General features: G+C 46.6%; 4 protein-coding genes across 5 annotated transcripts; 2 read left to right on the top strand and 2 right to left on the bottom strand.

Moving 5' to 3' along the window:
* Window positions 1-250: 250 nt before the first annotated feature.
* LOC9634804 (probable NADH kinase) lies at window positions 251-1,712 on the bottom strand. 2 transcript variants are annotated; one of them, XM_002979421.2, is made up of 5 exons: window positions 1,594-1,712; window positions 1,255-1,500; window positions 1,084-1,167; window positions 875-1,026; window positions 251-817 (listed from the first exon to the last, which is right to left on the bottom strand). In XM_002979421.2, exons 1-5 carry the CDS (start codon window positions 1,693-1,695, stop codon window positions 463-465), a joined length of 939 nt encoding a protein of 312 aa, XP_002979467.1. In that variant the 5' UTR covers window positions 1,696-1,712; the 3' UTR covers window positions 251-462. The 2 variants fall into 2 exon arrangements, with proteins under 2 accessions (XP_002979467.1, XP_024540289.1); XM_024684521.1 differs by having other exon boundaries at window positions 1,084-1,161.
* A 46,178-nt stretch (window positions 1,713-47,890) lies between these two features.
* LOC9634476 (probable aldehyde oxidase 1) lies at window positions 47,891-52,664 on the top strand. Its single transcript, XM_002979522.2, has 10 exons — window positions 47,891-48,164; window positions 48,220-49,782; window positions 49,834-50,093; window positions 50,141-50,359; window positions 50,418-50,636; window positions 50,766-51,746; window positions 51,804-51,899; window positions 51,992-52,090; window positions 52,145-52,334; window positions 52,408-52,664. The coding sequence occupies exons 1-10, from the start codon at window positions 47,996-47,998 to the stop codon at window positions 52,590-52,592; spliced, it is 3,981 nt and encodes a 1,326-aa protein (XP_002979568.1). The 5' UTR covers window positions 47,891-47,995; the 3' UTR covers window positions 52,593-52,664.
* Window positions 52,561-54,213, bottom strand: LOC9634803 (quinone oxidoreductase). Its single transcript, XM_002979420.2, has 5 exons — window positions 54,122-54,213; window positions 53,689-53,827; window positions 53,356-53,579; window positions 53,040-53,297; window positions 52,561-52,933 (listed from the first exon to the last, which is right to left on the bottom strand). The coding sequence occupies exons 1-5, from the start codon at window positions 54,182-54,184 to the stop codon at window positions 52,628-52,630; spliced, it is 990 nt and encodes a 329-aa protein (XP_002979466.2). The 5' UTR covers window positions 54,185-54,213; the 3' UTR covers window positions 52,561-52,627.
* Window positions 54,214-56,339: 2,126 nt separating this feature from the next.
* On the top strand, window positions 56,340-66,987 carry LOC9634802 (indole-3-acetaldehyde oxidase). Its single transcript, XM_024684453.1, has 7 exons — window positions 56,340-56,405; window positions 64,593-65,486; window positions 65,751-65,877; window positions 65,959-66,188; window positions 66,235-66,426; window positions 66,512-66,657; window positions 66,777-66,987. The coding sequence occupies exons 1-7, from the start codon at window positions 56,340-56,342 to the stop codon at window positions 66,985-66,987; spliced, it is 1,866 nt and encodes a 621-aa protein (XP_024540221.1).
* Window positions 66,988-69,604: the final 2,617 nt, after the last annotated feature.

The raw sequence follows: 69,604 nt of genomic DNA, 5'->3' as shown, positions 1-69,604 counted from the left end.
TTGCACAAGACAGTTAATTTTTACCTGTAAAGGCAAGACATTCTCATATGGATGAATTATTGTTTCCAACATTCTTCTTGATCCAAAAATATATATATATATTATATTTTATAGGCTGTAAAAAAGAAAAATAATTGTGGTTGTTTTTGCTTGTAGAGATTGCGGGATAAGGTGGAGAAGGACCATTCTAATAGCTTCCATGGCGTAAAAATGGCTGCTGCAAGGTCACAGCTTGGAGGTTAAATGGAGCTCGCAAAAGTTGGTAGTTTTAAGATTTTATCAATCAAACCGTCCAGCTATGTACATTGATGAAGCGAAAAAGTTTCATTTGATCGATCTAGCTTTCCCTTTCGCTTTTGCTTCAAGTGATGGTCGATCATCAGATTATAAAGTCAGTCTTCGCTTGAAATCTCCGCATGTTGTCACTGAAACGATGATCGTTTCTGTTCTTGAGTTCTGTGATCACTGCTCGAGGAAAACTTTGACAGGAGGTCCACTCGCCGAGATCGTCACGACAGTGCCAAACTTGATGGGAGCCGAGACGTGAGCGCCATCAAAATAGATGGATCCCTGGCGACAGCCCCAAGTAACTTGAATAGCCTCGGTTGAGCCAACGAAACCGTGCATCAGATTCTTCTGCTTGGGGTGTGGAAGGATCGGCTCTCTCAGCATGTACTGGAGCTCTTTCGATTCCAGCGGCATTGCAAATCCTCCAGCCGAGAGCGTCGCGGCGGTCGATCCAGCCGCCGTGCAAACGCGCAAGCCACTGGAGCGAGAGTGTATCAAGGACCCCGACTTTGTTTGCTGGTTGACGACGCTGGAATCAAACAACGTCAAAACATAGACAAAGAAGAAAAAAAGTAACAACACGAACCTGAAAGTGCATCGGCTCACGGCAGCTGGATTTGGATGAGCGAGCAAAACGTCATTGAGAGCGGGAGTCGAGAACAAAGTACCATCGATTGTAGTAGAAATCCTCCGTAGAGTTTTTGGTTGGAGTTTGCCACTGATGACTTTGCCTAGCACCTGAAACAAAGAACTTTCATTGTTTTTCCGAGTGGAAAGCTTGGAGGAATCAAAAACCTGCTCGAAATCCTCGCTGGTAGCAGCGCAGAAGTATCCTCGACTTCGTGTAGCATCAAACTCCTCCATCTGCTGCTCCTGCACCTTAGAAAACCACGCCAAAGAAAAAAAAAAGATGAAAAAAAGTTAGCATAGAACTTGACTAGATTAAAACTTTAGGCACACACGAACCTCGTCGGTCTTGGTTGGATCCGAGTTTACTCCAAGAACGGGAATGGAATCGTCCAAGTAGTGACTCGCTTGTAGCAAAGTTCCATCCCCTCCCACGGTGACAACAAGGTCCACATTTCGTATAGGTGAGTGTAGCTCATCCCGAAGAAGCAAGTCCCAGGACAGGGACATGTTTGCAAGGACATCCTTGCATTTCTGCACCGTGGATTCATGTACTCTGTGCCGATCTAAAAGATTTTCAACCACCTGGAGGTCGCGAATTAGAAGCACGAAGAAGAAGAGTTAGAATTCCTACTCGCAATGTCCATAGATTTGCAAGAAAACATCCGCGGGCTCTACCTTCGTTTTTTCGGCGCTCCCGTTGACGAATGCCGGATCCCGATGGCGCGCGACGTAGAGATCGTATGCGCTTCGCTTCAGCAGCACCAGGACGCGCCTCATTCATCCTAAAACCCTACACCCGCAAGAACCCTAAAATGTTATTTTGACAAAGATTTCAGTTAGATACATGATACAAAAACCTATTTACAAAATGCATGCAATCCAATCCCCCTGGCTGGAATCTACTGCTAGCGGAAGAGCACGGGTTTTAGGCCCGACCGATCTAATTCCCCTGGCTCGAAAATCCCATCTGGGGCAATGGAAGGCAGGAATGCCGACCATACCAGCCGTGAGAACAGGAAACTCTTGTAAAAGTAGGTAATTACTTAAATTTAAATATTAATTTTTTATTTCAAATAAAATATATTTTCAACTCCTCTCCTATAAAAACTTATAAATCATATGATTAACACTAAAATAGTGACATCAATATAATTGAAATAAACATACAAAAACATACTTGTAATTCTATTTTAAATTTTAATTTTAAGTAAATACATTAAAAAAAATTATTATTATTTCCTTATTTTTAATGCATAGTCATTAAAAAATAATCTTATGTCTTCATTAACCTTCACTGTGTTAACATTATTTTTGGTTTGCTGTGTTGAGAGTTTTAAATATTCTTAGCATATTATGTTTTAGGTTAATTCATTTTATAATGTTTATAATCTTAAATCGTTTTACTTTTTATTAGTTTATTTTGGTTTGCTTAAGCAAACAGTAGGGGGATTAGGATGGTAATGAATATACTAAGAATAAATTGGGTTATGCTAGGATATTCTACCATATAATGGTTGTTATTCATTTAGATTAATTTTGTTTTTATAATTTATAAACTTGTTTAAACACTTTCTACTATGTTCTCCTTGGTTTGATTAAACAAATCTGTAGAGGAATGGGATAGTAGTGGATATATTTAGAATATGCTTAGATATTCTAAGATATTCTACCATCTAATGGTTGTAATTCATTTAGATTAAGCTTGTATTTATAATAAATAAACATTTTTATAATTTATAAAATTTCATACACACTTTATAGTATATTATTTTTAGTTTACCATCTAATAGTTGATATATAATAAAATTAATCTTGTATTTATAAATTATAAATTTTTATTTGATCAATTAGAATAATAAGTAGAAATAATACCACTATTAAGAAAATCAAGTGTACTACATGCAACACGTTGCAAATTATTTTATCTTTAGAAGCTGGGTTTTAAAACAGATATATGCTTGGCTATTCTAGGATTTTTTACCATATAATTTGATTAAATTGATCTTGTATTATAATTTATAAATTTTATAAATACTTCCCAGTATATTCAAGTTTATTCTACTGATATGCAATAAGAGTAATTTTTTATTTATAAATTATAATTATGTTTATATGGATATGGAAATAGGTATATTAATTAGGCCTTAAACCCCTGCTACTTATACATAAGAATAGATGGGCTAGATTCAGTCCAAATTGATAGTTGTGGTATAATACTATAATTAGCTTATTGGTTAAATATAACTATTACAAAAACTTGAAACTCCTATAGAATTACTAATGTAGTTGCTAACAACCATGACTAAAAGAAACCCAAAATCATGATATAAAAATCAATTGACTATAGAATTCTAATGAACCATTTGCAACTCTATAATATAGTTGTGAAATACTCAAACCAAACTTGAAACCTTAATTTTGAACCAAAGCCATACTTGAATAGCAGAGCCACCCAATTATATCGTAAAGATGCCTAGATTAATCTAAAATTAATAACAAATTTAGAATATTTTAAAAAAAATAAAATATATTACCATAGCAAGTTTGGTTAAGCAAAAATAAAAAACTAAAAGTATGAGTGTATGGAATATAAAAAGGCAATACAAGAAATATGCATATCAATTAGCCCAAAAACCCTAGTTTATATATAAAAGTGAGTGGTCCAGATTGAAACCAATCCGACAGCTACCAAAATCATAGTACACCAATATTAATATACAGCATCGTAACCATATATTTAAACCTCATATCATCTCCTTCTCTTGGAATGATGGAAGACTATTAGGGATCTCTCATGGATGAGCTAGGATCTAGAGGAATATCAAAAGGAGGCATTAATAGATCTATAGGTTGTGAGACACAAATCCCTAAGCCCCAAAATAGAATCGAAAGGGTGCCACATGGTAGTGGCTGAAGTGAAAGCCAAACAAGCGTAACAGATTTGGACTAAAAGCTCCGACATGAAAGGTCAAGAGCAAGATTGGAACTCTTAACGAAGTGCTTGAGAAACAAACACAAAGTGAGCAATAAGTGAGTCTCTAGAAAAGGGGCACAGGAGGACCAACACAAGATACGTGGAAGGTCTGAGATGGAGTCCGAGATGGAGTCCAAGATAGAGTATGAGATGGACTTGAGATGGAGTCCGAGATGGAGTCTGAGATGGACCCGAGATGGAGTCCAAGGTGGACCCGAGATGGAATCCGAGATGGAGTCTGAGAAGGACCTGAGATGGAATTCGAGGTCAAGACTGAGATTGAGATCGGGACCGGGACCAAGATTGAGGCCAAAGCCAAGTCCAAGTTTGAATTCAAGTTCGAGCCCGAGTCCAAGTCTAAGTCCGAGCTTGAGTTCGAGTCTGAGTTTGAGTTCGAGTCCGAGGGTGAAAGCCCAAAGCGTTCATCTCCCAGACCCTGGGGGGTTTGGTGAGCTCCAAAAATATAGTAGGGGGAGGACTCCAGTGGAGCCAATTTGGCCAGGACAAGTTAGTTTGGCCCAGGAAGGCCATACCCAAGTGTTGGGTGATAGGATAACCATTGGGAAGTCCAAAGCTAGAGTGAATATGGACTGACAAGCAAGGTACCTTGGTGAAGTGTTCAAAAGCCGACTCTAGTTCCCTTGGGAAATCAAATGGTCAATGCTCTCAGTTCAAGTGTGGGTAGCACTACCTACTTGGATACCTTGCGTGGCTCAATGGAACCTATCTTTAAGCCCATGGCTAGAGCACCCAAAGGCAGAAGGTGGGGAGAGTACCCATGAGGCTCACGTAGGGCCACAATGTTCCAAAATGTTATCCCAAAGTCCCAGACTATAGAAAGGAAGAAAAGTGGTCCTCTAGTGTAGTGACCAATGATAGTGTCATATGGTGAGGAAGTCCCAGAGGACAGTGGGACTTAGTAGTCAGGCCTATATGCCTTGTCCTAGTGGTAGTGTTGGCAAATATGGCCATGGACAGAAAAAGGACTTTGTGGGGATTGTAAAAGGGATATTGGGGAAGACTGTTCCCCATGTCTATAGGCATCTTAAGGATGCTTGGACTTAGGATGGTCACTCATAGACAAATGGTTCAGTCTTTGAGAGACGAGACTATGATGTAGATGGTGTTGGACCACCGTTGTGACCAAGGTGAATAGGCATAGCCTTAGTGTAACGGGCTGGTATGTTAGTGGTACCTTGGGGGGTCGGTTATGGGATCGAACACGCGGAGCACTTGGACCAAGTGTAATGGTTGAGTGGCATGGATGTCATTTTTGGGGCTAGCAAGTCCTTAAGTCCAAAATAGGACTTATGAAGGTTGTGAGTGAGACTCCTCCAAGTGGTTAAAGGTGTGGTTAAGTGACTAAAGTATAATGAAAAATTTAGTCGTTTACAATTTGGTATCAGATCTGTTCCTTAGTTCAACTTTTATTGATGTTCAAGTATATCACACTGGTGTTAGTATCAAAAGGTCCTAGGAGTGGGCCTATCCTTGGGGAGTGGCAAGTCGGGAAGACATGGCTCTCCACTACAGTTCATGTGTGAACTTGTAGATGAGGTGGTAGATAGATAAGGGTCAATAATTGGGATCTTGGGAACAGTATAAGGGTTTCCTCGGAGAGTTGAGGATGTGATCCAAATGAGCATTTAACTTAGCAAACTGGCTAATGTAGTTGTGGTAAACAACTATAGTTGGGATCACGGGAAAGATAGGGACTCCAAAACAAGATTATCCTCATATAGTTAATGTTGGTACTTATGAATTGAAGATCGGAACTAATGACTGTGAGAGGTCAAATATGGATGAGGACACGAGTTCTTGAAGTGGTAGCTGGGGCTACCTTTTATAAATGTTGGAACAAACCCAAGGAGTTAGTGTTCAGAGGATGAGTCGGTATTCTCATCATATGGATGGATAGTCCTAAAAAGTGAGAGTAGCCCATAGAAAACGAGGAATAATCAAGTGTTAGAGCAACACTTGGAAAGATGGTCCTTGTGAGTAAGATATGAATACACAAAACTGTATTCTAATGGGCTGGCACCTCAGAAATGGGACCTTATAGGTCGTCGGATTGGTGAAGTCCAAAAAGCTAGATGACTCGAGTGGAGTCAAGAAATGGTCCTAGAGGACTATTAGAAGCATTTGAACTGAGGTGTGTTGTACCCCATAAAGGATGGAGAGGATCATAAAATCTAAGTGTAAGAATAGTGGGTTTTTCATTGATAGCAGAATATGCCATACTAAAGTTATGGGAAAGAGGTTCCCAGAAAAAAGCAACTTGTAAGCGACTAAATTTTCCATTCTACTTTAGTCACTTAACCACACCTTTGACCACTTGGAGGAGTCTCATTCACAACCTCCTTAAGTCCAATTCAAGACTTGGGACTTGCTAGCCCCGAGGATGGTCATCACTTGCACTTAGTCCAAGTGCTCCACGTGTCCGGTCCCAAGACCGACACCCAAAGGTACCACTGACATATCAGCCTGTTACGCTAAGGCCATGCCCATTCACCTTTGCCGCACTAGTAGTCCAATACCACTTGCATCACAATCCTGTCTCTCCAAGACTGGGCCATTTGTCCACGAGTGGTCAACCCAGATTCACTCCTTAGCATCCTTAGGATGCCCACAGACATGGGGAATAGCCTTCCCCAATATCCCTTTGTCAATTCCTACCAAGTCCCTTTTCTGTCCATGGCCATGTTTGCCGACACTGCCACTAGATCAAGGCCCGCAGGCCCGACCACTAGGTCCCATGGTCCTCTGGGACTTCCTCACCATGTGACTATGTCCTTAGTCACTATGCTAGAGGTCTGCTCCTCTTCCTTCCCACAGTCTGGGACTTTGGGGCAACATTTCGGAACACCGTGGCCTTACGCGAGCCACCTGGGTACTCTCCCTGCCTTTTGCCCTTGGGTGCTCTAGCCATGGGCTTAGAGCGAGGTTCCGTTGAGCCACGCCAGGTATCCAAGTAGGTAGTGCCACCCACATTTGGACTGGGAGCATCGGCCAGTTGATCTCCCGGGGGAACTAAAGCCGGCTCTTGAACACTTCACCAAGCTACCTCGCTTGTCGGTAGGTATTCACTCTAGTCTTGGACTTCCTAGTGGTCAATTCATCACCCAACACTGGGCATGGCCTTCCTGGGCCAAATTGGCCTTTCCTAGGCCAAACTGGCCTTTCCTGGGCCAAACTGGCCTTTCCTGGCCAAACTGGCTCCATTGGGCTCCAACCCCCACACTCTCCCTACTATACTTTTGGAACACCCCGCAGCCCCCACAGCCCCCCCCTGGGGGACGATCGCTTTGGGCTTTCACCCAACTACCTGTATTAGTATTCGGACTCGAACTCAGGCTAGGTCTCGGCCTTTGCCTCGGTCTCGATCTCGGTCTCGGTCCCAGTCTCAGTCCTGGTCTCAGTCTTGACCTCGGACTCCATCTCGGGTCCTTCTCGGATTCCATCTCGGACTCTGTCTCGGTCCATCTCAGACTCCATCTCGGACTCCGTCTCGGTCCATCTTGGATTCCATCTCAGACTCCATCTCGAACTCCATCTTGGACTCCTCCTCGGACTCCATCTTGGACTCCACCTCGGACTCCATCTCGGACTCCGTCTCGGACTCCATCTCGGACTCCACCTCGGACTCCACCTCAGACTCCACCTCGGGTCCATCTCGGACTCCATCTCGGTCCATCTCGGACTCCATCTCGGTCCATCTCGGACTCCAACTCGGGTCCATCTCGGACTCCGTCTCCGTCCATCTCGGACTCCATCTCGAACTCCATCTCAGACTCTTCCACGTGTCATGTGTTGGTCCTTTTTGGGTCTCTTTTTGGAGCCTTGTTTATTGGTTGCCTCGTGCTTGCTCCTCAAGCACTTTATTGGGAGTTCCACTCCCGCTCTCGACCTTTTAAGTCGGAGCTTTTAGTCCAAATATGTTATGCTCGTTTGGCTTTCGCTTCGGCCACTACCACGTGGCACCCTTCCCGGCTCCACTTTGGGGCCTAGGGATTTTGTGTCTCACACAACTTTGACACAAAATTATGTGTAAACTCTATGGTGCAGTGCTAATAGATAGTTGGCATGAGAAATGATTGTATTGGTCTTGGCAAAGACCTTGACACAAGTAAGAAGTGTCATAAAGGTAGGCTCGTGGAGCTAATGGTGTGAAGACACTGAATGTGCCAAAGCATGATGCCTTGAAGTCAAGTTGGCAGGTTCATGAGAGCCCCATCCGAAATGAATCCTAATAGAAATGGGAATGGCATTGTTGCGAATGTGACTTCGGGTATCGAAAGTTATCTATCGGCCAATCCTTACAGACACTCTTACCTTACTGCCACGATGGTAGGAGGTCGGTATTGCTGGTTCCCTTTATTAGTCCCTCTTGTTCAAGTGTTAGTAAACTGGGCTTAGCATCTGTACTTGGCCGGATGAGCATAAGGAAGGAATTCCTAAGTGTCTATTTAGCTAAGCATACTCGGCCCGGCTTGTTAGTTCTCTTTTGCTCTGTCTTGCACTAGCTTCACAAGAACCCTTGCGTATTGAGATTGGTCCCTTAATATCACTACATGATAGCTTATTGTGTTTGCCAAACACCCTCGCTATCATGTCTTTTGTGTTAGTCTCATTTCGGTCCCAAATGCTATTTATGGAAAGTGTCCAGATTTGCTCATTTGGCATATCTACGGAATGTAGAGATCAGCCTGAACACAATGGTGTTCGTCCCGTGTCCAAATTCACAATCTAGGGACATTCCATATTTAGTAAGTTTCAAACTTGTCCCAGAGACTAACTCTTGATACTAAGGGAGGCTTGGGGTGAAAGCCCAAAGCGTGTGTTCCTCAAGGGGGGGGAGGATAGTGGGTAGGTCGGGCATGGCTGACCAACCTGAGGCAAAGTCTAGCTCTCGCTTGCATGCCTGTCCTTGTTCTGCGTCAGGCTTGGTTCTAAGCCCAAGTTCCATTCCATGCTAGCTGGTGGAGTACCCATATCCTCACATTAGGCCACTGGTATGCTGAAATAGCGCCAGACTTCGTTTGGCTCCGTTTTGCATGTTGGTCCTGGCATTGGGATGCTGGATACTCTAGGACTATTCCAAGTTGCTCCATGCACTTGTCCCTTCGCTCCTTGGGCTATAAGCTCGGGAGTTGCTCCGTAGTCCGATTCTATCACTCCTTGGCTTCACGCTTGGGAGTTTGGCACCATTCCTTCGTTCAGAGGCCCAAGGCCTTGAACCTCAGGTTCCACACCACGTTCCTTTGGACACGTGGCATGTGACACGTGGCATCTATCACGTGGCACAAAGAGGGTTTAGGTACCGCTTCGTGGTGTTATCCTATGGTAAATCACCATAGGATAAAGGGTCAAAACCACGTGCGCTACATTTAGTATCAGAGAATGAGTCTTGGCGAGAACTATCCAATGAGATTGGGCAACTAGTCTCGTTGCATACGCAGAGATGAAAACGATGATTCGAGTGGGTACACGTTTTGGTGCAAAGACTTTGCATTGGTTCCTTGGGATAGGTTTTGGTTACCTTTTTGTTCCATATTACACGAGTTTGCACTTGGGCTCGTAAGTGAGGCACATTAGCAACTCGAGGTTACACTTTGAGTTGGCAGGATTAATGTTAGCCTAATGGTGGTTCTATGAGTTGTTCCATGTACCATGGCTGAAAGTAAACCTTCCCTGGGTTTGCTATTAGTGGCAAATAAGCTAGTCCGTAGCTATTTAGCACAGCACTAGTGGATCCTTCCTAGGCATGATTATGAGTGGATCAATCAAGACTGTAGGGATTAGTCTATTGGTTCAAGTAATCATTGCCGTGCTCTCTCATAAACTTTTCTTGGATTGAACTGAAGGCAATGCGAACGCAAGCTTGAGGTTTAGTCAAAGATAAGGCCAAAAAGAGAGTCATCGGGGATGAAGGATCAAACATGTAAATCATTTTCTCTTTTTGAGTGATGATTTGCAACGAGGTGTTAACTCTTTGCTCGTGTTCACATTATGCAATCAAGAGTCCCTACCTTGATGCATGTTGGAGATAGTGGTCTTACAATGGTGAGTTGTGGGATGGATAGCGGTGAAGTGCTATACCATTTTGTCTAGGCTTGCTATTGGAAACTTGGGTTGCAATGCTCAATTCTTTTCCGGAGAACCTTGCTATTGCTCCTTGAGTAGCTTGGTGTTGGATTAGTTTTGAGTTTGGTCAAAAAGAGAGTGGCATGAGCTTGATTGTGTTGTGAACAAAAGTTAGTGGTGTTCGATGTTGTAAATCTCTATCGGTGGAGTGTGGCATTTATGTTGCATTTTGTCGAATTGAGTTGACACTTCATACTCACATAAACTTTTGAAGTAATGATATAGGCATTGCTTATGGTGTTGCTCAATTGATGATCAAGTCATTGTGATGCTTATATCATATCCATGTGATAATGAGTAATATGTTTATGAAGTTGCTTGGTTAAATGATGATCAACCCCAAGGTGGTTGATGGTGAAGCTAGTCTACTTACATATAGTAGCATTGTAGTAGCCTTGACTGGATTCTCGATAGTGGTCCATTATGCTAAGCTTAAGTTGGTTCCTTGTTCTTGAGAGTTTGCCCATAAGGTGTTGGAAAAAGGGTTGTAGCATTCATTTGCTATAACTCATCAGTTGATCCGTTAGCACTTGGAGTAGATTGTTGGATGGAGAAGGTGTGTAGTTGAGGCATTGACATTGCTAGCACTTATGTTAGTGGGAGTGGCATTGTTGATTCGAGTGATGAGGAATTTTCCTTAGATCTTGATTTTCCATGTCATTTTTCTTGTTAGTGTATTAAGCTTCACATTGGATCTTGAAGGTGGTTGAAGAAGAGTGTTAGTGCAATTTGGATATCTGGAAATATGGTCTTTGTGATCAAGCCTTGGATGTTCACTTTGCATTTGCGGATGTCAGTGTTAGATATCGGAAAAATGGGCAAAGAAGTTCAATGCTTAAGCATATTATGGGTTATGAGAATTTGCGTTGAAGTGAACCTATATGAACTTGTTAGTAGGAGGAAGTTGGTTAAGTCTTGAAAGTTTGCAATCCTGGACTGAGAGTCATTCTTTTTCTAGGATGGAAATTTTCCACAAATTTTCTTAGACTTCTCCAATGGCTGATCTGTTGATCACTTTGCCGAAAAAAATTTTGTTTTCGTAAGCCAATACAAACTAGTGAAGGGGTTGGAGTTGACTTCGGTTAGCTTAGACCTTGGTAAGTAGTTTGTATAATGCGATCCAAAAAGGATGCTGACTTTTGGGGCTAAGGCAATTGAGTTGGATAGAGTCTGGAGTTGGTGTAGAAAAATGGCTGTGCACTTTTCTCAGAAAGGTGACCCTTGTACCTTTCTTTTGTAGCGTTGTGCTTGGTGGCAGGTTGTGCTTTGCATTACATTAGACTTTATGAGAGTAGTGAGCTCTCACTAATCTTGACTTAGTCTTGGTGGCCCTGTGCCTTGGCTGAAGATGGTGATGTCCAACTTAGTTGTTTGAGGTTGAGATGTTGGTACTCGTACTATAGCTATGTCTATGAGGAGGTTGTGTACCAATATGAGTCCATCTCGTGGTCTTCACTTTAGTTTCGACTAAGTGTTGATTATGCATAGCTAGCCTCTTCAAGGCATGCTCAGAGCTATTGGCTAAATGCATTAGTGAACTTATTACGGTTGAGTTGGATTTGAGTGGTCATTTAGTTTATGCTTGTCTATGAATTTTTATCTCGTACTTGGGGTATCACGTTCATGTTGGACAAATATATAACTTGATGAAAAGAGTTGGTGTTTGGGTCTTGTGAAGGCAAGTTGAGAAGTGATTGTTAGTTGCTTTACAACTAGTGATTACTTGTAGACTTAGTCGAGGACTATTAACCCTTGCTTTGTTCGATGATGATTTAGCAGTGATGGGCTTGCTTTACCGGATGATGTTGCGGAGGATCGTGTCGTTAGACTTACATGGTTTTTCCATGTTGACATGTTGACTCTACCTTTGTCGATATCATTTGGTTACATCTAGACCGTAGTGTTGGATTTCATTGAGTCTTGGACTTGGTGAATCACTCTTTGATGAAGTGTTATCTATAATTGAGTTTTGTTGGAAGATTGGTCTCAGATACTAACTAAGTATCTTCGACTTTGGTTAGCTTGGTTGCTAAAGAGTTTTAGGTGGTGATTCACTCTTGCTTTCTTTTAGCTGTATTCTGGTGTTGATGGCATTGAAGTGATGCCTTGTCATGGACATTATTGATGTTGAGATTTGAGTGAAATGAGATATCTCTCTGTAAGATTGATATTGAGTTTCATTAGTCTTGATGAAGATAGTGTTGATGATTTGGCTGTAGCTTTGTATTGTTAACATTCATGTATTGGCTAGTTAGCAACTGTGTTAACGTTCAAATGAACTGAGTGGCAAGTTGAGTTAGTTGTGTTCTTGATGAGATTATTTAGTAGGGGATAAGCTTTAGCTTTTCCTTGAAACATGATTTAGTCCTGGACTATACTAACTTTGTAAGAGGAGGAGTTAGTGATTGATATTGAAATGATTGAATCCTTGTTGGATTTCAGTTGTGATATATCGATCATTGATGATTTTTCTTGTGCTTGTTATGAAGTGAGTTACATCTTGCTATAGATGGATTCATGGAAGATCGTTTAATGATCGCATAGCTCCATGATGTTTAGCTTTTGGATTGACGTAAATATACTCTTCATGAGCTTTGGCATTATAAAGTTTGGCTTATGGATGTGTTGAGGAAAATATTGTGGGTTGCACCATGATTTCTTCTTTAGCATTGAAGTTAGCTTTTATGAGACTCGTGATCATTAGTAGGCAAGACTTAGCTATAGGCTTCTTTGAGCTTTTGGTTCTTTGAGTTTTATGCTCATTATTCCATTTGTTAGAAGTTGTTGGGGAAAGCATTTTTGACTCCTAGCTTCGATGTTGAAATTAGTATTTGCATCTAGCAATCATTGGTGATGATTAACTATCATCTATAGGATAATTGATTATTCTTGTCAAAGGTTTTGCTTGATTATCGTTGACCTAGAATGATTTGTTATTCTTCGGGATGGTGGATTCCTTCTTAGACAATGATTTTGCATCTCTTTATTGATGGGATGATTGATGATCTTTCATGATGATTAGTTGTTCTCTTTGATGGCTAATGGCTTCTTGCAATACCACATGTTCTTTGTGGTTTGCTCTACAATGGTCTCTTGGGTTTGAGACATTGATAGGATGTTCTTGACACTTGCTTAGGCAACTTAAGTTCCTTGGTATTGTTGACCGGGATCTATTCAGATTGACTTGTGCGATGGTTAGCATGACTAAGTGTTTGTTGGTCTTACCACATTCATTTTGTTTTGTTGATTGTTGCTCAAGTTAGTCCTGATAGATTAGGATGTTATTTCCTTTGGGTGATATATTCGCGAGCATTGTGCTTGTCGGTTAAGGATACCTTGTGTTCTTTGAGTTATCTTTGGTAAATTGTTTAGCATACTATCTACAATCTTCGGTAATTAAGTTTCATTATCGAGTTTCCTTGATGATATACTTGCTATTGAATTTTGTTGGATGGTCAATCCTATATTTCCAAACTATAGTGATCTTGGTGGTTCCTATCGTATAATATTGGTTTAACGGATGATAACTTAGAATAATTTTGTGTTCTAATCTAAGGTATATTCACTGATAATTAAGTTTCTAAGATATCATTGTTTATGACTTTGATATTGTCCATTTATTGATCTTTGAGTTTGGGCCAGTATAGGCAGACTGGCTTCGGCACTTCTTGTGCATGTTGAAATCTCTAGTCATGGGGTAGCTACTGTCAACTGGTCACATAACCCGCCTCTCTGTCGATGTTCCGTATTCCGTTGAAAGGGCGTGACCGTGTAAACAACTCTAACTATCTGTTTACAGTAGTCTATCTAAACCTTACCGACGGGTTTGGTTTCTTGCTCAGGAGGGTTGGGGCCTCTACCTTCTCTCTCTATATCCTTGCGGGCAGGGGTGTATCACACTTTTGTAAGCTGGGTGACTCCTAGAGCAGCAAGGGTGGCTGACTCCGTTGGTCATTTCCTTGTCGGCGACGGCCGGAAGGTGTCTGAGTTGGTAGCGCATCCATGTTAGACAAAGAAGTTGCCCCCTAACTCATTTAAGTTGGTGCATTTCTTACATAGTGTGAATACCGTGAACTTTTTCTGGACTTGTTTCCTTGGCGGTATTCTAGACTCGAGTATGCATCAACGAGGACGTCGATCTTCCCAAGGGGGGGGGGAGTGTCGCAAATGTGACTTTGGGTATCGAAAGTTACCTATGGGCCAATCCTTACGGACACTCTTACCTTACTGCCACGATGGCAGGAGGTCGGTATTGCTGGTTCCCTTTATTAGTCCCTCTTAGTAAATTAGGCTTAGCATTTGTACTTGGCCGGATGAGCATAAGGAAGGAATTCCTAAGTGTCTATTTAGCTGAGCATACTCGGCCCGGCTTGTTAGTTCTCTTTTGCTCTGTCTTGCACTGGCTTGACAAAAACCCTCGCGTATTGAGATTGGTCCCTCAATATCGCTACATGATAGCTTACCGTGTCTACCAAACACCCTCGCTATCATGCCCTTTGTGTTAGTCTCATTTCGGTCCCAAATGCTATTTATGGAAAGTGTCCAGATTTGCTCATTTGGCATATCTACGGAATGTAGAGATCAGCCTGAACACAATGGTGTTCGTCCCGTATCCAAATTCACAATCTAGGGACATTCCATATTTAGTAAGTTTCAAACTTGTCCTAGAGACTAACTCTTGATACTAAGGGAGGCTTGGGGTGAAAGCCCAAAGCGTGTGTTCCTCAGGGGGGGGGGCTATGGGGGCTTCCAAATGTATAATAGGGATAGTGGGTAGGTCGGGCATGGGCGACCAACCTGAGGCATAGTCTAGCTCCCGCTTGCATGTCTGTCCTTGTTCTGTGTCCGGCTTGGGTCTAAGCCCAAGTTCCATTCCATGCTAGCTAGTGGAGTACCCATATCCTCACGTTAGGCCACCGGTATATTGAAATAACACCAGACTTCGTTTGGCTTCGTTTTGCGTGCTGGTCCTGGCATTGGGATGCTGGATACTCTAGGACTGTTCCAAGTCGCTCCGTGCCCCTGTCCCTTCACTCCTTGGGCTATAAGCTCGGGAGTTGCTCCATAGTCCGGTTCCATCACTCCTTGGCTTCACGCTTAGGAGTTTGGCACCGTTCCTTCGTTTAGAGGCCCAAGGCCCTGAACATCATGTTCCTTTGGACACGTGGCATGTGACACATGGCATCTATCATGTGGCACAAAGAGGGTTTAGGTACCGCTTCATGGTGTTATCCTATGGTAAATCACCATAGGATAAAGGGTCAAAACCACGTGCGCTACAGGCATAGCCTAAGTTGGAAGGCATGCAGTTAGAGTGTGGTGACCTAAAATAATGTTGGAGGTGTGGAAGCATTAGCAATAAGTTGTAGGACTTGACAACTATAACGCAACTACGCAAAAAGGTGCAAAATAATTGATTAAATTAGTAGAAGATAATTACTTAAGACTTTTTATTGAGATAAGAAAGTTAAACATACCTTTATAAGGGATAAATTGCTCATGTTGCAATATAGTAAGCCAATGTCATAAAAGGAATGCTCATTGCCAAGAAAGGCCATCATTGGGACACCCAAACACTCTAAAACACTAGGAAGTGGTGTTTGGTGTCTGTAAGGAACCGACTCCCCGAGATGTCGTAGGCTAAAGGATCCCCAAAAACTTGACCGAAGTGACAAAGAGTTCATCGGATGGGACCAAGTCGAGGATCGAGTCCAAGACCGACTCTAGGACCGAGTTCGAGATAGAGTCCGGAATCGAATCCGAGACCGACTCGGGGACCGAGTTCGAGTCCGAGTTCGAGACCGAGTTCGAGACGGAGTCCGGATCCGAAATCGGGTCCGAGACCGAGTCCGAGGTCGAGTCCGAGGTCGGGTCCGAGATCGGGTCCGAGATCAAGTCCGTGATCGAGTCCGAACCCGAATCCGAAGTCGGATCCGAAATCGGGTCCGAGATCGAGCCAGAGGCTAAGTCCAAATACTAATACGGGTCAAGGGGTGAAAGCCCAAAGCGTGCGTCTCCCAGGGGGGGGGGGCTGCAGGGGGTTCCAAAAGTATAGTAGGGATAGTGAGGTCCAGGAACCAGTTTAGAAGGGACTCTCCAGTTGGGCTTCCAAACCGACTTGAGGTTGGGACTGGGACCGAGGGGCCTTGGGTGGGAGTGAGCATGGACTTGGCTGGTGCCGGAGGGGCCATCCAAGGAAGTGCTCAAGAGCAGCTCCCACTCCCGAAAGGGAAACCGATTGCGGTGCTCCCGGCTCAGGTGGAGTGGTGCCCCACTTGAGTACCTTGTGGCTCATTGGTCCTCGCCCTTCCGGGGGCTTGGGCCTTTCCTTCGGGATGGAAGAGGGGGGGTAGAGGTACCCATACCGGGCCGTTAGGCCACGGTGTTTCGCCCCGACGTCCCGAAGCAAGTGCTGCACCCAAGGCTTGGGATTTAGAGGGTCCCATGATCAAGCCTTGTGATACCTTGGGGTGTTAGGAATCTGGAGGCTTGGTGTGCTTGGCTGCTTGTGCCTACGGGGAGTGTAGCCGAACCTTAAGTCCAGTCTAACCCGGGGAGGGGGATTGGGAGAGATTTGGGAATCCGTAGATGGATGGCTAACACTCCGTTGCTCGTGCAGTAAGTAGTTGAAACCAAGTAGGAGCTGGCACCATAGGCGAGAACCTTGGCGAGGGAACTTAGCACAAGCCAAGGCAGAGTTGGTCGGATAGGCGAGGTAAGCTGGCAAATTGGAAAGGAAAAATTTGTGGCTTACAATTTGGTATCGGAGCCTTCTCCTCAGTTCTAGCGAAGGATAGAGGCGGATTGCTGGGAGATGGCAAGGGCAGGGCGTAAGCGAACCCAGGCGGAGACAGAACCTCCGCCAGAGCTGGAGCCTCCGGTCGAACAAGAGGCTATGGATGAGGAATCCTTGCATGAGGAGGACTCTAGTGAGGAAACTTCCAAACAGGAGTCCGGTGGCGAGGTTCGGTCGTCCAAGGCTCGATTGGACGTTCTAGAAGGTCAATTGGCGCAGACCAATGCCCTGCTGGAGACTCTCGTACGCAAGCTAAAGCGTGACGAGAAACGGAAGAAAAGGCGAAAGACTGCGGATGCTGGCAGCGCAGAAGGTGCGGACCCTTCGGCAGGGACTGAGGCAAAACCAGACAAGGTCGAACAGACCGAAGTGGAATCAGTCCCTCAGGCAGTTCCCAAGTACAAACCAAAGCCCCCACCGGTGTTCAAGGGAGTGAACGACTATAAGGTTGTGGAGGATTGGTTTTACGATATGGAGGACTACTTCCGAGCGTTACGGTTACCGAGCTCGGAGAAGGTCCCATGTGCAAAACCATACTTGGCAGATAATGCCAAGTCTTGGTGGAGAACAACGGAGGCCAACGAAGGACCGGTGGCCACCTGGGACATGATGAAGGCGAGGATCCGCGCGACATACGTTCCTCCGAATGCCACTCTGCATCTGAGAGATGAGCTGAGTAGGCTGAAGCAGACTGGAACCATCCAGGAATATGTGAATGGGTTCATGGCAAAGAGGATACTTGTCACGGACATGGGGGATATGGATGCGTTCCATGCCTTTATATCAGGTTTGCAAACCTGGGCTCGCGGTGAGGTGATGCGCTGGAACCCGACCAACTACAAGGAAGCGTTGGATGCGGCCATCAAGGTGCATTTCAACGATAACCTGCGAAAGGGGAACACGACGGGGTCGGGATCCACGTTTCACAAAGGGGCCAAACCGAGGGGAACATATAGCAGGGGGAAATTCAAGAAGAGTTTCTCTAAGAATGAGTCCTCGGGATTTCGGAAAGGCAAATCCGGTGGCCAGCGAGCAAGTACGTGGGGGAGTCAAGCGAAAAGAGACAAACCCACGGATAAGAAGGTCAAGTCATATAGCAGCGTGGGAAACAACGTATGCTATAACTGCGGTGAAGCGGGACACTTTTCGAGGGAATGTCCCTACCCGAAGAAGGCCAGAGCCAATATGGCCATCAAGTCGGGTGAAGTCCAAAATGAGGTATGTGATCCAGTCCCTAACTCAAAGTTACTCATTACACGAGCAACTTTGGTAGAGAGTCGTTCGCGACATCTACTAGCCCTCCGAGGGAAGCTCGGAGGTAGCTTTGTTAAGATCCTTATTGACACGGGTGCTTCGGATAATTTTGTGGCTGCAGACATAGTCCGGCAAGCCGGACTAACGGTGCAGCGGCTAGGCGAACCAAGGACTATAGAGTTTGTTCAAGGTAGCCAAAGCACCGATGAGGTACTTCGACAAGCGAAAGTCGAAGTAGGGACATGGAAGGTAGACATGGATTTCACCGTGTTGGACATGGCGGGATTTGACGTGATCTTCGGAATGGATTGGTTCAATCGGTTTGTGGTAGCCCTACATGGACAAGGTAGGAACCTTGTGGTACTGGCGAATGCCCAAGGAAGAAGATCTAGGGTGGAAGCCCAGGATCTAAAGGTAGGGCAAAGCAAGGCCAAAGAATCCTGCTTAAACCTGGTGTCCACGAGAGGACAACTCACTAAAGGAACTAAGGCAGCCTTTTTGTGCTTACTCTCGGTGAAGAGTGACAAAAAGACAAGAACGGAAGAAGTGCCTTTAGTGATCCAGCGGGTGTTGGACCAATTCCAGGATACCATGCCGGAGGAGCTACCGGCGGGGCTGCCCCCAGCACGACCAATAGAACATAAAATTGAGCTGGTCGAGGGTGCTGAGGCAGTGGTTCGTCCCCCTTATCGTTTGAACGAAAAAGAACTCAAGGAGCTCAAGTGCCAACTAGAGGAGTTGGTGGACAAAGGGTATGTTAGGTTGAGCAAGTCGCCGTATGGGGCGCCGGTGTTATTTGTGAAAAAGAAAGATGGATCTATGCGCATGTGCATAGACTACCGCTTGCTCAACAAGTATACAAAGAAGAACAAGTACCCTTTGCCAAGGATTGAGGACCTGTTCGATAGGTTGGGAAAGGCAAAATACTTCTCGAGGATTGACCTAAGGTCAGGATACTACCAGATCAGGGTAGCCGAGGAAGATGTCGAGAAGACAACCTGTCGAACGAGGTATGGGAGCTTTGAGTTTCTGGTGATGCCCTTCGGGCTATGTAATGCGCCGGCAACGTTTTCGGCGCTAATGAACCACGTCTTTGTACCCTATCTGGATCACTTCGTGGTCGTCTATATCGACGACATCCTGATCTATAGCGAGACGCTAGAAGAGCATGCCGAACACTTGGCGAAGGTGTTTGAGAAACTAAGGGAACACAAGCTGTATGCTAAAGAGAGCAAATGTGACTTTGCTCAACAAGAGGTAAAGTTTCTCGGGCATGTGGTGGGCCAGGACGGGCTCAAAGTGGACCCGGAGAAGGTCCAAGCGATCCAGGAATGGGAGCGACCATCGAATGTACATGAGTTGAGGGCGTTCCTGGGGCTATGCAACTACTATCGAAAGTTTATCAGACACTATTCGAGAGTAGCCCTGCCCTTAACGGACCAAACAGGAAAAGGGAAGATGGTATGGACAGCAGAATGCGAGGCGGCATTCGTCCACCTCAAAGGGAAGTTGAGGAAGGCTCCCGTATTGGCATTGCCAGACTTTGGTAAGGACTTTGAGGTAGAAACGGATGCTTCGGACTTTGCGTTGGGCGCAGTTCTGAAGCAAGACAACCATCCGGTAGCGTTCTTCTCGAAGAAGCTGGACAAGGCTCAACGGAAGTGGCCTGCCCATGAGAAGGAATTGTTTGCGGTGGTCAAGGCACTCAAGGAGTGGCGACACTACCTTGGGAGACACTTCAAGGTTTACACGGACAATGTGGCGACGAAACACTTCTTGTCACAGCCCGACCTAAGAGGGAAACAAGGTCGGTGGGCCAATGCCTTGGCCGAGTTTGATTGCGAAATTCTGTACAAGCCTGGGAAGAGCAACATCGTGGCGGATGCTCTAAGTCGAAAAGCGAGCTTGAAGTTGGCAATATCCAGCGCAACAGCAACCTTCTGGGACGATGTGCGGACAGCATATGAGAATGATGGTCTAGCACAAGAAGTGTTGCTGAGGAATCTAGAGGCGCGGGAAGCTCACCAGAGAGGTGAGCTGCCAACGGAAGAGAAAACGGGCTATGCGGAACGCAACGGACTCATTTATTACAAGCAAACGAGGGTGTATGTTCCAGAAGGGGAACTAAGGAAGGTGGCCTTAGAAGAGTGTCATGACGGACCTCTTGCGGGACACGGCGGAGTGCCCAAGACGATGGGCTTACTCAAGAGGAAGTACCATTGGCCAGATATGGCTAAGGACGTCCAAGACTATGTAAAGACATGTCCAACATGTCAGCAGGTCAAAGCCGTGACTAAGGCTAGTGGGGGCTTGTTGCAAAGCATCCCAATTCCAGATCGCCCGTGGAAATGTCTTACGATGGACTTCATCACGGGACTACCCCCAAGCGAGGGGTTTGATGCGATATTCGTGGTGGTGGACCGATTTTCAAAGATGGCACATTTCATACCCACCACGACGGACGTGGATGCGGAAGGTGTGGCGAAGCTGTTCTTTGAACAAGTGGTTCGAGTGCGGGGAAGGCCGGAAGAGATTATCTCAGATCGAGATAAGATCTTCACTAGTAGGTTCTGGAGGACACTCCTAGAACAGTATCGCACCAAATTGAAATTCAGCACAGCCTATCACCCACAGACAGGTAATGGGTATTAAGTCAAGATTGATGGCACTAACACTTCTTGACAGACGGACAAACGGAAAGGGTGAATAGGCAGCTGGAGGATTATTTGCGATGCTATGTCTCGGGAGACCAGACCGACTGGGTAAGTCATTTGGGACTTGCGGAAATGTGTTATAACAACTCACCACACTCAAGCATCGGGGTGAGTCCATGGGAAGTCATCAATGGGCGAGCTATTGAAGGTCCTGTGGAACTCGGCGTGGCCGAGTATCATGGAGAGTTACCCGCAGTGGAGGCATTCACGGCGGAAAGACTCAACATTTGGAATCTAGTGAGGGATTCCTTGGAACGGGCTCAACAAAGGCAAACTAAGTACGCGAACCAAAGGCGTCGGGATGTGGAGTTCCAAGCTGGGGAGAAGGTGTGGCTGAAAACCAAGAACCTCAGACTACCAAGCTGGATCAGCCGAAAGTTGACCCAAAGGTAAAGACGCATGTATTCCTGTAAATGAATTGATCTTGAGTTCCTTAAGCAGGTTCGCGGGGCCTTATGAAATTGAGGCACGAATCGGTAAAGTGGCTTACCGACTCCGACTTCCTCGAGAGATGGGGAAGATGCACCCAGTGTTCCACGTGAACTTACTCAAGCCGTACTTTGAGGATCCGCTTCGCAAGGACCAAGTGAGACCTTTACCTGAGGTTATCCAAGGGGAAGAGGAATACGAAGTCGAGGCCATCCTCAATGCGCGCAAGAGCAAGCGACAAGGACGCGAGGTGAGAGAGTTCCATGTGAAGTGGAAAGGATTTCCACACTGCGAAGCAACATGGGAACCGGAGGAGAACCTAGCGAACGCTCGAGATCTAGTGGAGGAATTTCTGCAAGGCAGAACTTTATGTACTTATGCAAAATTCAATTAAAATTATCAATTTGCAAAGTTGAGCAAATGGCATATGTTGGGACCCGAAGGCGCGCCAAAGGTAAGCTAATTAGCATGGGTTGGATAGGTCGACCAGGCGTAGGGCACTACGCCCGACTCCCTGCGGGGATGTCGAATCCGTAGACGTATTCTACGGAGGTTGGGTTCGAGTCCCAACCCCCTAGTAAAGCAAGGCTGGGTTCAAGTCCCGACCCTATACTAGGGCGTGGTGAGGTGAGGAATATAGGGACACCTATATTCCGTTGTCATGGGCTCTTGGCCGGGGAGGCTAACTTAGGCACACCGCTAAGTGGGGGGATGCCCCCGGAGACATGGACAACAAGTCGTAGGATAAAATGAGACGTTCGATGTGGGCATCGAACTTCTTCTATGGGTGGTGGAGTTGTAAGGAACCGACTCCCCGAGATGTCGTAGGCTAAAGGATCCCCAAAAGCTTGACCGAAGTGACAAAGAGTTCATCGGATGGGACCAAGTCGAGGATCGAGTCCAAGACCGACTCTAGGACCGAGTTCGAGATAGAGTCCGGAATCGAATCCGAGACCGACTCGGGGACCGAGTTCGAGTCCGAGTTCGAGACCGAGTTCGAGACGGAGTCCGGATCCGAAATCGGGTCCGAGACCGAGTCCGAGGTCGAGTCCGAGGTCGGGTCCGAGATCGGGTCCGAGATCAAGTCCGTGATCGAGTCCGAACCCGAATCCGAAGTCGGATCCGAAATCGGGTCCGAGATCGAGCCAGAGGCTAAGTCCAAATACTAATACGGGTCAAGGGGTGAAAGCCCAAAGCGTGCGTCTCCCAGGGGGGGGGGGCTGCAGGGGGTTCCAAAAGTATAGTAGGGATAGTGAGGTCCAGGAACCAGTTTAGAAGGGACTCTCCAGTTGGGCTTCCAAACCGACTTGAGGTTGGGACTGGGACCGAGGGGCCTTGGGTGGGAGTGAGCATGGACTTGGCTGGTGCCGGAGGGGCCATCCAAGGAAGTGCTCAAGAGCAGCTCCCACTCCCGAAAGGGAAACCGATTGCGGTGCTCCCGGCCCAGGTGGAGTGGTGCCCCACTTGAGTACCTTGTGGCTCATTGGTCCTCGCCCTTCCGGGGGCTTGGGCCTTTCCTTCGGGATGGAAGAGGGGGGGTAGAGGTACCCATACCGGGCCGTTAGGCCACGGTGTTTCGCCCCGACGTCCCGAAGCAAGTGCTGCACCCAAGGCTTGGGATTTAGAGGGTCCCATGATCAAGCCTTGTGATACCTTGGGGTGTTAGGAATCTGGAGGCTTGGTGTGCTTGGCTGCTTGTGCCTGCGGGGAGTGTAGCCGAACCTTAAGTCCAGTCTAACCCGGGGAGGGGGATTGGGAGAGATTTGGGAATCCGTAGATGGATGGCTAACACTCCGTTGCTCGTGCAGTAAGTAGTTGAAACCAAGTAGGAGCTGGCACCATAGGCGAGAACCTTGGCGAGGGAACTTAGCACAAGCCAAGGCAGAGTTGGTCGGATAGGCGAGGTAAGCTGGCAAATTGGAAAGGAAAAATTTGTGGCTTACAGTGTCGTGAGGGCATTAGATAAGGCTTAAAGGACTAAATCTTTAACGAATGACAGATAGGAGGTGCTATCCAAATGGTCAAAGTTGTAAAGACAGGAGAAGGCCGTCTACCCAAATTGGACAAAGCCAAAAAGGGATTTTGGCAAGACTAGCAATAGGCACATAAAGGCCCATATGTAGTAATGTTAATCCGGTGTATAGGATTACAAGGCGAGCATACCCAGATTGAGGAACCACTCCCTATGCTATTCAATAGGTTCATCCTTAAGAATACTTGCTAAGATATGGTAAAAAGTGCAAAGTTATCCTCCTAGTTTAGAGAAGCATAATCGAAGGAAATATGTGATGCCAAAAAGCAAGTAGTAAAGAGATAGAACCAAACCATAGGAATCGATGGGCATAACCAAGGGTGGTTATGGGAGTTGGGAGTTGAGAATCTAGTGGATGCTTGTGCATGTTGTTATTAGCTACCGTGATGCTATTGAGAGTCTAAAATATGGAATTATCCATGTTAAACCATATGGCGATTAAAAAGTTTATGAAAGAAGAAGCCTTGGCAAGCTAAGGGATAGAGTTCCTTCAAGGTTGTCAAAGACAATTTTGGGTAGTTTAGTACCTAAAAAGGCAAGTGTAAAAGGTTCATAGAATGTGCAAAATCAAAGTGGCGTACCAAAAGTGTCGTCTTGAAGCTTGTCGTAAGGTAAAGCTATCAAGGTTGGGGAAATAGTTCCCGAGTGTTCAAAGGGATGACTTTGAACGGTCAAGGACTTTCACGCTTATGCATGAACCATGTTACGGTGGTTGGATGACTAATTAAGCGAAGTTGGCAAGTTGGGGGAACAAATACCCTAGTTGAAGGTGCTAATTTCAAAAAGGGTAGCATATAGGGCTAAGCATGAAGGAGTCCATGCATGATCATAGACTTGTCAAGTGAGAGGACTTGGTAGTGTAGAGGAACTAAGTTCCTAAGCTATGATTCGTAGTGTGCTTTATGTATAAATTGGTGCACTGACATGAGGAGTCACGCCAGGCATCCTAGGTGATGCCATCTATAGATGCATATACAAAGGTTGGGTTTGAATCCCAACCCTATAGTGCTTAGGTTCGAGTTCCAAATCATTAGGGCATGGTGATGGTTTGGAATATGAGGACACTCATATTTCGGTGTCCCAGTGAGGAGACTAGCTTGGGCACACTGCCAAGTGGGGAATGCCCTAGAGTCGTGATGCACAGTTAAATTGTTTAGAGTGAAAGCTTGCCATATCTAACTTAAACCCTTTAATGCAAGTGGCACCAAGGACGTGGTGCATATGATGGGGACATCTAGTCTCGGTTGCTATAGACCCTGTAGCGCACCTGAATTTGGAGCCGAACTCCAAGCCCGTTGCACTACGAACGAGGGTCCGGTACAATCCCACGAGCACCAGCTCCCCGTATCTAGCACCTGCACGCAAAATGGTGTCAGATGGAGTCTGGCACAATTTTGGCATACCGGTGGCCTAACGCGAGAAAGAGGGTACTCCACCGACTAGAGCAACGTGGAGCTTGGGCTTAGACCCAAGCCGGATGCAGAACAAGGAGCGACATAGCGCAGCGGGAGCCAAACTAATGTCTCAGGTGGTCGAACATGCATTCCAACCACTATCCTTACTATACATTTGGAACCCCCCACAGTCCCCCCCCCCCCCCCCCCTTGAGGAACACACTTTGCGCTTTCACCCCAAGCCACCCTTAGTACCAGGAGTTAGTCTCTGAGACAAGTACGAAACTTACTAAATATGGAATGGCCTTAGATTGCGAATTTGGACACGAGACGAACACCATTGTGTTCAGGCCGACCTCTACATTCCGTAGACATGCCAAATGAGCGAATCTAGACACTTTCCATAAATAGCACTTGGGACCGAAATGAGACTAACACAAAGGGTGTGATAGCGAGGGTGTTTGGTAGACACGGTAAGCTATCATCCGGCGATATTGAGGGACTAGTCTCAATACGCGAGGGTTCTTGGCAAGCTAGTGCAAGACAAAGCAAAAGAGAACTAAAAAGCCGGGCCAAGTATGCTTGGCCAAATAGACACTTAGGAATTCTGTCCTTATGCTCATCCGGCCAAGTACAGATGCTAAGTTCAATTTACTAACACTTGGACAAGAGGGGCCAATAAAGGGAACCAGCAGTACCGACCTCCTGCCGTTATGGCAGTAAGGAAAGAGTGCCTGTAAGGATTGGTTGACAAGTATCTTTTGATACCCGAAGTCACATTCGCGACACTCTCCCCCCCTTGGGGAAGATCGACGTCCTCGTCGATGTATACCCGAGTCTAGCAAACCATCAAGGAAACAACTCTGAAAGTTAACGGAAAGCACACTATGTGGGAAACACACCGACTTAAATGAGTTATGGAATGACCTCTCCTCTACATCCAAAGATGTTAAGACTCAGACACCCTCCAGCCATCACCGACAAGGAAATGACTAACAGAGTTAGCCACCCTTGCTGCTCCGAGTACCACTCGGCTTACAAAGGAATGATACATCCCTGCCCACAGGGATATAGGGAGAAGGCCAGAGGCCCAACTTCCCCTGAGCAAGAAATCAACCCCGTCGGGAAGATTTAGACAACTATTATAAACTGGCAGATGAAGTTGTTTACACGACCACGCCCCCTTTTTCAAAAATGAGTCAACGAGAGAGAGGCAGGGACTTGTGATCAGTCTATAATAGTTATCCCCATGGTTATGGATTGGACCCATGCACCGAAGTGCCGAAGTCAGCCTGCCAAAACTGACCCAAGTACTATCGAATGAGAGAAATGACACTTTGAGTTATAGAAATATATTTTTTTATTGATTTGCAAGATTTATTACAAGATTTTTACAAAAACTAGTCTTTATTACTATTCTCATACTCCGTGACAAGCTCATGAGCATGGGTAAGATTACTAAGAGGCTCTCAAGTTGATTCACAAGTTGGGTAACCTTTCTACTTAACTAGATACTCCCGACGTTTAGCACATTTAAGCCAGCATGAATCCAAAATAGCTTCTACTTCATATTCAAGTTCACCATCCACAACGTCTGGCGGTGGATGAATCTCTCGTTGACGTGCAACATCCATAGCGTAAGGAGCCAATAAATTGGCATGAAATACACTATGAACATTGGCCATCTCCGTAGGTAAATCCAACCGATAGGATACATCACCAAGACGTTTTAACACCCGATAGGGTCCAACATATCTCGGCAAGAGCTTCCGAGACAAAGAACCCATAATATTCAAGTTTTGGGAAGATAGCCACACCTGATCTCCCACTTGATAGGATACATCCTGACGATGCTGATCCTTATCACGTTGATACCTATCCTAAGCTTTGCCCATCGCCTCAATAGCTCTAGACCAACCTTGGTGTAGCTGCTCCGCATAAGTTTCAACGGCTGGGACCAACACTTCGGCCATTGGTTTTGGTACAGCGATTTGTTGAGGCACCCCATGAGCATTTCCTTGCAGCATCTCCCATGGAGAACAGCCAATAGCGCTGTGAAATGTGTTGTTATAACATATTTCTGCTGTATCCAAATGCTCAACCCAGTCGCGTTGGTCCGCCGCGACATAGTACCGCAAATAATCCTCAACTTGAGCATTCACGCATTCAGTCTGCCCAGCAGTTTGAGGATGATAAGCTATACTAAACTTCAACTTGGTACCGAACAGCTGGAATAGTGTGCCCCAAAATTTCCCCGTAAACCTCGAATCCCTATCCGAGATCATCTCTTCAGGAAGACCACAAACCTGCACTACTTCATGGAAAAAGAGCTTTGCTGCTTGTTTCACATTCACTGTTTCCACAGTTGGAATGATGTGCAATCTTCGACAACCAATCCACAACCACCATCAAAGTATCATAACCCTTAGATTTTGGCAAGCAAGTGACAAAATCAAGTGTCACACTCTGAAATGGCCATACCAGTGCTAGAATGCACTGCAACTTTCCAGCCTACTTCTCAGCTTTGCGCTTACATTGCTGGCATATAGAGCAGGAACGGACATAGTCCGCTACATCACCTTCCATATTAGACTAGAAAAATCCCTTTTTCAACGAAGCTAGAGTCTTTCGCTGTCCACCATGTCCCACTGCTGGAACATCATGATGTTCCCGCATAAATAACTGCTGAAGATCCTTAGAGGGAAGATACAATCTTTCTTGCTTATAGAATATAAGCCCATCCCGAACTGAGAAGTGAAGCTTCGCATTAGTGCGACTAGCAACTTTCGTTGCTTCGCTACCAAGGCTCTGCTTCAACAACCCTGCACGGCATAAGATTGCCTTCGCCAATGGATCACTTCCATATGAAGCCCGAATGTCCTCCAACCAGTCCGAACTGATTGCCGATATTGCCCAGAACTGAGCCACACAACTCAACGCGTCCGGAACAATATTGTCCTTACTAGGTTTATATATGATTTCAATATCATATCTAGCAAGCTTCTCTTGCCAACAAGCCTGCTTCGGCATAAGCTTAGGCTGTATAGCAAAGTAGCTTAGTGTGTTACTATCTATATAAACCTTGGTGTGTCCACCCAAGTAGTGTCTCCAGTGTTCTAGGGCCGACACTATAGCAAACATCTCTTTCTCATGCGTTGGCCATCTTAGTTGGGTCTCATCCAACTTCTTGGAATAGAACGCAACGAGACAACCATGTCTCCTTAGCGTAACACCAACTGCTTTGTCACAATCTTGCTGCAACACGGCACCGATAGCATAGCCAGACGCATCACAATGCACTTCGAAGGGTTTATAAGGATCTGGGATCCTGAGAACAGGAACTGTAGTCAAGATCTCCTTCAACCATACAAAAGCACGCTAACAAGCTGGTGTCCAATGAAATGGAATACTACTCTTCGTCAACTCAGTCAACGGAAGAGCAATCCTTGCAAAATTGCGGACAAACTTACGATAGTATCCCGCCAGACTGAGAAAGGAACGAACATCAGATACAGTGGTCGGAACTTCCCAAGACTTCACCGCTTCCACCTTCTTTGGGTCGACCTCAATCACACCACCACCAACTATATGACCGAGAAAGTTTACGCGCAATTGACCAAAAGCACATTTACTTTCCTTAGCATACAGTTTGTGTTCGCGCAACTTCTGAAACACTAACTCCAAGTGTTTCAAATGATCCTCCAACGTTTCACTGAAGACTAGAACATCGTCGATATACAGGACAACAAATGCATCCAAATAATCTCCAAATATTCTATCCATCATAGTGCTGAACATTGCTGGAGCATTGCATAACCCAAACAGCATGACAAGAAACTCATAAGATCCATACCGAGTCTTAAAGGCTATCTTCTCCACATCCTGATCTGCCACTCATATCTAATGATACCCGGACCGCAAATCAAGTCGCGTAAAATACTTAGCCTTTAAGAGTTGGTCAAACAAGTCATCAATGCGAGGCAAAGGAAAACTGTTTTTAACCGTGATCTTATTGAGTGCCCGATAGCCAATACACATCCTCATGGTTCCATCCTTTTTCATAACGAAGAGGACTGGCGCTCCATAAGGTGACTTGCTTGGTCGGATATGACCTTTGTCAAGAAGCTCCGTGAGTTGCTTCTTGAGTTCAGCCATCTCCTTGATGTTCAACCGATATGGAGCTTTCGTAGGTGGTTTAGAACCCGGAATAACTTCAATCCGATGATCAACCTCACAGCTAGGAGGTAGCCCTGGTGGCAAATCTTTCGGGAAGATATCCTGATTCCTCACCAACAACTCCAATACAGGATCAACCCCGTCACCGATTCGAACTGAGTCACCAACACCCTCAGCTTCCATCACTTGAACCCAAAAGGTCTGACATCCCCTCTTAGTTGCTTTTTGAGCGGCCCTCGCAGTCGAGGAACACTTTTGCAACTAAAAGGATACATCAGGACGTCCTTCTGACTTCAACATGATATGACTTTGTCCAGCACCATAAATCCCTTTTATATACTTGTTGAAGAAATCCATACCAAACACCATCTGAAAATCTGGTATCTTCAACACTACCAAGTCCACTCTTTCTTTCCACTTGGATATCTTTATTGGAACATCACTCACAAAATTTCTGGCTACTTGCCCACCTTCCGCAAACCGGAAGTGCATAGGCGACATTTGCTCAGCATTCAATCCTAACAACTTAACTAAGTCTTCGGATATCACACTGTGCGTAGCTCCCGTGTCAATCATCACTCGGATTCAGTGTCCACAGACAAAGCCTACCAGATACATCAACAGATCAGTGTTTGCATTGACTGCAAGAAAAACTTGAGGAAAGCAACGAAAGTTACTCACCTCTTCTTCCTCATAGTCTGCATTGACCAACTCGTCAATCCCTTCAGCTTCACCACCACCGTCTTCCCTCATGACATTAACCCGAGACCTTGTCTTATGCTTGTTGGGACATTTCGAGGACCTATGTCCCAACTCTCCACAATGGAAGCAATGACCCACACTACCCATTCCGCTAGGAGCAGGTTTTGCAAATTGTTGCTACTTGTACCCACCAGGAGGAGGAATAGAGGGCCTAGGACCAGAAGAAGCTGCTGGTGGTCTCCAACCACCACCACCTTTGTTAACCGTAGCTTGTGAGCCCCCAGGGCAGTACCCTTTGTTTCCAATCACCTTGCTTATTCCCAGAATTTTTATTCTTATCCGAGTTAGCAACATATGATTGCTGATATTGTTCCATGAGCGAGTGACTGAAGGCAACTTGCTGCACTGCCTCCTTGCACTCTAGGTACAACTTCGGCTTAAACTTCAAAATCTCATTATGAGAAAGTGAACTTAAACCCTCCAGAAAATAACTCCGAGCATCTTCATCACTCATATTTGCAATCATAATGCGTTTCTAAGCAAACGCATTAACGTAATGCATAAGATCCCCTCGCTGCTTTAACCGCCGCAGCTCCGCGCGAAGTCTCAGACCAAGATCATCCGGCAAGTATTCCTTACGGATACGAGACTGCATCTTGGTTCAACTTCTAGTCTGCCCTTTTTCAACACACACCTGGCGCCACCAAGTTTTGGCATGATCGGTGAGAAAGGATTGTGTGCATGCAACTTTTGTACGATCATCTACGTCTGCCGCTATGAAGTAGTTCTCTATATCGTAGACCCAGTCTTCCAAAACCTAATAGTCTCGCATGCCTCTAAAATTGGGTGGTTTCGGAGGCTTGAACTTTGAAACTCATGCAACTGGGGGTGGCTGCAGAACTTCATCGTCCTCAGAACTTGAGGAGGAGTCCGGTTGCTTAGGCTTAGCTGGTTTAACTGCCTCATCTTCTTTCTTCCTCTTCTTGTTCTCCTTCTTCAATTTGCAAATCTCCCTTTGCAAATTCTCGATCTCGACTTCCTGAGCCGTATGCTGCAGTGCCGCAGCGTTTGGCTCTTCCTCTTCTGACTCAGCCTTTGCCTCTTCCACAGCATCTCTAGCAGGAGTTTCTTCCTCTCGATTCGCCCGTCTAGAGGTTTCAGCGTCATCAACACGGTTCCTCTTCACCATCCTGCTAGCTGCATGCATGCCTCTATCAGTAACTGAACATGCATACAACGTTCTTACAGAATGGTGCTATCCAACTAATCCTACACAGGTCGCTTTGGATCTACTAGAAAAGTCTCTGCGTATGCAACTTGAGTCAGAAAATCCGACAAAAGTTGGATAGAAATCGCTAAGACAATTCCTTTGATACCAAATGTAGCGCACTTGAATTTGGAGCCGAACTCCAAGCCCGTTGCACTACGAACGAGGGTCTGGTATAATCCCATGAGCACCAGCTCCCCGTATCCAGCACCTGCACGCAAAATGGTGTCAGATGGAGTCTGGCACAATTTTGGCATACCGGTGGCCTAATGCAAGAAGGAGGGTACTCCACCGACTAGAGCAGCGTGGAGCTTGGGCTTAGACCCAAGCTGGATGCAGAACAAGGAGCAACACAGCCCAGCGGGAGCCAAACTAATGTCTCAAGTGGTCGGACATGCATTCCAACCACTATCCCTACTATACATTTGGAACCCCCCATAGCCCCCCCCCCCCCCCCCCCCTTGAGGAACACACGCTTTGGGCTTTCACCCTAAGCCACCCTTAGTACCAGGAGTTAGTCTCTAGGACAAGTATGAAACTTACTAAATATGGAATGGCCTTAGATTGCAAATTTGGACACAGGACGAACACCATTGTGTTCAGGCCGACCTTTACATTCCGTAGACATGCCAAATGAGTGAATCTAGACACTTTCCATAAATAGCACTTGGGACCGAAATGAGACTAACACAAAGGGCGTGATAGTGAGGGTGTTTGGCAGACACGGTAAGCTATCATCCGGTGATATTGAGGGACTAGTCTTAATACGCGAGGGTTCTTGCCAAGCCAGTGCAAGACAGAGCAAAAGAGAACTAAAAAGCCGGGCCAAGTATGCTTGGCCAAATAGACACTTAGGAATTCCGTCCTTATGCTCATTCGGCCAAGTACAGCTGCTAAGTCTAGTTTACTAACACTTGGACAAGAGGGGCCAATAAAGGGAACCAGCAGTACCGACCTCCTGCCGTCATGGCAGTAAGGAAAGAGTGCCTGTAAGGACTAGTTGACAAGTATCTTTCGATATCCAAAGTCACATTTGCAACAGACTCTTGGCCAAAAGGGCTAGCTTGGGCACACCGCCAAGTGTGGGGGATGCCCCCGAAGTCATGGTCAACAACTTAAAGGTCTGGAAGACATAGTACCTATTGGCAAACCTATTAAGGTGCCAAGATGAAATCACTAGGCGATGTTATGGCTAAATAAGGATAAAATCCTTGTTTGGATAAGGAATAAGGTTTCTAGTTCAAAGTATTAATTTGAACTAATGATAATAGTGTGGCTTGGTCAAGGTGACCAAGTGGGAATAACACTTAAGGGAAATGAGATATGTCAATGTGATGGCATAGTGAGTCCAAAGAAAGTAATCTTTAGGAGAGACCCATAGAAGGGTCACAAAGTTGGGTCGTGTATGAAGCCCATAGTAGAAAATGCTAAAAAGATCTATTAGGGGTGAGCACCCTCTAGACTTGGCAAAGTGGAACTTTTGCCATTGAACGAAGTGCTCAAGGAACAAGCACGAAGCAAGCAATAAGTGAGTCTCTAGAAAAGGGACATAGGAGGACCAATATATGACACATGGAAGGTCCAAGATGGAGTCTGAGATAGAGTCTGAGATGGAGTCTGAGGTGGATTCAAGATGAAGTCTGAGATAGAGTCTGAGATGGAGTCTGAGATAAAGTCTGAGATGGAATCCAAGATGGACCCAAGATGGAGTCCAAGATGAAGTTCGAGATGGAGTCCGAGATGGACTTGAGATGGAGTCTAAGATGGACCTGAGATGGAGTCTGAGATGGACTTGAGATGGAGTCCGAGATGAAGTCCGAGATAGACCCGAGATGGAGTCTGAGATGGACCCGAGATGGAGTCCGAGATGGACCGAGATGGAGTCTAAGATGGAGCTCGAGATGGATATGAGATGGAGTCCGAGATGGACCTGAGATGGAGTCTGAGATGGACCTAAGATGGAGTTCAAGATGGACTTGAGATGGAATTTGAGATGGAGTCCGAGAAGGACCTAAGGTGGAATCTAAGGTCGAGACCGAGACCAAGACCAGGACCAAGACCGAGATCGAGGCCAAAGCCAAGGCCGAGGCCAAGTCTGTCAAGACCCCCAACAAGATCAAGACTGGAAAATGCTAAAGACAAAGAGAAAAAGCTAGTGAAAACAAAGAAGAAGCCTTAGACTGGTGTTGATTCAGATTGTGGAGAAATGGAACAAGGCTAACCTATATATACTATAGGTTGATGAAGCTCCACCACTCTTGGATCGAGGACGGCCTAAATATAGCTGAGGTCGAGGAGGCGCTATATCATCATCAGGAATGTGGCTCGAGACTCAGGAATCGGGAAGTGTCTCGAGAGTCAGGAATAGGAAAGTGTCTCGAGAGTCAGGAATGTGGTCTGCAGGTCAGGAATCCGGCGAGAGTCAGGAATGTGGCAAGAATTGGGGGATTCCTGACAGCACCCCCTCCTCAAGAACGAGTGGAACTAGGATGTGAACGAGAACGAAGAGGAGGATGAGATGAGCGGCGAGGGATGGGAGATGGAGAAAAAGAATGAGGACTGGGACGAGAAGGATAGCGGCGGTGGAAGTCCTAAACAAGGTCAGGAGAATGAAGCAGGTTGTCTGCAGGTTCCCAAGTGTGTTCCTCAGGTCCGTAACCCTTCCAGTCCACCAGATAGTAGAGTTTAGACCGTGAAATCTTGGAATCAAGGATGTCCTGAACCTCGTACTCAGACCCATCCTCGAGCTGCACTGGTGGAGGCGGAGGAATGACCCGATTTGGAATAGGACTGGGAATATAAGGCTCAAGGAGAGAGGAGTGAAAAACGGGGTGAATTTGATATGAGGAGGGAAGTGCAAGGCGATAAGTGACAGGATTAATGATGGCAGTGATAGGGAAAGGACCAAGGCATTTGAAATCGAGTTTTGGACAGGGCCTGGTGGTGGAGATATTTCGCCTAAGGAGCCAGACTTTATCCCCGATATTGTAAGGGGGACAATCCTGACGATGGACATTGGCAAATGTTTTATGAAATTCCTGAGCACGATGGAGGTGGAAGGAGATGGAGTTGTGGATTTCTTGGAGGTTAGAGATAAATGCCTCAGAGCGGGGATTTGAACGAGAGGATTCAGATGGAGAAGGAAGTGAGAGATTGAATCGGGGATTTCGGCCAGAGTTCGCAAAGAAGGGGGAAACTCGAAGAGAGGAGTGAACAGAGTTGTTATAGGAGAACTCAGCAAGGGGAAGGATATCAAACCAGTTATCCTGATGATAGTTGATGAAGCACCTCAAGAATTGTTCCAACGTCTGAATCGTTCGCTCGGACTGCCCATCAGTTTGAGGATGATATGCCGAAGAGAGGTTGGCCTTCACTCCAAGCAGCTGCAAAAACTGTTGCCAGAAATGAGAGATGAATTGAGGCCCCCGATCCGAAACCACATCTGTAGGAATCCCATGAAGTCGGAAAATTTCCCTGAATACCAGTTTTGCCATGTCCTCGCCCGAAAACTCCTTGGTACATGGCAAGAAGTGCGCCATCTTTGTGAAGTGATCCACCACGACTAAAATGTTGTTGAAGCCTCCAGAACTCGGAAGATCACTCAAGAAATCCATGGAGATGGATTCCCAAGGACCTGAAGGGACCGGAAGGGAACGAAGCAAACCTGAAGGAAGGTGGCGAGGTACCTTATTCTGGGCACAAGTGTCACAGGAGGTAACAAAAGCTTTGATGTAGTCGTCCATGTGAGGCCACCAAAAATCCCGTGCAACTAGCTCATAGGTTTTCGCAATGCCGAAGTGACCAGCAGTCGGGCTATCGTGGCACGCCATCAGGACCAACCTTCGAGCATCACCTTCAGGAACATAAAGCTGCTCCCCATGGTACAATAAGCCATCTAAGAACTCGAACTCGTCAAATCACCGGCAGTCGGGAGTCACTGGGTGTCCAGCCTGAAGATGGGGGAAAATGTCGCTAGCGAGATCATCGGATTGAAGATCGTTTCTGATTGCATCCATCAAGGAGGAGTCCTGAGGGGCCAGGGAAATTGCCATAACTTGAAGCCGATCAGGACCGAGGATAACTTGATCCTGTTGATCGAAGGCAGGATTACCAGGCCTGAGACTGAGATAGGAGCGCCTTGAAAGAGCATCAGGAAAGCCTTGAAACTTTCCAGGTCTGTACTTGATAACAAAGTCAAACCGACTCAGGAATTGTGCCCACCTTGCTTGACGACGGCTTAAAACTCGGGAAGTGGCAAAGTACTCGAGATTTTTGTGATCCGTCCAGACTGTTGTTTGATGGCTCGCCCCCTCCAAGAAACGGCGCCACTCTCCAAAGGAATCCACGATGGCAAGGAGCTCCTTGTCGTGGATTTCGTAATTGATCTCCACAGGCTGGAATTTCCGAGAATGGAAAGCGACCAGATGAAGTTCGTGATCCGCTCCGAGTTGAGACAGCACAGCACCAATGGCAAAGTCGGAGGCATCAGCCTCGATGAAGAAAGGTTGTGAGGAATCAGCATGGATCAAGACAGGAGCAGAACTGAAGGCCGCCTTGAGTGTGTCGAAGGCCTGCTGGGCAACAGTAAACCAAGAGAAGGGAACATCCTTGCGAGTGAGATGTGTGAGAGGAAGGACAATGTCAGAGTAGTGATCAATGAATTTGCGGTAGAAGTTGGCGAAGCCAAGGAAAACCTGAACGTCCGACATTGATTGTGGAGGCTCCCATTCGAGAATAGTCTTAACTTTGGCAGGATCCATCGTGATACCCTCAGGAGTGACAATGTACCCAAGGAACTCCACAGACTACTGATCAAAGGAACATTTCTCAAGCTTCGCGTATAGGCCATGTTCTCGCAGCTTCGCTAGCACCTTGCGAACATGTTCGTCATGCTCCTCCTGAGTTTTTGAGTAGATGAGGATGTCATCGAGATAGACGATCACCATCTGATCAAGAAACCCCCGAAAGACGTCGTTTGCCATGTGTTGGAAAACTGCTGGAGCATTTGTCAAGCCAAATGGCATGACAGTGTACTCGAAGTGGCCATAGCGGGTTCGGAACGCAGTCTTCCATTCATCACCAGGCCGGATCCGGATCAGGTTGTATGCTCCACGGAGGTCGATCTTGGTGAAGAAGCGGGCACCGCCGAGGTGTTCCAACAGGTCCGAGATCAGGGGCAGCAGATAACGGTTCCGAATAGTCACCTTGTTCAAACCTCGGTAGTCGATGACTAGCCGCAAGCTCCCATCCTTCTTCTTGAAAAAGAAGACAGGTGCTCCAGCCGGGGACTGCGAATGCTGAATGTAGCCCGAGGCAAGGTTCTCATCCACGTACTCTTTGAGGGCCTTAAGCTCGGACGGGGCTAACCCATAGATAGGCCCCCACAGAGGTGACGCTCCTTCCTGTAAATCAATGGGACAATCATAAGGCCGATGAACAGGCAGTACACTAGCTTTTTTCTTGTCAAACACATCCCCAAAATCATGATACTTCTCAGGAAGACTGATAGGAGAAACATGCAAAGCAAAAAGAAAAAGAGGTTCTTCATGAAGGAGTTCTTTCATAGTGATTGTATAGATAGGAGGAGGCGTACGACTAAATGGAATGATGAGATGAGAATACGTTCCAGTGTAAGATGGAAGAGAGGAAAAAGAAGCGGGTGAAAACTTTATAGAGTCAGGAACAGAACCCCGATTTGAGTTTAGGGAACTTTTCCTGATTCGGACTCGATGAATAGCAGGGGAAGCCGTGGGAGAGATGAGCTGTAATTCCTTCCAACAGATCTAAGGCTGATGTAGTTGGAACCAAGGAAGACCGAGCACCACAGAGGAGGACTTGCTGTTGATGATGTTGAAGGCGATATCGGTGACGGTGGACCCAATGTGTACTCGAACGGGCAACGTTTCCCTAAGTCCAGAAGATGGAGACACAAAATGCCCGCCGATGCCTTCAACCCTCAAATCCCGTATGGTAAGAAAAAGAGGAACATGATGTCGGGCAGCAAAGTCCGTGTCCATGAAGCAGGAAGTTGCACCCGAGTCCAGTAATGCCAGAGCTTTGAGTCCTGATTGTCCGGTGAAAGAAAGGAGACATGGGACGTGGAAGTTGCAGGAATTGGTGGTGGCTTTGATGAAAGGTGGTGAGGAGCTTGATAAAGAAGGAAAGTGATTTTTATTCGGGGAGTCCAAACAGACAGCTCCTACTCTGTTTGGACAGGGTCGTTTCCCGACTGCAATAGAGGTGGACTTTGAGGCAGAGTGAACTCGAGCAGTCGAGGAGGCTTCTTGGGACATACAGCTGCTTTGTGATTAGGATCAGCACAATAGAGGCAAAGATTATAAGATATTCGACGTTGCTTCTCAGCAGGACTCAACTTCCCTCTAATGAGTCGGGGAGTACCAGAAATATCCATTGGAACCAGAGCAGTAGGTTCAAGAGTATGCCCCGAAGACTCAAGCTGGGATTCCTGAGTCTAGGACGGAAAAATAGTGGCGCAGCGACTTTCCTGACGATGTTCAAAGAGACGATTGTCACATCGAACAGCTTTGTTGATGGCATCCGACAGGTTCTTGGGATCCTCCATGGTGAGCAACAAATCCTTGACACCGTTGTTGAGGCCGAAACGAAATTGGTCAATCAGGGCCCGCTCATCCCACTGAGTGTCCAAAGCAAGGAGTTGGAACTCTGCAGCGTAAATCAAGGCAGGACGAGACCCCTGAGAGAGACGTCTCATCTTTGTGGTAGCAGCCCGAACCCGATCCGTCTCGCCAAAACATGCTTCGAGCTTCTCTTTGAACAATTGAAGATCCATTAGCTCTGGAACCACGACCCCTTTCATGCTCTTCTCCAGAAGAGGAGAAAACCATGACAAAGCTGCACCTTCGAGCAACGTCCCAATCGCGCCGATTTGAGACTCGGGAGTAGGGTACTGCCGATGTTGAAGTGCGAAGATCAACTCCATCTGGTTCAGGAATCCGCGAAGCTCCGAACGCTTGCCTGAAAATTTCGCCGGGAATCTCACCTTCGGTTCAGGAACTTTGCTGGATCCTTGAGCCGAAAGTGAAGCAAGCTCCTGCTGCATGCGAAGAAGGGTCGCCTTCAGCTCGGTATTCTCAGACTGGATTTTTGCAAGGACTTCAGCAAAGAAATCAGGATGGCTTGGAGACTCCATTGGCAAGAAGAAAGAAAAGAAAGGGGGAAAAAGACAAAGGTAATCAAATAATCAAAGCGAGCTAAAAGAAAAGCAAAAACCACATTCTGAATCAAACTGTCAAGGCCTCCAACAAGATCAAAACTGGAAAATGCTAAAGACAAAGAGAAAAAGCTAGTGAAAACAAAGAAGAGGCCTTAGACTGGTGTTGATTCAGATTGTGGAGAAATGGAACAAGGCTAACCTATATATACTATAGGTTGATGAAGCTCCACCACTCTTGGATCGAGGACGGCCTAAATATAGCTGAGGTCGAGGAGGCACCATATCATCATAAGGAATGTGGCTCGAGACTTAGGAATCGGGAAGTGTCTCGAGAGTCAGGAATAGGAAAGTGTCTCGAGAGTCAGGAATAGGGAAGTGTCTCGAGAGTCAGGAATGTGGTTTGCAGGTCAGGAATTCGGCGAGAGTCAGGAATGTGGCAAGAATTGGGGGATTCCTGACAAAGTCCAAGTCCGAGTCCAAATCTGAGCCTGAGTTCGAGTCCGAGGGTGAAAGCCCAAAGCGTTCGTCTCCCAGACCCTAGGGGGTCTGGTGAGCTCCAAAAGTATAGTAGGGGAAGGACTTCAGTGGAGCTAGTTTGGCCCAGGAAGGCCGTACCCAGGTGTTAGGTGATGGGATAACCATTGGGAAGTTCAAGGTTAGAGTGAATACGAATTGACAAGCAAGGTAGCTTGGTGAAGTGTTCAAAAGCCAACTCTAGTTCCCCTAGGAGATCGAATGGCCAATGCTCCCAGTCCAAGTGTGGGTGGCACTACCTATTTGGATACATGGTGTGGCTCAACGGAACCTCGCTCTAAGCCCATGGCTAGAGTACCCAAAAGCGGAAGGTGGGGAGAGTACCCATGAGGTTCACGTAGGGCCACGATGTTTCGAAATGTTATCCCAAAGTCCCAGACTATAGAAAGGAAGAAGAGTGGTCCTCTGGTGTAATGACCAATGATACAGTCATATGGTGAGGAAGTCCCAGACGACAGTGGGACTTAGTAGTCGGGCCTATGGGCCTTGTCCCAGTAGCAGTGTTGGCAATGGATAAAAAAGAGACTTGGTGGGGATTGTAAAAAGGATATTGGGGAAGACTATTCCCCATGTCTGCAGGCATCTTAAGGATGCTAAAGAGTGGACCTAGAATGGTCACTCATGGATGGATGGCACAGTCTTTGAGAGACGAGACTGTGATGTAGGTGGTGTTGGACCACCGGTGTGATCAAGGTGAATGGGTATAGCCTTAGTGTAACAGGCTAGTATGTTAGTGGTACCTTGGGGTGTCGGTCATGGGATTGAACACGTGGAGCATTTGGACCAAGTGCAATGGTTGAGTGGCATAGATGCCATTCTTGGGGCTAGCAAGTCCTTAAGTCCAAAATAGGACTTACGAAGGTTGTGAGTGAGACTCCTCCAAGTAGTCAAAGGTGTGGTTAAGTGACTAAAGTAAAATGGAAAATTTAGTCACTTACATAGGTGGTGTCAATTATTCCTAATCCCTTTGTACAAAGTGTTTCAATTGTTGCATATGCATAATTTTTTAAGGATCAGCTTGCTAAACATCATATTGAACCTCATAAACTTGCAGTCCAACTTACTGTAACATTTGATATAGTTCTTTCCACTGAGCAAGGAGCCTCTTAGATAAACCACATACCATAAAATAGGGAAACCAAATTAACACCAAGTCATCCACTTTGTACTCTATAAGTGGATGATGATAGGAGTTATAGTGGTATTGTTATCTCACTTGTATGTAACTCAAGTGTTCGGTAGACTCTACTCAGACGAGTGGAAGAATGCTTATCAAATACTAATCCCATAACATCACATCGGCAGCTTGTGGTAATTATGAAGATAAACCCAACTTTGTTGGCAGTATTAGATCATGACCATATAAGAGTTTATATGGTCAAACACCAATAAAACTCTACACCCCTGTGACATATGCATACCGAAGAGACAACAAATAACCATCCCAATATGAATACTGAAAGTTCACGTACTTCATGATCATCCCTTTGAAGGTCCGAATGAGCTGTTCCACCAAACCATCTGACTGTGGATGATAAACAGTCGTGAAAGTGTGGCATATCCCTAATTGAGACATCAAAACATGAAATACCTCAACTATAAATGTAGGACCATTATCAAAAAGAATCCGCTCCAGACAGAAATGCTAGAATATTACTTGATTGAGGAGAAAGTATCCAACAACAATTATAGACACACTAGCAAGAGCACCAACTTCCACCCAATAAGTCAAGTAGTCAAAAACAATAATAATATACTTATTACCAACAGTCGATTATGGAAAAGGTCCCATCAAATCAAACACCACCAACTTAAATGGACAAGAAACTACAATTGACTCTAACCATCCTTTCACAGCATAAAGAAGTATTACGAGTTTGGCATTAAATGCAGCTACATATATACTAGATAACATTACATCCCATCTCTTGCCAATAGAAAGACTTGCATAGCTTCTTGGTCACACAACGATGTTTCATATGCTTACTTAGAATAGAAGAATCATGGTAGATATGAAAAAAGTGTCGAATAAAAATCAAAAGCACCACCAGCCATAAATGATCATCAGGATCTATCCTCACAAAATAAAGAAGACCGTTTACAAGGCAATATTAAGAATGTAAATGCCAAAATGGCAAGTCATCAGCAAATAATGGAAGATTCTCAAACCCATCACAAAGCCTTCAAATCTATAGCTCAATTTGTTGAGCTTCATGAACCTTATCAAGAGAAGGTAAATATTGCCTTGCACCTTGTTGACACTGAATGTCAAGTATGACAACCGCTAATGGCATGGAATCCTCATTCAAAAAATCCACAAATGTTAGAATAACAAGCTCGTCAGAAACATAAGAAGAGAGTGAAGAAGGAAAAGGAGCTTGAGAAAAGGCATCAGCATCAGCTATAGGACTCCCCGGGTGATGAATAACATTAAAATTATATATTTGAAACTTTAAAGCCTATCAAGTAGTACAACCAACCAAATTTTTCCACTTCAATAATGAAGTAACTGCAGCATAATCACCTTTTAATAACATCCGAAAACTATGTAGATATACATAAAGTTTCTCGAAACTCTAAACTACTACTAAACACTCATTCTCTATTATGGAGTAATTCACCTTTACAGGTTGTAATGTACAGTTGATATATACAATAGGATGGCACTAATCAGGCACACTCAAGCTCTCTTGCTTCTGCTGATCATGCACACTTAGGCTGTTGGGCTCGAAACTCTTGAGTTTGGACTTTTCAGAAAGTCACCCAACCCAATACTATTCAAACCCAATGATACTTAACCCTAAATATCACAAGACCTTTAACCGATTAGAAAAGGGGATGCACTCTTGTTCATTGGCCTTTTTCCCTGTATATTTAAACTCTTATGAATTGTTTCTTAAGTTATTTTCTTTGGTTGCTTATAGATATGCCAAAACTAAAGGAGTTATCAATAGCTCTTTGAAATCTATAAACACCCGCTCACAGTTTATAGACCATATAAAAGATGACATTGATGACTTTAACAATGTTCACAATGGTGTAGTGCAATCAGAAAGATGATCAACAAAATGACCTAGATACTACACCTTTCCTAGGAAGTGTTGCACATTTAGAGTAGAAATTTTTTAAAATAGCCATAAGTTTGTTAGGATTAACTTGCAAACCCTCACAAGAAATATAATATCCAAAATAAGTTGTATCTTTGGACCCAAACATGCACTTCGACCACTTCAGCTTTAAACTAACTTCCTGTAGTTGATCCAACACCTTACAAACATCACAGATATGTTCCTTCCATGTCTTTTCTGAGTGGATCAAGATATCATTGATAAAGTTAGCAATCACTTCTGTGTGAGGAACTAACTCCCTGAGGTGTCAAAGGCTAAAGGATCCCTAAAAGCACAACCAAAATGTTAAAGAGTTCATCGGATGAGACCAAGTATGAGATCGAGTCCAAGACCGACTCAGAGATCGAGTTCAAGACCGAGTCCGAGATTGAGTCTAAGACCAACTCCGAGACCGTGTTCGAGACCAAGGTCGAGACCAAGATCGAGACTGAGTTCGAGATTTGAGATTGGGTCTGAGACCGAGTCCAAGACAAAGTCTGAGGTCAGGTCTGAGATTGAGTCTAAGACCGAGTCCGAGACCGAGTCCGAGACCAAGTCCAAGACCGAGTCCGAGATTGAGTCCGAGATCAAGTCTAAGATCGTGTCCGAATACTAATACAAGTTGTGGGGTGAAAGCCCAAAGCATGTGTCTCCCAAAGGGGGGGCATTGTAGGGGGTTCCAAAAGTATAGTAGGGATAGTGAGGTTCAGGGTTTAGGGTTTGAAATAACTCTCTAGTGGTGCTTTTAAATTGACTTGAGGTTGAGACTTAAGTTGAGGGGCCTTGGGTGGTAGTGAGTAGTGTTGAAGGGGCCACCCAAGGAAGTGCTCAAGAGTAGCTTCCACTCTTGGAAGGGAAATCAATTGCGGTGCTCCTAGCTTATGTGGAGTGGTGCCCCACTTGAGTACCTTGCAGCTCATTGGTCATCACCCTTTCTAAGGGCTTGGGCCTTCCCTTTGAAATGGAATTGGGGGAGTAAGGGTACCCATACCAAGCCATTAGGCCACGATGTTTCCCCCCAATGTCTCGGAGCAAGTATTACACCCAAAGTTTGGGATTTAGAAGGTCCCATGATCAAGCTTTATTGTATAAAGGGATGTTAGGAACCTAGAGGCTTGGTGTGCTTGACTACTTGTGCTTGCGGGGAGTGTCCTCGAACCCTAAGTTTAGTCTAACCTAGGGGGGAGGGATTATGAGAGAATTTGGGAATCCATGGATGGATGGGTAATGCTTCATTGCTTGTGTAGTGAGTTGTTGAAACCAAGTAGGACTAAGTAAAAGTTAGTACAATATGTAGGAACCTTGGTGAGGGAATTTAAATAAAGCCAAGGTTGTGATGGTTGGATAGACGAGGTAAGTTAGCAAATTGAAAAGAAAAAATTTATGGCTTACAATTTGGTATCGGAGCCTTCTCCTTAGTTCTAATGAAGGATAGATATAGATTGCTGGGAGATGGTAAAGGGAGGGCATAAAAGAACTAAGGTGGAGATGGAACCTCTTCCAAAGCTAGAGCCTCTGGTCGAATAAGAAGCTATGGATAAAGAATCCTTGCATGGGGGAGTTAAGTGGAAAGGGACAAACCTATGGATAAAAAAGTCAAGTTGGGTAATATTGTGGGAAACAACATATGCTTCAACTGTAGTGAAGTAGGACATTTTTTGAGAGAATATCCATACCCAAAGAAGGCCAGAGTCAATATAGCCATTAAGTCAGGTGAAAACAAAACTAAGGTACATGATCTAATCCCTAGCTCAAAGTTACTCATTACACAAGCAACTTTGGTAGAGAGTTATTCATGATATCTACTAACCCTCCAAGGGAAGGTTGGAGGTAGCTTTATTAAGATTATGGGTGTTTCAGATAATTTTATGGCTTACACTCTGGCATATCACAAAGAACTTCGTTCATCATCTGCTGGAAAGTTGTTAAAACATTGTTCAAACCAAATGGCATCACTAAAAACTAGTACAAACCAAATGGTGTATGAAAAAAACTTTTAGAAAGATCTGTTTCAGCCATCGGTACTTGCCAGTACCCAGAAACAAAATCTAACTTAGTTAACCAATGACTTCTCCCTAAATGATCCAAGAGATCAACAGTGTGAGGAAGAAGGTACACATCCGAAATTATCACTTCATTTAATTCGATGCAAAAATGAATACTTTTATTAGACTTTGTCACAAGATGAGGTTCACACGCCCAAGGACTCTACAACTTTTGAATAACACCCTTGTCTAACATCTTTTTGATGTTTGCACATAAAATTTTGATCTCTTTGCATAATCAACAACAAACTAGAACTTTTATTAGATGAGCATTTGCAATTGGAATAAAATGACGTATAGCAATCTTGGCCTCAAATGACAAGTCAAATTTAAAGAGATTGGCATACTCCTTTATGAGCTGGTAAACTACTATAATATAAAGATTATCGAAAGGATTGGAAAAGGGAAGAGAGGAAGAAAATAGAAACATAAAAGGATGTAAAGGGGAAATAAAAGTGATGGAAGCAAAGGTAAAAATAAAAGAATGAAGAGGTATAAAAGTGAGAGGAATGGAAAAAATATAAAGAAGTACGAGATAAAGAGAAGAAACCTTAAAGTCACATTTGGCATTATTGCACCACAATCAATCCATACCAAAAATGAGGTCAGAAACTTGAAGTGGTTGTCTTAATTGAAACTCAAGTAACAGCAATATTAACTTCTATTGGAATATAACCATCTCCCACAGGAAGTAAAGTTTAAGGATATGTAGTAAAAAGTGGAAGAAATGACATTTCATAACATTGTGCTAAACAAAAGGCATAATCAAAAGTGGCTGAAAATGCATGCACAAGATTTTGACAATCTCAATTATTAAAATCCCATTACACTAATATTAATATACAATATTATAATTGTACACTTATAGCATAAATATAAAGTTTGTAAATCTAATTCTCCAATTTTGAGATTGGTGCAAATGTATAGGTCACGGGTAAAAAAATATGCAAACTCTTTTTCCAAATGACCACAATACAGATAAGAACACAAAATTATCCCATACAGTTGGCAACAACAATCACATCATCCCCATCCATTCTTCACCTCCCATGTTGATATCACGAAGTGGCCAGTAATATTTCCCAGATGCGACCATGGCTGAGTGTGAGCCATCCTCATCCTTCTCTAGCTAGCACGCTTGTACCAGCAAAATCCTCACACAATATCTGCCAGTAGCCGAATGGATCCTGGCTCACCGCTTGCCAGACTCCATTGTAGCAGGTCATAGAAGCGATCCTCTCCCTCAGTCAGGATTGGACAAGTCATGGATTCCCCCAGCTTCCGGAGCCAGAATTGTACTGGAAAGGGTGGACAACAAACTCCCTAAACACTCACTGTCTTGGTGTTGAGCACTGCAATCCGATAAATCCCTGTCTCAGGATCCACATATCGTCTCAATGCTATCAACCTCCTCAACAGAGCATCTTCCAAACTGTGTAGACAGGCGGGCGAGAGGCAGAGAAGTGGGCTCGAACGGTCCCAGAGAACATACTGCTTCCTGAAAGAAATGCAGTACCAGGAGCAGCGCCACCACTCGCATCAACATCGAGTCGCAGGAAGATGCCCATGAACAATTCTTCCTCATCGACTTTTGGGGCACAAATCTGTATTCGTGTTGACGCTGCCACGTCATTCTAGCGGATAGCGACTCGGACTGTGATGTGGATTAGAAGGCGATCGCGAAGAAGATGTCGTCCTCGCCAGATACCACTGCCCTGAACGCCAACAGGTGACACATGTAGCTTCATGGACACCTGCTGTGTTTATACATGGGCTGATGGCAGCGCATGCACTCCCTTATCACTTTCATCGTCCTCATCATTCTAAGTTTTGATTGGATCTTAGATGTTTGTTGTGATAAGCTGGAACTTTTACTCTGTGAGTTGTGTTTATACCGTTGCTGTTCTTGCTGTCCAGATCTGCGAGCTTGCGCATCCTATATGGAGCTGCATTCCTCGTTTGTTCATCTTATTGTAGGCTCGACCTGGTTGGGAGCCTCACTGACAGAGCAAAGAAACTGTAAACTAAGAGCGCAAGATTCCCAGCGCTTACTTGATTGCTTGTCTTTCCACTTTGGTTCTCATCAAATTGTTGCTGTTTTTATTTCCTGATACACCCACGGGAATCTAGAACCTCGGATAGCAAAGAAACGACCGAAGAATCGTTTTTATGCCAAGCTCAGACATACCGTCGTATATATATTTTTAGTTTTCTTGAGAAGATTTAAAGTGCGCTTAGCAACCTGTGACATAATCCGCCTTGAACTGGCAGCCGTCATTGTAAGTCTTGATACCACACTTGGCGCAGTTGCGAGCACGGGGTTCGTCAAAGGCAGTGATCATCTCGGAGCCATTGAGGTCGCAGTTGGAGCCAGAGACAAAGAGGCCACAGTGGCCGGAGCAGACGCCGCTGGAGCCTTTGCTGCCGCCGGGCTAGGCTGAATCTGGCGGCGAGCAGCATCACAGTCGCTCTGTGCGAGGTCCCTGCACAGTGTAGAGCCAGCGCGCGAGTAGGAGTCCTGAGCATGAGAGCCCCGCAACAACATGATGATCATGAGATTCACAAGTAAGACATTGAGAGCTAGCGCCATGTTCATCGACTTCATGGTTACTAAGTGACTGATAGATCTTGAGCCCTTTATTTATAAGGTGTGGGCGGCTCTAGCTTTGCTCCCAGCAAGACTTCCAAAACTTAGGCGGTCAAGGAGGGACTCATTTATAATTGCATGGCCTGCCCAGAGAAGCGTGTCTAACCTTGCTTTACAGGTCACAACTTGTTTAGACGGCGACTTGTTCACATAAATGGACACGATCCCGTATTTTATTAAAAGTCCATTTTTCTTTGTTAAAATTTGCTCTTTGGTAGCCGGCAATAGTGTTAATATATATCAGCTTGATCGACATGGCCCAATTGACCGAGTGTGAAACCTGAGCCAGGCCGATGGCCCAATCTTATTTTGATCATAAGATTTGGTGGTGCGGAGGTGGCATACGACAGGTTCGGCATGTTCTAGCTGGCTGCCGAGCCAGATATCACTCAATGATTGTCATTCGTTTCTTTTCTCACACTTAATTTCAGCTTGGATTTGTGTCAGTATATGGCAAACAATTTTACTTACATTTATGTACAACTGTTTTGTTTACGATATTATTTCGATTAAATTTGTATTTTTGGTTTGCTTAAGCAAACCTGTAAGGGATGAGCATATATCTAGAATATTCTTGGATATTCTAGGATATTCTAGGATATTCTACTATCCAACGGTTGTTATTTATCTAGATTAATCTTGTATTTATAATTGATAAACATGTTTATAATTTATAAAATTTCTTAAACACTTTCTAGTATACTCTACCAATAAAATTAATCTTGTATTTATAAATTATAAACATGTTTATAATTCTAAATTTTTATTTGATCAATTGGATTAATAAGTAGAAATAATACTACTATTAAGAAAACCAAGCATTGCTACATGCAACACGTAGCAAATTATTTATTCTACCATCTAATTGTTGATATGCAATAAGATTAATCTTATGTTTATAAATTATAAACTTTTCTTTGATCAATTGGATTAATAAGTAACTATTAAACAAACTAAGCATTGCTACATGCAACATGTAGCAAATTATTGTACATAGTTGAAGGTTTTGCATTTGCACTTTTGATGTCTGGAATATGCTCATCACTAAGAGTAACAAGGAATTTAATTATACAAAGCCATTCTTTCCATATGCTAATACTAATTAGTAACACTGTTTATTTAACAATTTGGGGATTCAGATTCCAGGGGATCTGTGGGAATTGAGTGTGTAGAATGTGGAAGGTCGTAAACAACATGAAACACATCTTCTACTTCACATAAGTCACAAATGCGGAGATGCTGGGCAGTTCTTGGCCACTCTTGTCTTCCCATTTTCAGTTTAGGGTGCCTCAAATGGCAAAGACCTTCCTGGATAAAGCAGATTCGTTTATCATAGAAAAGGTGGTGGAACACAAGGTATCGTCTTGATTCTCTTTCTTTCGTCAAAGAAAACCCAATAAGCTGCAGATGCCCGGAGGCTATCATTGCTAGGGTTGTGCTTGCTTGCCTTTCCTCTGATGATCCTATAAGGGCTACAATGGAGATGCGTTTTAAAATGGAGATGCGTTTTAAAAAACCACCATTCCACGACGACGACGTGGTTTGATTTGGCACAAGCTCTTATGACGTGATCCACCCGGACGCGTGGACAGGAAAGAAGAAATAGGGTCAGCTCTCTGTTCTCTCCATCTATCTATCTCTCTCTCTCTCTCTCGATCGATCGATCGATGGGAAGCTCTCCATCTCCAGATTGCTTGGAGCCGCCGCAAGGATCTCTCGTCTTCGCGTTGAATGGAAATCGCGTGGAGCTCCACCATGTCGATCCCTCCATGACGCTGCTCGCATTCCTCCGCAACGAGGCGGCGCTCACGGGCACCAAGCTCGGCTGCGGCGAGGGTAAGAATTCATCGATTGATCGCTCTGAGCTCTGGAATCCCCATATTTCGAGCAGGAGGATGTGGAGCATGCGTGGTTCTTGTGTCCAAGCACAGCGCCTCCCGCGGCGAGAGCGAGGATTTCACCGTGAATTCGTGCCTGGCGCCTCTCTGCTCGCTCCACGGCTGTGCCGTCACGACGATTGAAGGCCTGGGAAACTCCCGCGACGGGCTCCACTCGATCCAGAAGAGATTTGCGGGGTTCCATGGCTCGCAGTGTGGATTTTGCACGCCGGGTATGTGCATGTCGCTCTACGGCGCGCTGCGATCGCAGCCCAGGCCTACGCAGACGGTGGATTTGGAGAAATCCATCGCTGCGAATCTGTGCCGCTGCACGGGCTATAGGCCGATCTCCGATATTTGCAAGAGCTTCTCCAGCGATGTGGATCTTGAGGACCTCGGGATAAATTCCTACTGGAAGCTGGGAGATACGCCGGATAGAAATCTCCTGCCGGGCTACAATCCAGGACTGGAAGGTTCTCGGTTCCCCGACTTTCTGGATCGTCAGGATCACTCTCTCGTTGCTCTGGGTTCTACGAAGAAATGGATTCGACCGGGTGGTTTGGAGGAAGTTTTCACGATGCTCGAGAGGTATCAAGACACGGCCAGGCTCGTAGCTGGAAACACCAGCACAGGGATTTACAAGGACGATCTCCAGTCCAGTCCGGAAGTTTTCATAGAGATTGGTGCCGTTCCAGAGCTCCTGGAGGAGAAAGTTATCGAGGATGGGATTGAAGTCGGTGCTGCCGTGAAGATATCCAAGCTTATAGCTCTCCTCAAGGCTTCTGGCCGCAGTGATTCGAGCGGAGTTTATCTCAAGTTGGCCGAGCACATGAGAAAAGTGGCAACTTTGCACGTAAGAAACGCGGGGAGCGTGGGAGGAAATCTGATCCTGGCACAGAAGCTCGGCTTCGACTCCGACATTGCGACTTTACTGGTTGGAGCCGGCGCTTCGGTCAAGGTGGTGACGCAGAAGTTTGGAGAATCACGGCAGTCTGTGGAGGACTTTGTGGCAGCTACATGGGACGGGAAAAGCATTTTAAAGTCGATCTGCATCCCATCCTACAGCAAGCAGGACAACGTCAGGTTTGACTCATACAGGGCATCACCTCGGCCTCTCGGAAACGCCGTGGCTTACGTGAATGCGGCGTTTCTCGTCAATCTCTCGGGTGACGGACGAGTTTGCGAGTCGAGGCTCGCGTTCGGTGCTTTTGGAGGAGAGCCTACTTGTCAGCGTGCTACTGAAGTTGAGAGGTTTCTCGAAGGGAAGGTGGTGGACAGTGGAGTTATGTTGGAGGCCATCCAGCTTGCGAAGATTTGTATAGTGCCAAAGAAGGGAACCTCGAAGGCCGACTACAGGTCTTCGCTTGTTGCGAGCTTCCTCTTCAAGTTCTTAAGCTCTCTAGCCGCTCCAAGCAGCAGCATTGTACCTGAGCTGCCGTATGTTACACAGACCCAGAATGGAAGCACCCCGAGGTCGTCAAGAAAGATCATGTCTGGGAGACAGACATTGCAAGAACATCTCCAGGGAGCTGTCGGACAGCCAATGTCCAAGGTTATGGGAGAGCTTCAAGCTTCAGGTAAGCTGTTCTGTTTTGGTTTTAGTTTTCGTTCTTAAAACTTCTCTTCAGGTGAAGCTATTTACGTGGATGATATTCCAGCTCCGAGGGACTGCGTGCACGCAGTCTATGTTTACAGTACGAAAGCATTGGCAAAGATAAACGGAATCCGGCTTGAGAATGCACTGGCTTCGCCTGGCGCGGTGTCCTTCGTTGGAGTTGATGACATTCCTTCTGGCGGACAGAATATGGGCCTCGTCTCCGATCTCTCTCAAGAAAAGCTCTTCGCCGAGAATAAAGTTGAGTGCGTGGGCCATGCCGTCGGACTTATGGTAAGCTACGGACGAATCCATTGATTTTTAAACCTGTCCTCGTCCAGATTGCGGACACGCTGAGAAACGCCAAGGCCGCCGCCGGCAAAGTTGTGATTGATTACGACACGGAGTCTGTCGGCTCTCCCGTGCTAACCATGGAAGAAGCGGTTGCCAGAGGGGAACTCCACGAAATCCCACAGTTTTGCAAGGATGTGATGAAGGACAAACACGGTAATGTTGCCGAAGAGATGGCCAAGGCCAGTCTTAAGATCGAAAACGCTGAGGTAAAACGGAGCAATTTTTCTTTTGCAAGCACGTTTTGATCACGAGTGGAACTTCCAGGTGCGCACAGGGTCGCAGTACTATTTCTACATGGAACCACAGACTGCGTTGGTCGTTCCGGACGAGGACAACTGTCTCGTCGTCTACAGTTCCTGCCAGAGCCCCGACTTTGTGCAACACAGCGTGTCAGCCTGCCTCGGCTTGCCCATGCACAACGTGAGAGTCATCACCCGACGAGTTGGCGGAGGATTTGGAGGCAAAGGCACCAAAGCCTGCCTGGTAAGTAGTCTACAGTTTTGCATCTTCTTGCATCAAAACTATGGTTTTTGTTGCGAGCACTTCCTTTTTCTCATCTTCGTTTTCTCGCATTCCCTTTTACACCCTTGGTTCTAAGCATGAATCGTGCAGGTTGCCTCTGCCTGCGCACTCGCCGCGTACAAACTCCGCCGCCCCGTCCGCCTCACTCTCGACCGCAACACAGACATGATCATGATGGGTGGAAGGCACCCAATGAAGGCCGTTTACGACGTAGGCTTCGAGCCCGACGGCAAGATCAACGCCCTCCACGCCAAGATCTTCATCCAAGGAGGCTGGTCGCCAGAATTCACCCCTGTCATGCCAATGGGGGTGCTCTCCGCCCTTAAGAAGCTCAACTGGGGAGCTTTCTCCTTCGAGTTCGTGCTGTGCCGGACCAACATCCCGAGCAGGACGGTTATGCGCGCCCCGGGCGACGTCCAAGGCTGCTTCTTCGCCGACGCAGTGGTCGAGCACGTCGCAGCTCTCACAAACTTGAGCTCGGAGCTCGTCATGGAGCGCAACCTCCACTCGGTCGAGAGCGCCGGGGCGGCCTACGGCGCGGCCGCGGTTGGGGGCGAGGAAGGATACACTCTCCCGGCGGTCTGGTCGCGGCTGAAAGATCGAGCAAACGTTGACGAGCGGCTACGTGAAGTGGAGAGATACAACGCAGCCAATGCTTGGAAGAAGCGCGGGGTGGCGGTGTCGCAGAGCACGTACACTGTGCAGCAGAGGTACCAGCCAGGGAGAGTGTCGATCATGGCGGATGGATCCGTGGTGGTGGAGACTGGCGGCGTGGAGATTGGACAGGGGCTGTGGACCAAAGTGAGGCAGGCGGCGGCGAGCGCGCTGGGTGAGGGGCTCGGCGGTGGAATTTGCGTGGACGTAGGGAGAGTCCGGGTGGTCCAGGCGGATACCATTAGCATGCCGCACGGTGGATGGACTGGCGGTAGTACCACGTCCGAGGCGAGCTGCGAGGCCGTGCGGCAGGCTTGCCGGGTGCTCGTCAACCGCTTTAAGCCGATTCATGAGAAGAGAATGGCTGAGTGCCGGGATGGAGAGACGGTGTCGTCGTGGGAATCGCTCGTTCTTGCTGTAAGTTTGTGATTGTTTTGATTTTTGCTTTCGTTTCTATCCTTTAATGTTTTGCAGGCAAAGAATGCTCGGGTCGAGATGGCCGCGCAAACTGCCTTCGTTTCGTCGCCTGAGGCCCTGACGTACATAAACTATGGTGCTGCTGCTAGTGAGGTAAGATCGTTTTATCCATCTCTTGTTCTTTCATTTTCTTATTTTTTGTTTTGTTTTGGTTTCATCCATGGCTTGGATTTTCTCTTGTCAAGGTTGAGATCGATGTTCTCACTGGCGAGTACGAAATTCTCCAAACCGACATTGTCTACGACTGTGGGAAGAGCATAAATCCGGCCGTGGACATTGGACAGGTAACATATTTCCAGAAACTATTGCAAGCTCTTAGAGAGATTCTTCATTTCCAGATCGAGGGTGCGTTTGCTCAAGGCGTGGGATTCTTTACATCCGAGGAGCATCGCCACGACGAGCAAGGAAAGCTTATAAACGATGGAACATGGACGTACAAGCCTCCAACGCTGGACAACTTACCTCGCCGTCTCAATGTGGAGCTCCTCAACAGCAAAGTTCACGAGCACAGGATACTGTCATCCAAAGGCAAGCCTCCACTCCTTTCTTTCCTATGCTGTTCCTTAGCGATCGTCTTGATCGAGCTCCTTGAATTGTGTAGCTTCTGGAGAGCCACCTTTGCTCCTGGCATCGTCAGTGCACGGTGCTCTCAGGCACGCCATAGCTGCTGCTCGTAAGAACCTCCGCGATCCGGAGCCTTATTTCCAGCTGGACGCCCCAGCCACGATAGACAAGGTGCGAATGCTCTGCGGCGTCGAAAACATAGAGCTTTATCTCAAAGCTTAAGAGGTATCGCAAGCTTTTCTCGAGCTGTAAACTATCTATGGTATAAGGACAGTAGAGCCAGTTGTTCTTCGATTCTCGATATCATCGTGAGCCTTTGCTGCGTCCGAGAGAGGGTAAGTCTGGTTCACGCGGACTTTGAGAACTCCGGCCTCGACGTTGTGGAAGAGATCATTGGCAATCTCCAGTAGCTCGTCCCTGTTGGTGGTATACTGGATCAGCGATGGCCTGGTGAGGAAGAGCGACTTTGGAGCGAGTATGGACATTGTGAAAGGATCTGGAGCGCCGGAGGATTGTCCATAACTTATCATGTAACCGCGAGTAGCCAAGCAATCGAGAGATCCCTGGAAGAAAAGAGAAGTTTGAAAACTCTAACTAAAGAACTTGTGAAAGAACTTTGCGAAGAAGTTTGCAAAGAACTTTGCGTGAACTTTGCAAAGAAAGAGGTACCTGGAACGTGTCCCTGCCAACCGAGTCGTAGACAACGTGAACGCCGCTATTGTTTGTGATGGCCATGACTCGCTTGCCAAAGTCTTCCTTGGAGTAAATGATTACGTGGTGGCATCCATCCTCAGTGGCCTGGCGAGCTTTTTCTTCGTTTGAGACGCAGCCAATGACTTGAGCACCCAGCGACCGAGCCCACTGGCAGAGCAGCGAGCCAACACCACCGGCAGCGGCGTGAACTAGAATCGTGTGCTCGGGTCCTACCTGAGAAAACAAAAAACAGAAGAACTAAGAAACTAGAACCGATAAAATATAAGAAAACCTTGAAGGTTTTTCGAAGCAGCATTTGTGCGGTCATTCCTTTGAGCAGTATCGCTCCCGCTTTGATGAAGTCCACACTTTCAGGAATAGGAACTAACGCACGCGCTGGAACAATCTGTTCTTCAGCGTAGGCACCGAAAGCTCCCATGCATCCAACTTTGTCTCCCACTTTGGCGTCTGTCACGCCTGGACCGATTGCAATGACCTCGCCTGCGGACTCGAAGCCTGTTGAAACGAAGAACGAAACAAAGAAGAAAAGAAGATCAATACGAAAACAAAGAAGAAAAGAATGAAAAAACGATGAGAGGAATTGATATACTCTGGCTGGGCTTACCAGGAACATATGGCATTTTGGCGCCGTAGGCCCCCTTTCGAAAGTAAACATCGATGAAGTTGAGACCAACAGCTTTAATTCGGATCTTAACTTGGCCCTCGCCAGGCTCTCCCACGTCCAGTTCTTCATATTTTAGTACCTGTAAGATCACAGCATAGGGGAAAGAACAAGAGGACAAAAACGAAGAAAGGGTTCTTCTTCACGCAATATGCAATAGAAGAATCACATAGAACATGAACAAATCCTTCTCAAGTATCACAGTTTGCTCAACCAAGCAAACACTGTCAACCAAGCAAGAAATTCCAGCCAAACACGAGAAATCCGGACGAAAACCGAGAAATTACGCGAGAACAGCGCACGATCTTGCTGAATTTCGCAAGAAATTCGCGGTATCGCGAAACCCTAGCTGGAAGAAACGATGGCGCTTGCTTACCTCTGGGCCGCCAGGCGTGTAAACCTTGATGCCCTTCACCATTGTTTGCGAGACCTGGTCCATCGCTTTACCCTTTGTGTATAAAAACAGGATGTTTGTCTCTTTTGGGCCATCAAAGTTGGACGTGGATATGAAGCTGTATACTCGCTCGTGCCAAATGCATACAGTGTTGTTGGTGGCAAGTCTTTGTGCAGTTTCTGTGTCAACAAAAAAATGAGTCTTCACTAGAATTCACATGGCAGGCTTAAGTAGTAGGGGATCTCAAAATGTTATTGATGACTCCTTTGGTTTTGGTATATCTTGATTATACTCAACTTTTTATTTTGCGTGTGGATGGTTTTAAATTTAGTTTTGGTAGTATGCTGATGCAAGAGAGCCCGAGTGTGCCTGATCAATGTCATCCCATTACATAAATCGGTTGTACATTACAACTAGCAAAGGTGAATTACTCCACGACAGAGAAGGAGTGTTTAGTAATAGTCTGGGGTTTCAAAAAACTTTATACATGATTCTTGAACGTTTTTAAAAGGTGATTATACTGCTATTACTTCATTATTGAAGCAGAAGAATTTAGTTGGTCATACTGCTTAGTGAGTTTTGAAGCTTTAGATATATGATTTTGATATTGTTCATCGCCCAGGGAGTTTTATGACTAATACTAATGCCCTTTCTTAAGCTCTTTTTCCTTTTTTGCTCGCTTCTCATGCTTCAGACGAGCCTATTATTCTACATCTGTGGATTTTCTAGATGAAATTTATGTGCTGTTAGTGGTTGTTGTACTTGACGTTCAATGTCCACAAGGTGTAGTGCAAGATCTACCTTCTCTTGATGAGGTTCAAGAGGCCCAAAAGATTGAGCAATGGATTTAAAGGCTTTAAGAAAAGTTTGAGAATCCTGCATCACTTGCTAATGACTTGCCATTCTAACATTTACATTCTCCATATCTTCTTGAAGATGACCTTCTTTATTTTGTGGGGATGAATCCTAATGATCATTTATGGCTGGTGTGTAAGGAACCGATTCCCCGAAATGTCGTAGGCTAAAGGATCCCCGAAAGCGTGACCGAAATGACAAAGAGTTCATCGGATGGGACCGAGTCGAAGATCGAGTCCAAGACCGACTCTGAGACCGAGTTCGAGATAGAGTCCGGGATCGAGCCGAGGCCGAATCGGAGACCGAGTTTGAGACCGAGTTCGAGACGAAGTCCGAGGTCCAAATCGGGTTCGAGACCGAGTCCGAGGTCGAGTCTGAAGTTGAGTATGAGATCGGGTCTGAGATTGAGTCCGAGATCGAGTCCGAGACCGAATCCGAAGTCGGGTCCGAGATCGAGTCCGAGATCAAATCTGAGACTAAGTCCAAATACTAATACGAGTCAAGGGGTGAAAGCCCAAAGCATGCATCTCCCAGGGGGGGGGGGGGAGGCTGCAGGGATTTCCAAAAGTATAGTAGGGATAGTGAGGTTCAAGAACCAGTCTTGAAGGAACTCTCTAGTGGTGCTTCCAAACTGACTTGAGGTTGAGACTGGGGCCGAGGGGCCTTGGGTGGGAGTGAGCATGGGCTTGGGTGGTGCCGGAGGGGCCACCCAGGGAAGTGCTCAAGAGCAGCTCCCGCTCCCGAAAGGGAAACTGACTGCGGTGCTCCCGGCTCATGTGAAGTGGTGCCCCACTTGAGTACCTTATGGCTCATTGGTCCTTGCCCTTCCTAGGGGCTTGGGCCTTCCCTTCGGGATGGAAGTGGGGGGGTAAAGGTACCCATACCGGGCCGTTAGGCCACGGTGTTTTGCCTCAATGTCCCGAAGCAAGTGTTGCATCCAAGGCTTGGGATTTAGAGGGTCCCATGATCAAGTCTTGTGGTACCAAGGGGTGTTAGGAACCTGGAGGCTTGGTGTGCTTGGCTGCTTGTGCCTGCGGGGAGTGTAGCCGAACCTTAAGTCCAGTCTAACCCGGGGGGGGGGGAATTGGGAGAGATTTGGGAATCCGTGGATGGAAGGCTAACTCTCCGTTGCTCGTGCAGTGAGTAGCTGAAACCAAGTAGGACCAAGTAGGAGCTGGTACAATAGGCGAGAACCTTGGCGAGGGAACTTAGCACAAGCCAAGGCAGTGTTGGTCGGATAGACGAGGTAAGCTGGCAAATTGGAAAGGAAAAATTTGTGGCTTACAATTTGGTATCGGAGCCTTTTCCTCAGTTCTAGCGAAGGATAGAGGCGGATTGCTGGGAGATGGGAAAGGTAGAGCGGAAACAAACCAAGGCGGAGACAGAACCTCCTCCAAAGCTAGAGCCTCCGGTCGAACAAGAGGCTATGGATGAGGAATCCTTGCATGAGGAGGACTCCAGTGAGGCAACTTCCAAACAGGAGTCCGGTGGGGAGGTTCGGTCATCCAAGGCTCGATTGGACGTTCTAGAAGAACAATTGGCATAAACCAATGCCCTGCTAGAGACTCTCGTACGCAAGTTAAAGCGTGATGAGAAGCGGAAGAAAAAGCGAAAGACTGCGGATGTTGGCAGCGCAGAGGGTGCGGACCCTTCGGTAGGGACTGAGGCAGAACCAAACAAGGTCGAACAGACCGAAGTGAAATCAGTCTCTCAGGTAGTTCCCAAGTACAAACCAAAGCCCCCACTAGTCTTCAAGGGAGTGAATGACTATAAGGTGGTGGAAGATTGGTTTTATGATATGGAGGACTACTTCCGAGCGTTGCGGTTACCAAGCTCGGAAAAGGTCCCATATGCAAAACCATACTTGGCAGATAATGCCAAGTCTTGGTGGAGAACGACAGAGGCTAACGAAGGACCAATGGCCACTTGGGAAATGATGAAGGCGAGGATCCGCGCGACTTACATTCCTCCGAATGCTACTCTGCATCTAAGAGACAAGCTGAGTAGGCTGAAGTAGACTGGGACCATTCAGGAGTATATGAATGGGTTTATGGCAAAGAGGATACTTGTCACGGATATGGGGGATATGGACGCGTTCCATGCCTTCATATCAGGTTTGCAAACCTGGGCTCGCGGTGAGGTGATGCGGTGGAACCCGACCAACTACAAGGAAGCATTGGATGCGGCCATCAAGGTGCATTTCAACGATAACCTGCGAAAGGGAAACACAATGGGGTCGGGGTCTATGTTTAGCAAAGGGGCCAAACCAAGGGGAACGTATAGCCAAGGGAAATTCAAGAAGAGTTTCTCTAAGAATGAGTTCTCGGGGTTTCGGAAAGGCAAATCCGGTGGCCAGCGAGCGAGTATGTGGGGGAGTCAAGCAAAAAGAGACAAACCCACAGATAAGAAGGTCAAGTCGTATAGCAGTGTGGGAAACAACGTATGCTACAACTGTGGTGAAGCGGGACACTTTTCGAGGGAATGTCCCTACCCGAAGAAGGCCAGAGCCAATATGGCCATCAAGTCGGGTGAAGTCCAAACTGAGGTATGTGATCCAATCCCTAACTCAAAGTTACTCATTACACAAGCAACTTTGGTAGAGAGTCATTCGTGACATCTACTAGCCCTCCGAGGGAAGCTCGGAGGTAGCTTTGTTAAGATCCTTATTGATACGGGTGCTTCGGATAATTTTGTGGCTGCAGACATAGTTCGGCAAGCTGGACTAACAGTGCAGCGGCTAGGCGAACCAAGGACTATAGAGTTTGTTCAATGTAGCCAAAGCACCGATGAGGTACTTCGACAAGCAAGAGTCGAAGTGGGGACTTGGAAGGTGGACATAGATTTCACCGTGTTGGACATGGTGGGATTTGACGTGATCTTCGGAATGGATTGGTTCAATCGGTTCGTGGTAGCCCTGCATGGACAAGCTAAAAACCTTGTGGTACTGGCAAATGCCCAAGGAAGAAGATCTAGGGTGGAGGCCCAGGATCTAAAGGTAGGGCAAAGAAAGGCCAAAGATTCCTGCTTAAACCTGGTGTCCACGACAGGACAACTCACTAAAGGAACTAAGGCAGCATTTTTGTGCTTACTCTCGGTGAAGAGTGACAAAAAGACAGGAACAGAAGAAGTACCTTTAGTGATTCAGCGGGTGTTGGACCAATTCCAAGATACCATGCCGGAGGAGCTACCGGCGGGGTTGCCCCCCGCACGACCGATAGAACATAAGATTGAGCTGGTCGAGGGTGCTGAGGCAGTGGTTCGTCCCCCCTATCGTTTGAATGAAAAAAAACTCAAGGAGCTCAAGTGCCAACTAGAGGAGTTGGTGGACAAAGGGTATGTTAGGTTGAGCAAGTCACCGTATGGGGTGCCGGTGTTATTTGTGAAAAAGAAAGATGGATCTATGCGCATGTGCATAGACTACCGGTTGCTCAACAAGTATACAAAGAAGAACAAGTACCCTTTGCCAAGGATTGAGGACCTATTCGATAGGTTAGGAAAGGCAAAATACTTCTCGAGGATTGACCTAAGGTCAGGATACTACCAGATCAGGGTAGCCGAGGAAGATGTCGAGAAGACAACACGAGGTATGGGAGCTTTGAGTTTCTAGTGATGCCCTTCGGGCTATGTAATGCGCTGGCAACATTTTCGGCGCTGATGAACCACATCTTTGTACCCTATCTAGATCACTTTGTGGTCGTCTATATCGACGACATCCTGATCTATAGCGAGACACTAGAGGAGCATGCTGAACACTTGGCGAAGGTGTTTGAGAAACTAAGGGAACACAAACTGTATGCTAAAGAGAGCAAATGTGACTTTGCTCAACAAAAGGTAAAGTTTCTCGGGCATATGGTGGGCCAGGACGGGCTCAAGGTGGACTCAGAGAAGGTCCAAACGATCCAGGAATGGGAGCGACCATCGAATGTACATGATTTGAGGGCATTCTTGGGGCTATGCAACTACTACCGAAAGTTTATCAGACACTATTCGAGAGTAGCCCTGCCCTTAACGGACCAAACAGGAAAAGGGAAGATGGTATGGACAGCGGAATGCGAGGCGGCATTCGTCCACCTCAAAAGAAAGTTGAGGAAGGCTCCCGTGTTGGCATTACCAGACTTTGGTAAGGACTTTGAGGTAGAAACAGATGCTTCGCACTTTGCGTTGGGTGCAGTTTTGAAGCAAGACAACCATCCAATAGCGTTCTTCTCAAAGAAGTTGGACAAGGCTCAAAGGAAGTGGCCTGCCCACGAGAAGGAACTGTTTGCGGTGGTCAAGGTGCTCAAGGAGTGGCGACATACCTTGGGAGACACTTCAAGGTTTACACGGACAATGTGGCAACGAAACACTTCTTGTCACAGCCTGACCTGAGAGGGAAACAGGGTTGGTGGGCCAATGCCTTGGCCGAGTTTGATTGCAAAATCCTGTACAAGCCTGGGAAGAGCAACATCATGGCAGATGCGCTAAGTTGAAAAGTGAGCTTGAAGTTGGCGATATCCAGTGCGACAGCAACCTTTTGGGACGATGTGCGGACAGCATATGAGAACGATGGTCTAGCACAAGAAGTGTTGCTAAGGAATCTAGAGGCACGGGAAGCTCACCAGAGAAGTGAGCTGCCAACGGAAGAGAAAACGGGCTATGCGGAACGCAACGGACTCATCTATTACAAGCAAACGAGGGTGTATGTCCTAGAAGGGGAACTAAAGAAGGTAGCCTTAGAAGAGTGTCATGATGGACCTCTTGCGGGACACGGCAGAGTGCCCAAAACAATGGGCTTACTCAAGAGGAAGTATCACTGGTCAGATATGGCTAAGGACGTCCAAGACTATGTAAAGACATGTCCAACATGTCAGCAGGTCAAAGCCGTGACTAAGGCTAGTGAGGGCTTGTTGCAAAGCATCCCAATTCTAGATTGTCCGTGGAAATGTCTTACGAAGGACTTCATCATGGGACTTCCCCCAAGCGAGGGGTTTGATGCGATATTCGTGGTGGTGGACCGATTTTCGAAGATGGCACATTTCATACCCACCACAACGGAAGTGGATGCGGAAGGTGTGGCAAAGCTGTTCTTCAAACAAGTGGTTCGAGTACAGGGAAGGCCAGAAGAGATTATCTCAGATCGAGATAAGATCTTCACTAGTAGGTTCTGGAGAACTCTCCTAGAATAATATCGCACCAAGTTGAAATTCAGCACAACCTACCACCCACAGACAGGTATGGGGTATTAAGTCAAGCTGGATGGCACTAACACTTCTTGACAGACGGACAAACAGAAAGGGTGAATAGGCAGCTGGAGGATTATTTGCGATGCTATGTCTTGGGAGACCAGACCGATTGGGTAAGTCATTTGGGACTCGCGGAAATGTGTTATAACAACTCACGACATTCGAGTATCGGGGTGAGTCCATGGGAAGTCATCAATGGGCAAGCTATTGAAGGTCCTGTGGAACTCGGCGAGGCCGAGTATCATGGAGAGTTACCCGCAGTGGAGGCATTCACGGTGGAAAGACTCAACATCTGGAATCTAGTGAGGGATTCCTTGGAACGAGCTCAACAAAGGCAAACCAAGTACGCGAACCAGAAGCGTCGGGATGTAGAGTTCCAAGCTGGGGAGAAGGTGTGGCTGAACACCAAGAACCTCAGGCTACCAAGTGGGATCAGCCGAAAGTTGACCCAAAGGTAAAAATGCATGTATTCCTATAAATGAAGTGATCTTGAGTTCCTTAAGCAGGTTTGCGGGGCCTTACGAGATTGAGGCACGAATCGGTAAAGTGGCTTACCGTCTCCGACTTCCTTGAGAGATGGGGAAGATGCACCCGGTGTTCCACGTGAACTTACTCAAGCCGTACTTTGAGGATCCGCTTCGCAAGGACCAAGTGAGACCTTTACCTGAGGTTATCCAAGGGGAAGAGGAATACGAAGTTGAAGACATCCTCAATGCGCGCAAGAGCAAGCGACAAGGACGCGAGGTGAGAGAGTTCTATGTGAAGTGGAAAGGATTTCCACACTGCGAGGCAACATGGGAACCAAAGGAGAACCTAGCGAACGTGCGAGATCTAATGGAGGAATTTCTGCAAGGCAGAACTCTATGTACTTATGCAAAGTTCAATTAAAATATCAATTTGCAAAGTTGAGCAAGTGGCATATGTTGGGACCCAAAGGCGTGCCGAAGGTAAGCTAATTAGCATGGGTTTGCTAGGTCGACCAGGTGTAGGGCACTACGCCTGACTCCCCGTGGGGATGTCGAATCCGTAGACGTATTCTACAAAGGTTGGGTTTGAGTCCCAACCCCCTAGTAAAGCAAGGCTAAGTTCAAGTCCCGACCCCATATTAGGGCGTGGTGAGGTGAGGGGTATAGAGACACCTATATTCCGTTGTCATGGGCTCTTGGCCGGGGAGGCTAACTTAGGCACACTGCTAAGTGGGGGGATGCCCCCGGAGACATGGTCAACAAGTTGTAGGATAAAAGGAGACGTTCGATGTGGGCATTGAACTTCTTCTATGGGTGGTGGAGTTGTAAGGAACCGACTCCCCGAGATGTCGTAGGCTAAAGGATCCCCAAAAGCATGACCGAAACGACAAAGAGTTCATCAGATGAGACCGAGTCGAAGATCAAGTCCAAGACCGACTCTGAGACCGAGTTTGAGATAGAGTCTGGGATCGAGCCGAGGCCGAATCGGAGATCGAGATCGAGACCGAGTTCGAGACCGAGTTCGAGATGGAGTCCGAGATCCAAATCGGGTCCGAGACCAAGTCCGAGGTCGAGTCCGAAGTCGAGTCCGAGATCGAGTCCGAGATCGAGTTCGAGATCGATTCCGAGACCGAATCTGAAGTCAGGTCCGAGATCAAGTCCGAGATCGAATTTGAGACTAAGTCCAAATACTAATACGGGTCAAGGGGTGAAAGCCCAAAGCGTGCGTCTCCCAGGGGGGGGGGGGAGGGCTGTAGGGGGTTCCAAAAGTATAGTAGGGATAGTGAGGTCTAGGAACCAGTCTTGAAGGAACTCTCCAGTGGTGCTTCTAAACTGACTTGAGGTTGAGACTAGGGCCGAGGGACCTTGGGTGGGAGTGAGTATGGGCTTGGGTGGTGCCGGAGGGGCCACCCAGGGAAGTGCTCAAGAGCAGCTCCCGCTCCCGAAAGGGAAACCGACTGCGGTGCTCCCGGCTCATGTGAAGTGGTGCCCCACTTGAGTACCTTGTGGCTCATTGGTCCTCGCCCTTCCTAGGAGCTTGGGCCTTCCCTTCAGGATGGAAGTGGGGGGGGTAGAGGTACCCATACTAGGCCGTTAGGCCACGGTGTTTCGCCCTGATGTCCCGAAGCAAGTGTTGCACCCAAGGCTTGGGATTTAGAAGGTCCCATGATCAAGTCTTGTGGTACCAAGGGGTGTTAGGAACCTGGAGGCTTGGTGTGCTTGGCTGCTTGTGCCTGCGGGGAGTGTAGCCGAACCTTAAGTCCAGTCTAACCCGGGGAGGGGGATTGGGAGAGATTTGGGAATCCGTGGATGGAAGGCTAACTCTCCGTTGCTCGTGCAGTGAGTAGCTGAAACCAAGTAGGACCAAGTAGGAGCTGGTACAATATGCGATAACCTTGGCGAGGGAACTTAGCATAAGCCAAGGCAGTGTTGGTCAGATAGACGAGGTAAGCTGGCAAATTGGAAAGGAAAAATTTGTGGCTTACATGGTGGTGCCTTCAATCTTTATTCCATGGGTTCTTCATGCTTACCATGATTCTCTTGTTCTAAGCAAGCATATGGGACATCATCGTGTGACTGAAAAGCTACAAAAGTCTTTATATTGGCTGAAGTTATTTGATATGTGCATAATTGTTTTTGGTGCCAAGCTTATAATACTCTCCTTTATGCTGCAGAAGGATGGTTGGAGTCAATTATAATTTCTTTTTCATTTGAGTTGGTAGCATCTAATCTTATGGGACCTTTTCCATGATCAACTATTGGCAATGAGTATATTATTATTACTTCTGACTACTTGATTCGTTAGGTGGAAGTTGCTAATGCCTTTGCAACTGCTATTGGATACTTCCTCCATAATCAAGTGGTGTTCTAGCATTCTTGTCTGGAGTGGATTCTTTCGGATAATGGTCCCACATTTATGGTTGAGGCATTTTATGTTTTGATATCTCAGTTGAGGATATGCCACACTTTCACCAGTGCTTATCATCCACAGTTAGACAGTTTGGTGGAACAGCTTGTTCGGACATTCAAAGGGATAATCACAAAGTATGTGAACTTTTAGCATTCGAATTAAGATAGTTATTTGCCATCTCTTTGGTATGCATATATCACAAAGGTGCAAAGTTCTATTGGTGCTTCACTATATAAACTCTTGTAGGTCATAATCCAATATTACCAATAAAGCTAAGTTTACTTTCATGATTGCCATGAGCTACCGATGGTAGGTCGTGGGATTAGTATTTGAGGAGCATTGTTCCACTTGTCCAAGTAGAGTTTGCCAAACATCTAGACCACGTACAAGCAAGAAAACAACAGTGTTACAACTCCCAACATCATCCACCTACAGAGTACAAAGTGGATGACTTTGTGTTAGTCTGATTTCCCCATCTTATGGTTTGTAGTTTATCTAAGGGGCTCCTTCCTCAGTGGAAAGGACCGTATTAGGTGTTGTGGCAAGTTGAACCACAAGTTTATAAAGTTTGGCATGACATCCAACAACGATTGTGCATGTGCAGTAATTGAAATGCTTCATACAAAAGGATCAAGAATAATTAATGCCACCTATAGATCTGCTAATGCCTCCTCTTAATATTCCACAGCTATAATGCCATATGCTAATATTAGTGTAATAGGATTTTGGTAGCCATTAGATTAATTTCAATCTAGACCACTTGCTCTTATATATAAACTAGGGTTTTTGGGCTAACTGATATGCACATTTTCTATATTCCTTTTCCATATTCCATACACTCACAATGCAAAGAATCTAATAAGTATTAATATTATTTTTTGGTTTGCCTTGTTGAGAGTTTTAAATATTCTTAGCATATTAAGTTTTGGGTTAATTCATTTTATAATGTTTATAAACATTTAAATGTTTATAATCTTAAATCTTTTTACTTTTTACTAGTTTATTTTTATACATAGTTGAAGGTTTTGCATTTGCACTTTGGATGTCTAGCATATGCTCATCACTAAGAGTAACAAGGAATTTAATTCTACAAAGCCACTCTTTCCATGTGCAACATCATAATACTACTGGTTTGTTTCAATTAATAACACTGTTTATTTAACAATTGTCTATAAATTTCAGAAGGGTGGGGACACAGATTCCAGGGGATCTGGGGGAATTGAGTATGTAGAATGTGGAAGGTCGTAAACAACATGAAACAGTTTTCCGTGCATTTGTAAAGCAGATTCGTTTAGCATAGAAAAGGTGGTGGAACACAAGGTATCAATAAGCTGCAGATGCCCTGAGGCATCATTGCTGGGGTTGTGCTTGCTTGCCTTTCCTCTGATGATCCTATAAGTGGGTGGGAGATGCGTTTTAAAAAACCACCATTCCACGACGACGACGTGGTTTGATTTAACACAAGCTCTTATGACGTGACCCACCGGACGCGTGGACAGGAAAGAAGAAATAGGCCAGCTCTCTGTTCGCTGGGCTACAATCCAGGACTGGAAGGTTCTCGGTTCCCCGACTTTCTGGATCATCAGGATCACTCTCTCGTTGCTCTGGGTTCTACGAAGAAATGGATTCGACCGGGTGGTTTGGAGGAAGTTTTCACGATGCTCGAGAGGTATCAAGACACGGCCAGGCTCGTAGCTGGAAACACCAGCACAGGGATTTACAAGGACGATCTCCAGTCCAGTCCGGAAGTTTTCATAGAGATCGGTGCCGTTCCAGAGGTCCTGGAGGAGAAAGCTACCAAGGATGGGATTGAAGTCGGTGCTGCCGTGAAGATATCCAAGCTTATAGCTCTCCTCGAAGCATTTGGCCGCAGTGATTCGAGCGGAGTTTATCTCAAGTTGGCCGAGCACATGAGAAAAGTGGCAACTTTGCACGTAAGAAACGCGGGGAGTGTGGGAGGAAATCTGATCCTGGCACAAAAGCTCGGCTTCGACTCCGACATTGCGACTTTGCTGGTTGGAGCCGGCGCTTCGGTCAAGGTGGTGACGCAGAAGTTTGGAGAATCACGGCAGTCTGTGGAGGACTTTGTGGCAGCTACATGGGACGGGAAAAGCATTTTAAAGTCGATCTGCATCCCATCCTACAGCAAGCAGGACAACGTCAGGTTTGACTCATACAGGGCATCACCTCGGCCTCTCGGAAACGCCGTGGCTTACGTGAATGCGGCGTTTCTCGTCAATCTCTCGGGTGACGGACGAGTTTGCGAGTCGAGGCTCGCGTTCGGTGCTTTTGGAGGAGAGCCTACTTGTCAGCGTGCTACTGAAGTTGAGAGGTTTCTCGAAGGGAAGGTGGTGGACAGTGGAGTTATGTTGGAGGCCATCCAGCTCGCGAAGGTTTCTATTTGAGAACTCGTCATCAACGTCCACAACGCCTAACATCCGTGTTGACGCGGCCACTAAAACACCATGGGCAGCCGAGGTCAGACCTCGAGTGCCCGGCTCCACACCCCCAGCTGGAGTTCCAGTGCAGTGCCGAAGAAGGGGACCTCGAAGGCCGACTACAGGTCTTCGCTTGTTGCGAGCTTCCTCTTCAAGTTCTTAAGCTCTCTAGCCGCTCCAAGCAGCAGCATTGTACCTGAGCTCCCGTATATTACACAGGCCCAGAATGGAAGCATCCCGAGGTCGTCAAGAAAGATCATGTCTGGGAGACAGACATTGCAAGAACATCTCCAGGGAGCTGTCGGACAGCCAATGTCCAAGGTTATGGGAGAGCTTCAAGCTTCAGGTAAGCTGTTCTGTTTTGGTTTTAGTTTTCGTTCTTAAAACTTCTCTTCCGGTGAAGCTATTTACGTGGATGATATTCCAGCTCCGAGGGACTGCGTGCACGCAGTCTATGTTTACAGTACGAAAGCATTGGCCAAGGTAAACGGAATCCGGCTGGAGAATGCACTGGCTTCGCCTGGCGCGGTGTCCTTCGTTGGAGTTGATGACATTCCTTCTGGCGGACAGAATATGAGCCTCGTCTCCGATCTCTCTCAAGAAAAGCTCTTCGCCGAGGACAAAGTCGAGTGCGTGGGCCATGCCGTCGGACTTATGGTAAGCTACGGACGAATCCATTGATTTTAAACCTGTTCTCGTCCAGATTGCGGACACGCTGAGAAACGCCAAGGCCGCCGCCGGCAAAGTTGTGATTGATTACGACACGGAGTCTGTCGGCTCTCCCGTGCTAACCATGGAAGAAGCGGTTGCCAGAGGGGAACTCCACGAGATCCCACAGTTTTGCAAGGATGTGATGAAGGACAAACACGGTAATGTTGCCGAAGAGATGGCCAAGGCCAGTCTTAAGATCGAAAACGCTGAGGTAAAACGGAGCAATTTTTCTTTTGCAAGCACGTTTTGATCACGAGTGGAACTTCCAGGTGCGCACAGGGTCGCAGTACTATTTCTACATGGAACCACAGACTGCGTTGGTCGTTCCGGACGAGGACAACTGTCTCGTCGTCTACAGTTCCTGCCAGAGCCCCGACTTTGAGCGGACGAGGCCACCTTTGTGGCTCTCCTCACGGCATGCAGCCATGCCGGGCTGGTCGAGCGAAGCAAAAAGTATTTCGGCGAGATGCGCATAAGGTATGGTGTGAATCCTGGTCGCGATCATTGCATTTGCATGGTCGATATACTTTGCAGAGCTGATGAACTGGACGACGCTGTGGCCATGGCCGAGTCCATGCCTCGTGAAGGAGAAGTGAGTGCTGTAGCATGGATGGGAGTTTTAAGTGCCTGCTCCAAGTCTGGAAACGTTGCTCTGGGAAGGCTGGCATTCGATGCGTTGTTGAAAATGGACAAAGCCGGCGACACAGCTTACCAGATGATGGCAAGCTTATACGAGAGAAGGTAAGAAGACGATGCTCAAGCAAGCCATTTGGTCAGGACCGCTATGGAGCTCTTCCTTTCCAGCAGTTCTTGCAAAAGTGTCGAGATTGTCGTGCTCTATCACAAGTCCGGAAGAGGAGACTTAAAGTGGACGGTCGCAACTCCTGGAAGAAGGTATCGATCGATCGATCGACAAAGCAAACAAATGGAAATTTGTTCACCTTAACAAGCCATGCAGTGGTAAGAACCAAGTCGACCTCGTACTTTCTTTTCTCCAGCCCACATCCAGCACTGGACTTGCATTGCTCTGGATCAGTGCTGAAGAAGCTGGCGAGCAAGGCCTTGCGATCGATCCCATCCCTGATGTAACGCATGCTCTCATCCCTGTTTGATCCAAGGAAGAGATACGTGAATGGCCCATCTTGCCTGTCCGGCAGTATGTTATCCACGGTGGCTGTGCTAGAGAAAAAGAATTGAGGGAGAAGGATCAAAGAATTCCAGAAGCATACCATACCTCTCCGCGTGAGCACTGATCTCGCGATGGATTCCGACTGGCAATGCGCTACGAATCGGCCATAGGCGCGTGGGTGCTCCGAAATATTTCCATGAGCGAGGGTTTGAAGAGGATCTTGTCCGGTTGCGCAATCTGCCAGCGGCTATGGCGGAGCATGCGATGGACTGCATCACGAACGCCGAGTGGATTAAGGAGCGAACGAGCGGCTCGACTGGAGATACAGGCGCCGGCATCGCGATCGCGTAATTCGTCGTCTCCGCTTGGAACGATCTCGATCGAAAACAATAGAAAAAGCAAGAAAGAAAAGATTTCGCGCAAGAGAGATAGAAATCTTGCTCGCTCACCGCGGAAGAGTTTATCGCCATCACAGGCATTGCTCCATCGCTGCCAAGCTAGGTCTTGTGCGATGAATATTTCTCCCGCGGATTCTTTGAGCAAGGAGCACCGTCGGATGGAATCCAACGGTTTGTGTTTGACATCCGCTGCCCACCGTCGGATACCATCCAACGGCTCCATTTGAAACACCACTTTCTACCGTCCGATGGAATCCAACGGTTTGTGCTTGTGCTACCTCCACCGTTCGATACCATCGAACGGCGTTATTAGGACGAATTTCTCTCTCGCTCTAGCGCGGACGATGGAGGACGGGGGATTGGTGCTGATGCGCGAGCGCGAGAGGCGCAAGCTCTTCTGGATCGAAGTCAATCTCATTCGCCTCTTCTTCTCGTGGTTGCGCGGCTATGGCGGCAAGATATTCCAGGAGGATGTCCATGCTCTCTGGATCGCGCCGCTGTATCCAAGCCTCTTGGACGAGCTCCGCCACTTCGCGCTCTCCACATCATCGGCCGGGGCTCGCATCACTCTCGACAAGGCGCGTTACGATGTTTGGGAATCAGTGTCCACCGAGCACTTTGAGTTCTTCGGCGCTTCTTTCGTTGCTCTGGCGCTGGATCTTTGCCGCTACTCCGAGGTCGAGGATGCTCCTATGGCAGTCGGGTGGGATCAACTGGATTCTTTCCTTTGGAACAGGCCAATGCTCGATAGCTGGCTGGGCGAATTCCGATATGTAAGCTGGAAGATCTCTTTCTTTCTTCGATCTAAACCAGATTGTAGGGCCTCAAGAGGCAGAATGAGAGCGGGACTATCGTCGTCGACCGAGAGGCAATCGATTTACGTAAGTTCTAGTGCCAGCTCTCTCCATTTCTCGACGCTTGAACGTGATCCAGGACTTTGTGAGATGCATCGCCAGTTGAAGCTTCACGATCCTGTGAGCTCGCAACACGAGCTCGTCGAGGTCTCTCGCGACGATGTGTTCGAGTGACGGAGCCTCTCTGCCAGCTTTTCTATACGTGGCTCTTGGCGAAGCCTGAGCGCTTTCAATCAAGCCGTGGAGGTGCTCAAGTACATCCTCCGTCATACCAGCATCAGCGATGCGGATCGACAGGGGCCGATGAAGCTGCCCATGCCGCCACAGCTTGCGGAGGAGCTGCCAGTGGACCTGGCAATAGTGTTTGCTCTCAACTCGAACAAGCAGAATGTCATGAAGCCACTCTCCTCGGCCGGTCTGGAGCAGCTGGAGAGCTGGCTTTGGTTTCGGATGGGGACGATACATCAAGCGCTGCCATTCAGGATATACCAAGCCTGCCAGCATCACTCATCCAGAAGCTCATTCAAGTTATTGCTAGCTCCATTGTTTCTTTCAGCTTTCACTAACAAAATAGAGCTCGTTTGGATGCAAGACGTAAAGGCTGCAGATGGTGATTTTCAAGTTGGCCGTCCCTTAGTGACGATCGCGAGCAGAGGCTTCAATGAGCTCGTCACCAAAATGGAGGTCCACTCGTCGGTTTTGGAGCTCGAGTGCAGTGAAACAACGGTGATCATGGCTCGGCTCTTCCACTCGTGGCTGCGCTGCTGCGGCGGCCAGTTCAAGCACAAGCTCATGGTCGATCAGATCAGCAAGGACTACACCCTGATGGGATGGCCGCCATGCAAGAACCTGTCGCTCCTGCAGGAGGTGCGATCAACTTTGATCATGAGCAGCCATGGGTTTTTAGCGCTCGAACAAGCTCGGGACCGATACAAGATATGGATGCGGAGTGTCCCCGAGCGCCTCCGAAATCTCAAGTGA

The sequence above is a fragment of the Selaginella moellendorffii genome, unplaced genomic scaffold (assembly GCF_000143415.4).
Source record: "Selaginella moellendorffii unplaced genomic scaffold, v1.0 SELMOscaffold_41, whole genome shotgun sequence".
NCBI classification, from domain to species: Eukaryota; Viridiplantae; Streptophyta; class Lycopodiopsida; order Selaginellales; family Selaginellaceae; genus Selaginella; species Selaginella moellendorffii.
The sequence above is the reverse complement of the archived record's forward strand: the minus strand, read 5'-3'. Positions and strand labels throughout refer to the sequence as shown.

Coding starts and splice junctions, on each gene's coding strand:
- LOC9634804 (XM_002979421.2), bottom strand. CDS start 1,695: ATGAGGCGCGTCCTGGTGCTGCTGAAGCGAAGCGCATACGATCTCTAC. Junction 1,168..1,254: donor ATCCAACCAAGACCGACGAG/GTTCGTGTGTGC, acceptor TGGTTTTCTAAG/GTGCAGGAGCAGCAGATGGA. Junction 818..874: donor GTGAGCCGATGCACTTTCAG/GTTCGTGTTGTT, acceptor GTTTGATTCCAG/CGTCGTCAACCAGCAAACAA.
- LOC9634476 (XM_002979522.2), top strand. CDS start 47,996: ATGGGAAGCTCTCCATCTCCAGATTGCTTGGAGCCGCCGCAAGGATCT. Junction 51,900..51,991: donor ATGGTGCTGCTGCTAGTGAG/GTAAGATCGTTT, acceptor TCTCTTGTCAAG/GTTGAGATCGATGTTCTCAC. Junction 52,091..52,144: donor CGGCCGTGGACATTGGACAG/GTAACATATTTC, acceptor CTTCATTTCCAG/ATCGAGGGTGCGTTTGCTCA.
- LOC9634803 (XM_002979420.2), bottom strand. CDS start 54,184: ATGGACCAGGTCTCGCAAACAATGGTGAAGGGCATCAAGGTTTACACG. Junction 53,298..53,355: donor TGCTTCGAAAAACCTTCAAG/GTTTTCTTATAT, acceptor TTGTTTTCTCAG/GTAGGACCCGAGCACACGAT. Junction 52,934..53,039: donor TTGGCAGGGACACGTTCCAG/GTACCTCTTTCT, acceptor CTTTTCTTCCAG/GGATCTCTCGATTGCTTGGC.
- LOC9634802 (XM_024684453.1), top strand. CDS start 56,340: ATGGGAAAGGTAGAGCGGAAACAAACCAAGGCGGAGACAGAACCTCCT. Junction 65,878..65,958: donor GGGAGAGCTTCAAGCTTCAG/GTAAGCTGTTCT, acceptor ATGATATTCCAG/CTCCGAGGGACTGCGTGCAC. Junction 66,189..66,234: donor GCCATGCCGTCGGACTTATG/GTAAGCTACGGA, acceptor GTTCTCGTCCAG/ATTGCGGACACGCTGAGAAA.